At 40.5% G+C, this 72,089-nt stretch overlaps 1 protein-coding gene across 1 annotated transcript; it reads left to right on the forward strand.

The window, feature by feature from the left end:
* Nucleotides 1–47,935: 47,935 nt before the first annotated feature.
* Nucleotides 47,936–54,859, forward strand: NPS (neuropeptide S; the record flags this gene model as incomplete). Its single annotated transcript, XM_081328574.1, has 3 exons — nt 47,936–48,009; nt 48,105–48,186; nt 54,647–54,859. The coding sequence occupies 3 exons, from the start codon at nt 47,936–47,938 to the stop codon at nt 54,857–54,859; spliced, it is 369 nt and encodes a 122-aa protein (XP_081184700.1).
* Nucleotides 54,860–72,089: the final 17,230 nt, after the last annotated feature.

Consider the following 72,089-nt stretch of genomic DNA (forward strand, 5'->3'; position numbering starts at 1 on the left):
ACAGATGTCACTCTCAGTGTCAAAACTACAATTTCTTTTGTGCATTTTCACCAGCGAATGGTATCTAGGTGACTACCTAATATAACATAGTTGAAAATGGACTGCAGGTCACTGCGTCTAAGTAGAATAAGTAGTTATTTACAGAGACATCCTGCCTTGAAAAAGGTATATGGAAATGTTTGATGTGTGGTTGAATTCCTGCTATGAGGCAGTAGGCTTTAATTAGCTTACTGCAATGTTTTCCACATAGCTGAAATGGTGCCTTATCGGAAGAACTGAGAAACTCCATTGTTTTCTGTCACACCTCAAAACTCTGAAGAAAGGAGCAATGTATTAGTCCTTGATTTACAACTGTAACTGGGCCTGGAATTACAGTCCAAAGTTATGATGGTCATTAAGTTGGCCAGTATGTGACCATATCCAATTTGACACTGTTTTTTGCAGCAGTCATTAAGTGAATGCTGTGGTCATTAAGCAAGCACCCCAGTCATTAAGCAAATGCTATAGTTGTTAAGTAAATCCAATGGTCGTTAAACAAACCCATTTTCTTTGATTGGCGCTTTTTGTCAAAACCAGGCAAAATCTCCTGAAAATAGCAGTTACATAACTGTGCGATCCTGAAAATGGCTGTAAATGTGAGCTGTTGCTAAGCTCCAAAAATGTGGTCACATCATTGCACATGTGTGTGTGTGTGTGCGTGCACGTGCGCGCGCGCGTGCTTAGATGGCCATTGGAACTCCAGAACGAGGTTGTAAGTAGAGATAGTCCTCGACTTACAACAGTTCATTTAGTGACTGTTCAAAGTTACAATAGCACTTGAAATGTGACTTATGATCATTTTTCACACTTATGACTGTTGCAGCATCCCCATGCTGATCAAAATTCAGACACTTGGCAAGCGGTTCATATTTTGATGGTTGCAGTATCCCGGGATCACGCGATTACCTTTTGTAACCTTCTGACAAGCAAAGTCAATGGGGAAGCCAGATTCAGTTAACCTTGTTACTGACTTAACAGATGCAATGATTCACTTAACCACTGTGGCAAGAAAAGTCATAAAATGGGACAAAACACCCTTAACAAATGTTTCACTTAGCAACATAAATTCTGGACTTAATTGTGGTCCTAGCCTGAGGACCACTTGTAGCTCTAAGTGTTCCAATGGACTCTAGCATTATTGGTAATAATATATTGCAGAGTATTGCAGGGAAAAAAATATTGAGACTACTAGTTCTTTATTTTTTGTTCTCAGTTATCAAATTCATATTTTAAACTTTTCATGTTTTAAAGTGAATTGTGAAATAAGTAGAATCACATGTGTTCAATGTAATATATAAAAGGTTATAGAAAATTTACAGCCCTGTACGCTAATATATGCATATGTATGCCCAGTGAAGTGCACGGTCTTATTTCTGAATAGGCAGAGGAGCACAAAGCACAAGATCTATTCAGATCTTTGTCTTTATGTGATATAATTCTTTAGGGCAACTACTGTGAATTTCTGCCATTAATGCTTTATGAGTTGACTGTCATTTACAATTTATTAATCTAAAGCCATAGGAAATAACAAATGGGTCTTATTGCTATATATCTAAGGAAATATCTTAGTAACTGCTTTCTTCAGTAAATCCAAACAGTATATTATGTATTGACACCATTAAACATTATATGAAATTATTTCTGTAGCATAGCAGCGCAATTGATTGTCAATAATTACTTCTAATTTTCTGGGTAGCCACTGTAGACAATGATTATCTATAAATAACAAATTTTGTTTTTGCATGTAGGGTAATTAAAAGTATTAATGAAATCCATATGGTTCTTTGAAAAATCTGGTTCTTGATTCTTTATACATGAGACAATGTGGAATATAATGCTCTCTCTTTTCAACAGCTTTGTCTGTAGTCACAGAGATTCTGATGTTTTGAAAAGATTTATCATAAAGCTAAACTGATGGTGTTATCTGATGCCAGGGATTCAGAAATGCTCTTCTCAGTGAAAAAAAACAAGTTTTAAAGGTTGACACAGAAAGCATATTCCTATCTTAATGAAATATTTTACTGTAGACTGTGTTATTTATTTATGAACTTTGTTGTCTTCAACAATGTTCAAATTCCGCACTAAGAGTTATTATTATGGAGCCTATGTCTGACACTTATCCAGATATAACCTATGTATGAGCTATTCAAAATATATACTTCATGTACGGAAATCTATACAATTCAGTTTATAATTATAACCACAAAATAGGTAGATGAGAGATTTTAAAAGCTGGAATTGGGTTATCCCTGCTGAAATCAAGTCAAGAACATGAGAAGAGTTATTCTGGATCAGAATAAATTCTTATCTAGCAGGTGTTCTTCCCCAAAGGATTCAATAGTGTCCAAACCACTAGTAATAGAAGGTCTTCTGCACGGTACTGATTTCTATCTAGTTTGCGAAGATCACTTCATGAAATGGCAACTTATTTTAAGCTTTTGGCTTGTTTAATATCAGAAACATCGTAGGCAATTGTTCATAAAAACTCTTCCCTTACAGCTTTAAGCCAGTTTTAATATCATTGACAGGCAGATTGAGTTTTTTTGTTGCCTATGGATGTTTCTGATATTAAACAAGCCATAACTGGTGCAGCATTATCTATGAAACAGACTGCTGGACTATATCTGATAAATATCTTAGGTCCTGAAGACAAACATTTTTTGGGGAAAATATTTTAAAAACATCTACCACTGTCATCTGAGTTCCTTACTCCCTTAATCAGTTCCTTAATCAGTAGAACAACCTGCCTCCAGAAGCTGTGAATGCTCCAACACTGGAAGTTTTTAAGAAGAGACTGGACAGCCATTTGTCTGAAATAGTATAGGGCTTCCTGCCTGAGCAGAGGGTTGGACTAGATCAGACATGTCAAACACAAGGCCCGGGGGCCGGATCCGGCCCACGAAGTGGTTTCATGTGGCCCGCGAAGCCATCCTGGAAACAGTGAGGGAATGGCCCCCACTGCCTTGGCCCTGGCCCAGAGACCCTCCTTCTGCCAGAGACCCTCAGATCTGTCCCACTCCTGCCCAGGCCCCCATAGGCACCCTTGATGCGAACGATGTAGAGCTGGCCACGCCCACCCATTAGGCCATACACACTCTAGCCATGCCCACCCAGTAGGCCACGCCCACCCAGGCCACACCCACCCACCCCCCTGAGGGCAACCGTAATGCTGATGCGGCCCTCAATGAAATTGAGTTTGACACCCCTGGACTAGATGATCTCCAACGTCCCTTCCTCCTCCACCTCCTCCTTCCTTCTTTCCTTCCTTCCTTCCTTCCTTCCTTCCTTCCTTCCTTCCTTCCTTCCTTCCTTCCTTCTCCTCCTCCTCCTCCTCATTATTATTATTATTATTAGCAAAAGAATTATTATAATTATATTATTATTATTATTTAAATGAAAACATGAACACAAATTACTGAGTAGCCTTAACCAATAGAAAAAGAATATATTTATCTTTATTAGACTTATATACCGCTTTTCTCCCGTAGGACTCAGGGCGGTTGACAAGGTTTTTAAAATAACAATACAACAATTACAAAAATTAAGAACAGTTAAAATAATTACATTTAAACCTTGAATAAATATAAAACCCCAATTAAAATCCAATTAAAACCCCAATTAATACTCTCAGTCCAGGCCAGAAAGCTCAAAGAGCCAAGTCTTCAGGTCCTGGCGGAATGAGCGAAGGTCAGGGGCAGTCCTGAGCTCTATGGGCAGCTGGTTCCAAAGGGCAGGCGCACCCACAGAGAAGGCCCTCCCCCTGGGTATTGTCCGCCGGCAATCTTTTACTGGCGGTACCCTGAGAAGACCCTCCCTGTGGGAGCGCACAGGACGAAGGGAGCTTGATGCCGGCAGCAGGTGTTCCCTTAGATATCTCTGAAGTTTGCTTTAGATCTGCAAATAAAACTGGAAAAGAAGGACATTTCTCAACATAGGCTTTATCATGCCATTAATCTGCCTCCTTAAAATATTACAAGGCAAGCTAGTATGGTAACCTTCTATTGCAACTCTCTTCTTATTGCTTCAAGAGGAAAAGATGGGGTAGCTGTGATATATTACTGGTTTTATAATGGTAAAACCATGTTCAATTTCCTTTGCACATGACCCAAGCTTCACAGCAATTACACTTTGCAGAATTCCCAGTTAGTATAGCCAGATTTCGGAATTAAGGAAGCTGGAGTCCCAACAGATATGAAGAATATCGGATGGAGATGGCTTCTACAGAATGCAATATATGATACCGTAGCTTAACATGGAGACAGAAGCTTTTCATGATCACATTTTCCTCTGAATGTCTTCCAAGCTTATCTAGCAACAAAAATTCGGGGCTCAGTCGTGGTTGTAAATTGAGGACTACCTGAACTTAGAGTAAAATCTGGTCTCAGTTTTTATAGTCTCTTGATCTTCCCTTTCAGTAGGCTGAATTTGAACAGTCAAGGTATTTTGCAAACAAAAAAACAGGCCACATGAAGATTTTCTTGTAATATTATCATGACCCTTCACGGAGGCAGAGCATATGTTCTATATTGATATACAAGATGTTACACACAGGGCAAAGAAAAACCAGCACTCTCCTATCTTTCAGTTAGCAATTAATCAAGATGGTCCATCTTATATGTTCCAGCCATTACTATGGGATAGATTATAGATAGGTTAATTTATTCACCCATTCCGGGTCAGAGCCAGGTGGCTTTGCACTTCAGGTGAGCTAAGAAATATTGGACTTCCTCATATATGATGAATCATATCCCCATCATCCACTTTGGAAAGTAATTAAGTACGACATAAGGAAATCACAAAAAAAGTGTTATTAGATCATAGTGGAAAAAAGCAAAGATGTGACAAGCAGGGAAGGGGCTTAAGAGCCTACTAAAAGCAGGAAGGCAGGAAGAGAGGTTGTTGCTCGGGTGGGGGTTTGTGGGGTTTTGTGGTTTGTTTTTTTTTTTTTGCTTTTTCTCATTTGACAAGTCATATGCTCTCATTCTGGAAGAAACTGAGAGGAAATATTCATGTAATAATGCTTCAGTAGGAGTGCAAGACTAATTTACTTTAAAATTCAGAACCCAATGTGGATCAATTTTGCCATTTTTCTAGTAACTTTAGACTTGTCAGGCCCCATTATTCTCAATATAATCTGACATTTCTAGGTTAAAAAGATATCAATTACCTTTTGAAATTATCTTCCTCTGCTATAGGATTAGATGAGTTTCTGCTGACATTGTAAATTCATTGTGCATAGCAGATTTATAGGGAGAAGAAGAAGAAAACCAGCATAGCATTATCTAATGAACAGATTCAACCATGGTTATGAGACTTATCTTCATGGTTAACCTTATTCATTAGCAAAATTCAATGATTGTTACAAATGCCTTCTCTTTTTGAGAATGATAAATTAATTCAACATTTATTTATTAATTGTATATCAAAAAGAAGTATAAATAATGACTATTGCACAATGCTTGGGAAACTTCCAATCCTTTCTTTACTGATGATTAACAAAAATATTGAAATTTCTTCACCTCCATTTTAAGGCAAAAATTGGTTGTTTTTAATACCTCATGTCCTTTGTTCTTCCTATTTCAGAATTAACTGCGTGGGATCTTAAGGAACCCATTATAGATCACTGTGGATATTACAATGGAGCTTCTGCTTTAAACATGGGAATAAGCATCCAGGTTGCAAAACTCCATACAACCATTGTGGGGAAAAATGCATTAATTTTTTGGTGTATCTTTGATGCCCTCTCATAGCCATCCAGATTTTTACAACCCAGATCTGGTAGCCCTAAGAACACTATGGTAGTGTCATAGTCTTGAGAAATAGATTCTCCCACTTTTTGTAGTCCTGTAACTATCACAGTATCTCAGAGAAACAGGCAAAGGAATCATATTTCAATTTAATCCTCTACTGAATGTACTTCTGGTTTTTTAGTTATAAACACAAAAGAACTCAGTATCATCAATGCTTAAAGCAATTGTCATCTGACCTTTAGGAGAAGTCAAACATAAGGCATAATTAACCTTATTTATTTTTATGTATTTATGTATTTATTGTCTTTAAACAATTCTTGTAGTAAGTAAACTTATTGTGAGGCTCTAAATAATTCTTGCACCACACAACCTTTTTTTTACTGTTTATAAATTACTTTGCAGACACATGTTTTAACACAACTTAATCACAAAGACATCTTCCACAGATCTCCTATATTGTTGAGAAGCATTTATCAAGAGTGGCCTCTGATTCTACAGAGATACATTTTAAACTTATGAAAAGTAGCAGAGCTGTAGCAGAGCTGCATAATGCTTATGAAGCAGGGTTAGTTATTTGAATCTGTCTCCTTCCTTCTGCCTCATTTTTCCATATGTTTCCGCAGCTATATAACTACAACTGGCTACTATGGTTATTTCCAATGGAACGTTTATAAACAGGATCAGCATCCATAAATGGGATAACACCATATTTATAACCCGGACATGTTTGCACATGAAAGAAGAATACCAATATTCAGCCAAAGTAATTGGGAACAGCAGATTAGGCTAGCCTAAGACTGCTACAGCTGATTTATGCCTGAAATAAGAATCAATTGCAGTATACTGATTTAGTTTGGTTTATCACAACAAATTATGGTAAACTAAATTCTATCCAAGAACTTCCGAAAGTTGGACTATATAAAACCTCTTCATACAATGACTATGTGTATTGATGTGTTCTTGTAAGAACAAAATGTGTTGTCCACACAATGCCTCTGGTTGGTCAGGAAGTAGTCGAAATAGCACAGAAATGAATTCTATGTATGAGGTATGGAACTTCTAGTCTGAGGGTATGACATATCACAACTCATCTGTCTCCCCTGAGAACTTAAAATAAGGAAAGTGTACATTGATGTTTGCTTAGATGGCATTAACTAATGCGAGATCAGATAGCTAGATAGTTTTTTGACCACCTGGTTGGAGAAATACCATTGCAAATGGAGCCTTAGAAAGATCATACTGAAATAATTTAAATGATGTTAAATTGGGATCGTAGAGCAACTTCTGAGCAGCTTTTGTTCAAAGGTGGGTCAACTTGGGTTGTCATTTCCACCTGGATGACAAATATACATTGCCAAGGTTTTGTTCCGATGCCTTTGCAAGTTATTATGCTTTCTGGCTGCCTAATGTTGGAGAGATCATTATGAATGAGCTGCACTCTCTGAATCATTTGACCTTGTTATTTCTGCATGGTTCATGAGTTTATCAACCAAGGGCAACCATTGTGTCTCAGATGATTCTCATGCCTTCAGAATACATTGTGTTGGGGAGGTGGGGGGGAACGGGACACCTTTAAATTCCAGTTATTACTGCTGGAGCAGATTTGATCATTCTTCCTTGCTTATGAGAGCAGGGCTTAAATGGTGCTCATTAAGTACTTTGCAAATAGTCTATGCTCAGTAAAAAGCAGGTATTTGTCTGATTTGAAAACATACAATTATTAATTTTTAATTCCATAAGAGGAATTAAGGCCAGTCTGCTTCTGGATAACAAGCGTTTGTTCTATTTAAAAATATACAATTATTGCTTTTTAACTCCATAAAAAGAAATAACAGCCTCAATAATGTTGCTATGACAGTGACCTTAGGTTTAATACCTCTACAATTTTGCCATCATCAACTATTATAAAGCAAATTTGCCATGTCAAGGGTTTGATGTCAGGGTTTAGGTAATGGTCTCTAAATAAGTCTTTAATTTAGGTAATATGTTACAGCATTGTAGATTACTGATTATACTGGAGAATCACATTATCCATGATTTAGTTGACCAAATATCCTGTCTAAGTGTCACTTGCATAAGCTACTGCCACTTCACCCTATACAATCCACATTCCTGTTTATCCAACTGGCCAACATAATCAATGTTTTCCTGCTACATGTATTTCAGTGCTATCATCCAATCAACAATCTCCCACTAGGCCGACACACCAAAGTGATTCTACTTGTAATTTTCATCTTCCAAACTTTTTTATCTTTTAAAATTAGTACAAAAGTGATGCTACTGCCTCCCCAGGGTTTGAAATCAGAGGATGACTGAGAATGATATTGATCATATTGATCTCTTTGTTTTATCTACTTCCCCTGTAATCAATATATAGTGTATGTTGTCCCAAACAATTCCAGAAACCTGATGTGGGAACCATGAACCCCAGAGCTGAGTAAGGCCTTGTGTTGCATTGGTCTTGCTACATTCTTCTCCAACTTCCATAAGCCAGAAGGGACATTGTCTCATGCCAATCTCCTGTTTTTTAACTAAGGGCTGTTTTCATCACAGCTCTCTATATCAGGGCTTTTCAACCAGTGGTACGGGTACTACCTGTGGTACATTGGCACCTGGCAGGTGGTACGCGACCATCCTAGAAAAGTAGCGGGGGAGGGGAATGAGCTGAACCAGTGGCAGCACTGCGCAAGCCTGAGTGAGAGACAGCTGGAGCTGCAGGGCTATCAGGGCTCAGTGGAAGCGCCAGGATCAGCGCTTCTTTGGGGCTGTCAGGGCTCAGTGGAAGCACCAGGATCGGTGCCAGGCTCCAGCTGGAGCTCGGCGCTGATCCTGGCGCTTCTGAGCCCAGAAGAATCACCAATCCGCTGGAATGTTGAAGCATCTCCAGGGTCTTGTGATTTACATTCAGATGCTTGGCAACTGATTCATATTTATGACGGTCACAGTGTCCCAAGGTCATATGAAGTGACCAAAACCTGCTGCAACCACCCAGCAGATGGGGGGAATAAAACCCAACACCCCCCCGCTGCCAATCCTCAACAGAAATGCTCACAACAATGAAAACCTCGGACAGGAGGAAAAGCGCAGCCGGGCAGGCAGACAGGTGTCTTGCCCGGCTGTGGCTTGGGGGGCACTTTTTTCAGTGCCATTGTAACTTCAAACAGTCACTAAGCGAACTGTTGTAAGTCGAGGACTACCTGTACTTCATCATTTTTTCCTCTCTTTTTTTTGGTCATCAAGTTTTTGACACCTTGCTAGGCAACTGGTGGTACTTGGATGTTGCCATATCCTAAAAGTGGTACAATGGGTGAAAAGGTTGAAAAGCCCTGGTCTATATTATGATTTTGTTTTCCTCTTTATTTCCATTGTCAACCCAAATAATCCCTCAGGATCTTTCCTGCACTTTCTTTTCACATTCTATTTCAATATTTTATTTGACTATATTTATTTCATTTATGCTTTAAGTGTTTCTTTAATATCTGCCAAAGCTAGGTTTCCCATTTATTAGCGTCAATTATTCCACTCAGTAATGAACCCCAAACTTCTTGAGTCACACTTAATAGGTACTTTATGCTTGCAATTCTTCTGATGTGCATCTATGCATTTATTGAGGGCTTGCCACAGATAAATAACATCTGCTTTATGTTACATACCAGCTTTTTCTCCCTTTTCTGGATTCCAATGCTGCATTCCAAAAGCTGGCATATTTTGTAAGATTAGGTTGGAAGGAACAGTCTATCAATGTCTCTCTGCAAATCAAACTAAGCAATTATGTATGCTTTGTTGTTATCGTAGCCTTAAATTCTCTTAAGAAATTCAAGACATTAGCTAGTTTCTCTGTGCCAATCAGGCCTTCTGGAGTTTTTAATATACATGAATTATTTTCCATTTTGCTTTCCTGGTAGTGTTTGCATTGTTTTTAATATTGCAGTTTAGCAAGCTGTTGAGGCCTGTAAATTTCCAGCATAATTTAGCACACAATTTTGAGCACAGTAAATATGCATCTGTAATCTCCCATTGATATACTGACAATATACCACTTGCAGAGTTCTGCAGTATCATTCTGTAGCATGAAAGAAATCTGTCAAGGTTCTGCTGGCTGATATGAAGTAGAGCAGTATCTTATCTCGGTCTTTCCGAGAGCAAAGCAGATGCACCCTTGCAGGACGACTTTGTGAAGATTTTGCATAACATTAAAAGAATTTGATACAACTTTATATAGGTTGAATATTATCAGGCAGGAAACCCTGCATTGTTTCAGACAAATGGTTGTCCAATCTCTTCTTAAAAATTTGCAGGGATGTTTTTTGCCCTTTCTGGTTCTCCCCTCTCCCCTCCCTGCATCAGAAGACAGTTTTACATTCAATTTAGGACGATACTGTCATTTTTACAATCTGCACTTCATAACAGATGATGGAAGTGAATGCCATTGGCTTCTTCAGTATTCCAGAGGTCTGTCTTTAACCCTTTTGCTTCTTTCATAACAAGGACAAATCTCCTCAAGAGGCCAGAAGATCATCTTCTCTGTATGTCTTCTACTGGCCTCTCTTCCCGCTCAGTTCTTTCTTGTCACGGGTTCTTGGAAAGAAAGGGAGAGGGCAAAAAAAAAAGCTAACCTGGAGAATAAGAGTAGAAAGTGTGGCCTCATGCGAAATATAGCATTTTCTCAGAGCACATTGGCTAGATGTTGAATAAGTTTGAAAATGCCAAGTAGGCAATCATGGACTACGTGAGCTATTCATGAAGTAAATGCAGGGCTTTTTTTCTCATAGAACGCTCAGAACGGAGTTCCGGCACCTTTTTTGGATGGAACCTTGTAGGATAGGCAAGGCGGGTTGTATGACATGTGTGAGTTCCGGCACCTTTTTCTTATAGAAAAAAAGCACTGAGTAAATGTATCAGAGAAAAGCAGATATTTCACCATTCAGCAAGACTTGTTTCTGGCCTACAGAAACAGGCTACAGGGAAGAAAAATTAGCAAAAGACCACTCTGCTGGTGGCAGAGGAACTACATGACAAGTGGGATTTTAATACACTGATAGCCTTTAATTACCGGTAAATGGATACCCTGGACTCTTTTAATTAGTCCACTCCCTTTTAAAACAATCTAAATTGGAAGCCAATGGTCATCACTGTATTTGATGGCCGAAAATCTCACCGTTTAACCATATGTTGTTCAAAGAACATTTTCTTAATATAAATCTTGATTCTCCCATGTTTGATTTTAATGGATGACCCCTGAGTTCTAATTTTCGGCGTTGCATTTTACAGATATAGTGTTTATTTAAATTGTGACAACATAAAATGTTATTTAGTTTGCGTTCTTAAGAAAGTCACTGAAGTTAACATGCAATTCAAACTTTAATAGGCAAACACTTTCAAATGAAGAACAATCTTTTCCATCTGTTGGCCTGACCCATTAATTTGTTAATGTCCCATTTATATCTGGCCTCCCTAATTTAAATTCAAACTTTTTGAATTCTGGCAATTTTTTTTACATCTGCTGTGCTGGATCATATTTATCGTAACCTCTTGCATTACAGCTCTTTCTTTACAATTTCTTGATTATTAGCCAGAAGAAGATCTTGGCACTAACTACTTCGATATCGCTTCTGAAATGTGATCATTAAATGCAGCTATCATTTCCACCATTATTACAATCTACATCTTCAGATTTCCCCAATTATGTTATAAAGGTTGCTGTATTATTATAATCTCTGTCTTGCCAATTTTCACTTGTCTCCCTTGTCATAGATGAAGAAGAGCCTCTGATATATTCAAAATGTTTTGCTATAGATGGGCAAGACAATGCTGCTTCTATAGGAAACTTCTGCTCACTAATCAGAGGTGCCTACTTTATTTTATTTTTGAACAAATCCTTTTAACTAAGCCAAGATAATACAAAGTATTTTGGAGATTAGAAATAGTGCCAGGAAGTAACCTCTTTGGTCAGCTGGTGTTTGGGATTGGACGTGACCAGCTCTTTGGCAGAGAGAAATTGCCATCTCCTTGGTAGCAATTGAGAAAGCTCTCTAACCAATGTATCTATAATATCCAGATTTAAAACTATGAAAACAAGGCTTTTATTTAATCAAAACAAAGTGTTTTGTAGCATTTTCCAACAAAGATTAATTGAAAATCATTCAAGATTCAGCTGAATGATGAAGTCATCCTACTTGCTATGAAAAAGGGAACACCTGTTACTCAGGCCTTCTTTTAAAATGTATGAATAATAGAAATATATTCATAGAACAGTGTCAAATAGGCAGGATTTAATTTGACCCATTATTTTATTTAAATTTAATCAATGCATTGAAATTAATAATGAACAGTTAATGAAATGAATAATTATTTATAATTGCAATAATCAATTTATTATTAGCCACCTCAGTTATTGAAACATTCTTGTGGAAAACAAGGCAAACTACATGACATATAACATATAGACATTGTAAATACATATATAGCTATATGCATGTACATATATCTAGTCTAATCAATTATATGTGTTTATGTGAATTTTAGAGTTGCAACAGCATTTCTATTTAATTCAGATATTATGTAAAAAATTTAATTCTTACCCTTTACAAAAGGGGTCATACTTGGATCTTGCCAAATTTTTCCACAAAAGCTTAGAAAGTTTGTTTACTACTTCCAAACATTTTTTTTATCCTCTCTTTTGTAAAAGCTGTAGATCACATAGAGCTTAACCAAAAATTAAATCCTTACTTCCTTATGGATTCAGTGGTTTAAGGATGAGGTTAGAGTAGTCTCTCTGCCCACAAAACGGTGTCTTCACTATTTTGCATGCCATGTTTCTTTGCATGGGAACAGACACTAACAAAGAAATGGAGTTAATGATGGTTTGAGATGAATGTGCAATTCACTTCTCTACTTGCAGCTATCTGCTGACATTAAAACTCATTGCTCTATGCTTGCAAGTACCAAGCTCGCAGAGAATATTGTGAGTAAATGTGTATTTTACCTTCTTTTCTCTCCAGCTGAGATATAGGAGTGTGCAAAGAATTTTATGTAATCAATGTCCCACAGGCTGAGCTATTACCAGTTGTAGATTAATGAAGATAAAATAAAAGTGCTAGCACAGCACCTACCTTCCCACAAGATACATGCTTTTTGGCTCTGTGTGGCAAAGTGGTAGCTTACAAACATAAAGAAGAGACTTGGGTGGACAAGGAGGAAGATCTTAAAAAAAAAGAGAATAACATAATGAAAATCCTTCAAAGCGTCCTGTTTGCTGTAGGGTTAACTGTTGAACTAAAACGTTCCTGTAACTTCTAATAATGGTGCAATAGCATAGTATCTTGCAACTTTATGCAATAGCCACACTCTTAATTTGAATCTGGATTAGAAAAGAGAAGAAGATAAGTGATAAGGAGTAACAATACAAAGAGAGATGCTGCAAAAAAAGAACACTGGGCTTTTTGGAGGACCTGGACATATGATTCATTATATGGTTGCTATGTAATAGATGATTTGAACAGCGGAAGTATGGGTGAAGTGAAACAAGAATTCACACCAGTGAAAAAATGGGTTGTCCATAAAGATAGCTTTCATGAACTCCATGATTTATAGGCAAAGTAATCTCAGTTTTCAGTAAAAAGCAGTAGACTCAGCTCTCCAAAACAGATGGTGCTAAAGCTAGTTTGCAGATGATCCTGAAACATCGACTGGAAGACCCCACAGTGAGAGTGTAAACGTTATTGGATTATCAGAGAAATAAAAGCTGCACTCTCATGTCTGTTGCTAGGTTAAACGGCTTGAAATTCCATTCAATATTTAGCAATACGCTATCAACAATTGTAGCAGAAAATACTTCAAAGCTGTGTTGGGAAAGACTTAACTCTTTTTGCCCCAATTTGTTTCACCCCTAACTAATTCAAATAATTTAAACAAAAATCTGTCCAGTAAAATGGACATGTTTCTGAGGTCATCTATGCCACTTGTATTGCTAAAGTCTTTGGAAGCCTGGATTCCTTTGAAAACAAATAGGGGAAAGGAAAGTTAGCTGCAAGAAGTCAAGTAGGCTGTGGAATTAGTTGCTAGATATTGCTTCTGTCACTTTCTGATTGCTATCTTGAGCCCAGCCTGCTTTTGTCATTAGCTGAGGGATTCCACTTGTTGTTGCTGAAAAGCAGTAACCAAGACTCAAGACCAGAACAGACAACTCTAATAAGAAATTCAGAGTTTCTCTCTTGAGGGACAGGTTTTCTGAGTTTCTGTCCATTCTCCCTATCCCTTTCAGGAACATGAGAATCCTGGTAAAAGGGTTTCAAGGATAATATTCTCAGCTGATGTGTGTTGTTTAATTAGAACTTAATGTTTTGTCAGGGACAAATTTATGAAGAGAGTTGAGGAAGATAAGGACCACTTTTCTGGATCAGATTAATATTCCATTTAGGTCAGAATTATTGTTGTTTTAGAAAGCTGATGTGTAGAAATAGAGACATATGCACATACAATAAATCTCCATGGAGACACTATAACCATGGAGGAAAGAAACTAGTTTTACTCTGCATATGAAACACACACGCCCCTCTTCAAATTATATGCCATGGTAACAGTAAGAAAGCTGTGAAGTTTTACTGAATAAATGTTTTTGTCAAAATTAAAATGCCCATATGCAAGTAAATCATAATCTCTATAAAACATTTCAACAGGGATTGAGGAAAGATCAAGATCCTGATAAACATATTTTGCATATTTTTTGCTTTCATCCATCATATAGTGCACTAGGAGTACAAACTGCAGTGAGCAAGATACCCAAGCACTGTTTTACATAATTAGGATTATAAACATCATTGTCTTATCTTTGATTAAAACATTATTTTAAATTCTTTGACTATTCTGCATGCAAGCCAACAAACTAAAAAAACTAAGAATATTTAAGCCATTCTGATATATAATTAAGAAAATGAGGTTCTCAGCACTATAATACTTTTTAAATGAATAAAACTCTTCCCTTAAAGTACCCCACTGCTGTGTCCTTCAATGCAAATGAAAGATGTTAGCCTGGCCATTTCAGACATTTATCTTCTTTTTTTTTATTTAAAAAGTTTTACAATACATTTTGACTTTAATCCCCCCCTCCCCCACCCCTATCCAACCCTCCCTATCCCTCTCCCCCACTCCCTCCCCCCCCCCCGACTTCCCAGAGCTAAATACAGGGCATAAAATCAAAAAACAAACAAACACCCCTATGTTATCAACAATAAACTATAAATTCTATCTCTCTCTAGCTCATATAAAATGAGTACAAACAATATTAATATTACAAATAAAGTAGAAAAGAAAAAGAGGAAAACAGAAAAAGAGCTTTACTCAAAATAAATTTTCTTAATCCCAGTCCTTATTCATATTAATTTCAAAAAAAAAAAAGAAAAGAAGAAAAAAAAACTTTCACCTGCTATTTGCATTCTCCCACCTTTCTCTAATTTCCAAACAAATTCTCAGTTACGCGCCAAAAGCGCCTATCTCTGTTAATCTTAATAATCTCCAACCAAGCTAAACTATGATCAAAAATAGTTCTTGCATGTATCACGCCAAATGTCTCGCAGTTCCAAATCATCCTTAAGTTCAAATAAAAGTTCAAATAAAAAGAGTATATAAAAAAAAAATTTAGGCAATCTCTAAGACAACTTGTTGTTAATTAGGAGCTTACATACCCATTCTTAGTTCAACACATATTTTAAGTCCATAACCCTAATATACTTTTCTAGCAAACAAATAACATCAATCTTAAATTGTGTAAAATATTAAAAAAAAAAACTTTCTTTCTCCGCTATAATAATTTTACTCCATTGACATTCTAATCTAAAAATTTAATCAGCAATCTTAATGCCCCAAAACTTTTGGAGCACCTCTGTCATGACCCCCAAAACTTCTTTAGCCCGCTCTCCTCCCACATCTTCACTGTAAGCACACTTTGAAGATTCCATAACTTTCTGCTGATCTTGCTCTTGCTCTCGTCTCGCTCTTCTTAGGGCGGCACGCGTCATCTTCTGGCCTCCTGCAACAACCGATGAGACTGTGACTTGATCCCCTCCAACACCATTGTCCTCTGTCTGTCTATCTGCAACATCTTGAAGCTTTCCCACACCGTATCCTTTTGCAGCTTCCAAAAATGATAGGGGGGTTGCTTTTAACACATTACTATAAAAATCACGTGCCTGAGCCACAGTAACCAAACGATGTCTTTTACCTTCGTGCGTCGCCACCAATCCAACTGGAATCTCCCATCTAAACTTAATATCACGTTTCTTAAGTTCCTGTACTAGAAATGCAAAATCTTTCCTTCTCCTTAGGATCTTCGGAGGGATCTCTTTTAAAACCAAAACTTCTTGCTCAGCCACTACCAAATTAGTATCATAAGCAGCTTGAATGACTTCATCTCTAATTACTCTCTTTGTAAAATAGACCACCACATCTCTGGGTAACTTCCTCTGTCTTGCAATCCATGAATTTACACGAAAAACTTTGTCCATATTTCCCTCAATTTCAGATGCTGACTGGCCCAGTACCCCTTCCAGAGCCTCAGAAATCAGCTGCTTTAAATCTTCTTTACCATTCTCCTTTAAACCCCTAATTCTAATAGCATACTGCATCTGATTATACTGAACAAGGCTCAATTCTTCGTCCATTTTATCCCTTATATTTTCATTTTCTAATACCTTTACTTCTAATATAGAGTTCTTTTGACTGAGATCCTCCACTTTTATATCCAGCTGTAGCACACATTCAGCTACGGATTCAACCATAGACAAGATGTCCACCCTCATTGCTCTCAGCTTCTCTTCCATCGTCTTCTCCAATTTCTCCATTTTCTCCTCCATTTTCTCCTCCAGCTTTTTCAACTTTTCATCCATCATATCAGACATCAATTGTGCCTGCTTTCCAAGAGCGTCTTGTAAATCCTTAAGCGTCAATACCGGGGGAGATGCAGGAGGAAGCAAAGCTTGCAATGAGGTCTCTTGCACCAGGGAAGACCCCGCATTCCGAAGAGCTTTAGAAGTTTTAGCCGCCATCTTCCCCCACTTTCACTTATTACGCACTTTCACTTTAAAGCTATAAAATCCATTGAGCTAGAGAGTAAAAATAAAGAGTCCACTTCACCTTGACCTCCTGTACCGCTCTGCCTGCATCTTGATAATCAAAAGTATTTCCTTTTGGCAGGGGTGGTTGCTAACGCCTGGCTCTGCTCCAAAAATCCCAGAGCAGAGGCACTGCGCAGCTCGGAGCAACCCAGGCTTCGGGGGGGCTCATCCTTCAGCTGCCCAAGCTCTCAGCTCAGGTGGCCCCGGAGAGCTCAACCCCTACCTGGGGCCTCACCCCCTCCTCTTCTCCCGAGGAGGGGGCTTCAAATCCATCTAAACAGCTGATCGGTGCTGTTTACGATGGAAAAACACAGCTGCGGAGCGGGCAGCCCGAAAACGGCTGTCTTTCAGCGTCGCGTCGCCACCGGAAGGCTTCTTATCTTCTTTTTTTATTGCACCATTTTTAATGCAACTGCAGATTTCTGGCACATCCTAGCACTGCTCCTTAAGATCCTTATAAATACACCTACTTGGAAAACCAAAAGAAAATGAGTTCAAAGTATATGGTCATTCGGGTTTTTCCCTGCGTAGAGTTGAAGGTATAGGAGCAACGTTTCAACGGAATCCCACCCGTATATATATTTGTGTGTGTGTGTGCGCACACGCGCACACGCACAAGCAGCTTTGTAGGTGCTTTATATTGGGAAATTACTTATATAAAAGCAAATGTTACATGCTTTAGGTACATGTGATTGCTTACATGAAAAGAGCATGGTAAGGGGTGGGGGAAAAGGAGTTATGGTGGAGCCTGGGTTGCTGTGTATGAGTCATCATATAGGATTTATTTTTCTGTACCTTTGGTTCCTAGTACCAAGACCAGATCTCTTTGTTCTGGAAAGGTATAAAAGGTGGAAGACATCTTTCCTGGTTGTTGCCTTCATCTCTCTACCAGCCACGAAGAGAGATGTGGCCACCCAACTCTATTTTGATTAAAATAAAAGTTGTTTGCTTGCTGAAACCTCGGCTCAGGAGTTTCTTTGGCTCTTTTAAATTCCGGTGTAACGCTGGAGCAATTGTGAGGCTAAGTGTAAAACCTTACAGAATCATACTACAAAGACAACGCTAACTGCCTCTTTGAGAGAATGAGTCGTTCCCTATCATTTTAGAAGGTAATGATTTGCCCCCTCCTCAAAAAGCCGTCCCTAGGCCTGACTGTTTGGGATGATTTGCCCTGTGTTCAATCTTTCCTTTTTTAGGGAAGCAGATTGGTCACAGAGATAGATGGCTCTGGAAGCAGCAGCATGGGGATAGTACTTAATTCCATGCTGTCCTTGATCTCTCAGCAGTTTCTGGCAAGAGTTCAGAGTTGGAGAGACAGTGTTATGCTGGGTTTTTTTTCTTCTGTATTAATGTTGATGGAGGGGAAATGTCTCCCTATGGCTTTTCTTGTGTGGGGTGCTTCAAAGGGTCAAATCCCCCCCTCCCCTGAGGCGCTTAACATTTATATGAAGTCACTGACTGAAGTCATTCAATGGCAGAGTATGTTTTATATTTCTACCCTGGGGCATCTAAGTGATATTTTGAAGGTTCTGTTTCTGGATGTTGAGGTTGTGTGGGTCTGAATGGGGAGGAACAAGTTTCAGCTAGCAAATGATGTGGCTTTGGGTTTGGGGCCACTTATCTATTTTTTATTTTATTTATTACTATATCGTATTGTATCATAGCAACCACTTTGTGCTTTTGTGGTTTCAATTTTGTTTTACTGTACTGTATGTATTATGTATTTTTAAATCTCATCAGCTACCTAAGTCACATTAATGAGATGGGTGGCTATATTGATACAAATAAATGAATAATGTCACCAATATCTGCACCAAAATCTAAAATTTTATTGGTCCATAGATACCAATAAGGCCTCTAGACACCTCCCTTTGTTTCGGTCAGGTTCTATGCAATATCTGAATTTTTGTATTAATATTTAACGAAAGTTATATTGTACAAAATTCCAATATTTAGTGTGCCCACCTGTTCAGTCGAAAGCAAGGGAAAGGTGGTGGAGTTTGTAGTAAAATGATGCTTTATAACTGGCCAGAATTATCATTTTGTGACACTGTCTATAACATGTTTCCTAAATTCCTAATGTGTACAAAGGATTTCCTCAGCTGCAGGTCATAGGCTGAATCTGGGTTAGGGAATCATCCTGATCTAAAGCAAATGCAGTTATATCAGATTTTTTTCAAGCAATCTTTCTTTTATTTCGAAATTTTAGAATCTTTGTCTTTATCTCTGTGAGTCTTTTGTGCCCTTGGCATTGTCCCATAACATTATTTCCTTTGTTCCATTTTTTTCTTTCAGTGAATTTTTTAAATAAGCATAGTTTTTATAATTGCCTTACTGATCATACAGCATATGAGATGCTTTTTCATTTTATTTTTTAGTAATATTATAATTTAATATTATAGTTTTATGTATTATTTCATTGTCGCCCTATATTTTTCATAAAAATATGACATCCATTTTATCCCTTCATTTTTTCCCCTATGCATAACTTGAGATTGTGAGAGTTGGTCACATTCTGCATTGTGTTTGCAGTCCTTCCTCGGTTTAATATATTCCAACTCTATTACATTTTCATATCTTTCTCTGCAGAGAGTCAGAGAGATGACCTTGAGGGAAATAGACAAGAACCATTTTGTAAGCAGAAAAGGCTGTAACATTCCTTAAATCCTGGGAAACAATAGGGTTTGGAAGAGACCTCTTCCCTGATTCACTGAACTATAAGAGGGTGGTGACGTAAAGCACAATCAGGCTGTCACAATGCTGCTATAGCTTGTGTCAATAAAATGTAGTTCTAGGCTTGGATATGTCTAGTTTATTGAAAAGAAGGATTAGGGGGGCCCTTGATAGCAGTATTCCAATATCTCAGCGGCTGCCACAAAGAAGATGGAGTCGGCCTATTCTCCAAAGCACCTGAAGACAGAACAAGAACCAATGGATGGAAACTAACCAAGGAGAGAAGCAACCTAGAACTGAGGAGAGATTTCCTGATGGTTAGAACAATTAATCAATGGAACAACTTGCCTCCAGAAGTTGTAGGCTCTCCAAAACTGGAGGCTTTTAAGAAGAGATTGGCCAACTGCTTCTCTGAAATGGTATAGGGCTTCCTGCTTGAGGAGGGGGTTGGATTAGAAAACCTCCAAGGCCTCTTCTGACTCTGTTATTCTGCTTCCTGTGGGATCTGTTTTTTCATGTTGCCTACCTCAAAGAGCTGATATTATCTGAAGAATTCATTGATATTTTGAATAGAATAAACATGGTCACCTCCTAGCCCAGGGGTAGGCAACCTTGGCTCTTTTATGACTCATGGACTTCAACTCCCAGAATTCCTGAGTCAGCTATGCTGACTCAGGAATTCTGGGAGTTGAAGTCCATGAGTCATAAAAGAGCCGAGGTTGCCTACCCCTGTCCTAGCCTAATAAGGATCTATAAATTCCAATGAATATTTTAGAAACAAACCTTCTACCAATTTTCTGCTCATCACATGGCAGCATGTCCCAACATATGAGATGGTCATGAAGAAGGACCAAAAACTTAAGTAAAATGATAGGGTGGTGTTGGGCTGAACATTTTTTGTGCTGTTCAAACATGATAATATCAGGGTGCTTATTGAAATTGTGTAGGGTTTCTGAAAGATTTTATGCCAGGTTTTGTTTAGCAGATGTTTTTCTTTGAATACAAAGGACTTGCCCAGCTGCAGCCATAAGTTGAATCTGGGACTTTTGGAATGGCAAATGTGAAGAAATGGGACAGCTCCTAAGGCTTGAACATGCTAAATATTGTCCACCACAACAGTCACATTGGCTGTATTGTCAAGAGCCCTAAACCCCCTCTGCTGGTGCTCTGAGTTTGTTTTGGACACCAGTAAGACTATGAGTCTCCTAGCTTCTAAATCAGGCCTCAGGAATGGTAGGGTTGACCCATTCTTGAAGAAAGTAAATACTGATGGTTGAGCTGTGGATTGTCACCATTGATTAGGGAAGAGAGTCAAATCATATTACACATATTTTCCTATGCTTCTATTGGCACATTCTTTTTAAAGTCTTTTCTGCTTTGGATTTTATATCATTTCCATCCAACCACCTTGAAAGATATTTCTCAAGAACATTTAAATCTGCCCGTAACATTTTGAATAATAGGTCACTTGTCTATAGTAATCCTGATCCCACCAAGTTCTGTCAGCCTATTTCCATATCAGATTATCTGAACTTTATGGTCAGGAAGAGGGAAATATTTGATGCAAATATTTTGAAAACTTTTCAGGTAGCAAGTGAAATTAAAAGAAAGGGAACAGGTACATGGGTTAATTTTGTATGGACAGATAGTTATTTAACTGTGGGCACCATGTTATTTAATATACCAAAATTAGCATCTTTATTAAACCCTATTGTCTCCTTTTGTCCCATGTCTTCTGTTAACTGCTATCCACACCATCAACCTCCAGCATGTCAGGACTGCTCAGCTCATTGCAATAAGAAGATAAAGCAGCTATCTCATTTAGATGAAAAGACTATTAGTGAATCTAGGTTATGAATCATGGTATCCCACAGGTTATTTCATCTCTATAGCCCATCCAATACACCCATGGTGAGGCTTTCCAACAATGATTTGCTTGAAACATCGAAGTGAGCCCCATAGCTGAGGAGAGATTTGACTCCCCATCTTCTTGGCTTAAGTTCAGCACTCTGTGGCTCTGTCTTTTCTCACTGTCACAGTGCAATATGCATCTGTAATAATTAAATGAGAATGTGGCAGTAAACCTGAAACCGAAGACCAATAGAATTTCATTTAGCGAAGTATAACAACATACGGTTCAGCTAAAGAAGAAATAAATCTTATGCAAAAATGCCTGTTATTTTTTTGAAGCATGCAGATAACATTTATTGATACATCTTATCCTGCATAACACTATATTTTCTAGTTTATGATGTGCCAGGAAGTTAAAGGGCTCATGCAAATCTTGTAAAATTGACTAAAAGCACCTCAAACAGGCAAACAAATTACCTATTAAGTGTCACAGTTTCAAGCACCTTATTCTCCATTTTTTATCTGGACTAACAGCATGATCTCAGTGATTCATGTCATGTTTCTGTTAAGAAGGTTTTGCAAAGGTGGGCAGGGCGGGGGAGGAAATGATCTAGAGAAGTACACCTGACTCCTGCCAGTCAAGGCTGCAGCAATATGCTCTTCTTTCTCTTGCAACTAAGCTGCCTTCAAGGCTCGAAGTAAGTCTAGTAGATTCTTAAGTGATCTAGAGGAACAGAGAACCTTCGTTTTACATTCTTATTCCTATCGTTCTCCTTTTCGCAATTATAATAAGCCATTTTCTATCCTGCTGTGCTTCTCCTGCCCCTCCCCTCTCCATTATTTTAATACCATATAAAGTTTCTATGCTTACTGAATATCTCCACAGAAATGCAACATTCAGATGCAACATTCTAGGGTGGACCATGATATAGGTAGAGAAAAGAAGAACCCTCTTTATATTGCAAGGAGCCCATTTATGCATTCTGAAAATATTCTGTAGCCCATATTCTTTTAAGATTTTTCTTGGCTTGCAAAATATTTTTTTACAAGCTACTGCTTGCTTCTCTCCTGCTCTTTTGAAAATTCCCTGCTCATTATATGTAAGGCACAACTGATTTTATTCTCAGGATGAGTTATGTACAGTAAGTCCCACAGCAAGCCACCTAGAATGGCCAATGAATGGTAAATGCAGAAATTGGCATGAGTGGCTGAAATAAAATTCTGTCTTTCATTATGTTTTCCTTTCATTCCTGGTCATCAATATATGTGTCCAATGTTCAACTATTCCTTGTGCAGATTTTGTGAAAAGGATCTTACTGCAACTCAGGAAATTGCCAACTGGCTGGTCACACTACAACACCATTTATCAGCATAACAAGCTGGAATATTCATAATGTAGAAACAATTTTAGGCAGAATGAATAATAATGTAATAGAGCAACAGGATCTATCCATTTATTTTTGTAATAATAATGTTCAATCAATCCTGGGACAGAACTCCCAAAGTAAAAAGCAGATTTCCTGGAAAGAAGCTAGTAAGCTTCTACTCAGAAATCAAATTCTTCAGGATGTCATATTATTCTAGCAAATATAGCCTTAATATAGCTAGTTCAGCACAAGTTGCTTTTCTGTTGTATTCAGGTAGAGCTGGTGAGTTGAGGGTATCAAATATTTTTGCAGTCCACTCACATGGATGTACATCTCTCTGATTAGCTTTAGATTCAATGCCAGCATGATCTTTCAGTGGTAATCAACCAGGTGCAATAGTCCTGATGGATCCTTGTTGCATTTGGGATATTATTGTCAGTCAAGAAGACTGTTGTACTTCCAATCCCTTATTGGATGGGGGAAAAAAACAACAACTCAGATATGGATGAAATGAATGATGGCTCACTTATTACTTTAGCTATCACAGAATGCTATATTTGGAAGCAATCACAGAGAGGGGCAAGCTATGCTAAAATAAAATTCAATAAATTGGGCTTTAAGAGGTACTTATTTGTTAGCCACGTCCCCTGGAAAAAAGATGACAATAAGCCATTGGAATACCAGATGTTTACTTTTTTTCCCCATGTTTCCTCTGGACCTCAAAGTGACATTTGTAACAGGTAAATTTCTCCCTCCCCATTTTGTCTTAATAACAGCAATATGAGGGCATGTAGCTGAGAATGAGTACTCCCAAATGACTCATGAACCCCATTGGAAGAATGTGGCTTTGAACCTAAAACTCTCTGGCTTTCATCCAACCAATAGAGCATAATGGCACCACATGTTACACTTCAGCTTTTGCCAACCAGTGAATGGTGAGATGATACTGTTGGCATCTCAGGACAATACTTAAAGCCTGACTGAGCTTTCATTGCAAAACAAACCATTGCTAAAACTGAAGGAAGCTTCCTTTTACTGAGGATTTTTAGATATTTAAGATTTTATGCTTCTCTCAGAAGCATCCACAAGGCATGTTTTTTTTTAAAAAAGTCGAGATGGAGGCTGTGATGCTGCAATTGAAGCTTTGCCCTATTTAAATGTGTGCTGGGGAAAAAAGATAAAGAACATAAAAACATGCAGAACTTCAAATGCACCATCGTGACTCCATCTCGGCTTCTTTGATCATACATTATGGATGCAGCTCACTCATCTTTCTAAATTCTGACATACGTTTTAATGCATATAATTATACCGTAAGCCACTGAGAGCTGTTTAAAATTGGATAACATATATATTTGCAGCATAAAAATAATAGCATAACAATAATGTTCCTGGTGTTTTGAGAGGTTTTCGAAAATCATGTTTCTTAGCATGTGAAACATTTCTGTTAGTTCAATTAAAAAAAGTAAGGTGACTTATAGGGGACTTTGAAAAGATCCACCTTATGTGCCCATTGCATCATTTCCTGGAACAGGAGGCCTTGCTCATGATCTTTCATGCCTTCATCATTTCCTGTTCGGGATTATTGCAATGCACTTTATATGGGGCTGCCCATAAAAACCATTCAGAAGCTGCATCTGGCCCAGAAGGCAGAAGAATGCTTACGTTAGTGCTACACCTCTATTGTGCAAGCAATTCTATGTTTCCTCATCGGTGCAATCCAAGATGTTGGTTATCATTTCTAAAACCCTGTGTGGCACGGGATCTGTAGAGAAGGAATGGCAGAACCTGAGGGCAGAGTTAAAAGAGGAGAAGCCTAGAATCCCTATGTAGCCACAAGCAAAGTAATCCAAAGCTCCCTTGAATCTGCTAAACCCTTACCTTACTCTAAGCTGGTGCTAACCATTAGTTGAGAAGATTCCCATGCAGAGGCTTGATTAGTAATAAATCAGTTTAATTGGACCTCCGTGTGTGTGCCTGATGTTTTCTACCTGATCTGGTTATTTGAAGAACAACCTTCCCCTAAGAATATTTGCCCATTCTCACTACATCAGATAGGGACCAGATCTCTTTCTTGAAATCCTGCCATCTAATGCCATCTCCGAAACCTCCCACTGATGATTCAGCAGGTCCCCATCCTTTTAGCCTTTCAGAAGGTCATCAAGACCTTTTTATCAAGGCACTAGATTGGATAAAATAGGCTAGAAAGAATGGAAGGAGGGTAATTGGAGCCTGCTGTGGGGCAATGATTAAGGGGAAGAGTTTTTATTTTTGTTTCATCATTTTACTGTTTTATTATTTTATGGTTACAGTTGCTGGTTTTACAGCTGTTGTGAGCCGCCTGGGCTTGGGTGGACGTACAGACTTTTAAATAAATATGTCAGTTTTATCATACTGGGTTGCTGATTTCTTCAAAATCAGTGGATGCAGTGATTTTTTTTTTTGCTCAATTAGCAAAAATGTATTCAGGAATATACAGTACATTGTGTAATTGTGCACCCCAAAAATCTGAAATAATTCATTTGGTCCCATGTGAAAACTAAAGTTTACTGTGGTTATAAAAAGGTAGAACTTGTTGTCTATGTATGATGTGCCAGCAGGACTAATGCTAACTAAATATGGAAACAAATATTTTTACCCACATAGTGGTGCCATCTTACTGATCAGTTTTGATGTCCAAAATATAATTCTGCATATGTAAGTTAGTTTTGCTGAGCTTCTTGGCTAGGCAAGATAAAATGTTCAGAAACAGTTGTCTTCATACAGCTTTAATTTATGAAATCATTTGTTGTACATCTAATCTCTCCAAGCTTAAGTAGGTGATTTACAAAGTGATTGCATTCAAGATGTTTGCAGGGAAAAAAAAGAGAAATACAATTTGGAATGGATAAGTTAGAACAAACTAAGAAATTATCAAGCAATACCTTTATCTTTGCTGACAAAACACTTCTGAGCACATTAGCATGTTCTTGTCTACGTTTGTTTCTGAAATGGTTACAATATTTCATATTGGTTCTATCCCATTCATATTATCTTGCATAATAAATCTCATAATGATGTTCTCTTCTCCAACAGTTAGATTCAAAGATTTGCCACCGCAGCATAAAGGATGTTGCTTTATCAATTATTCACGAACAAATATGCCATAATGCTAAACTGGCAATGTTTTTACATGTTGGGTTTCCAGGAAGATATGTTGAACAATCAGATCAGCCTCTTAAAAAAATTAAACCTGCATTTGGTAGGTATATGAAAATAAAGAGGTGAAAGTCAGTGGCAAAACTGCCCTCATTCACTGGTCACAGAATATTGATTGACAAAGTGGAATAATCCCACTTAAGTTTCTTATCAGTTACAATGTAGGAGGCCATCAATGTGCCCATTCACGAGGCTTCCAGTTCCTCCTAATTCTATTTAATTATCTGGATTTGATACAGATCTTTTTATGTCTTATTCCAATAGTTAGGCTTTATCTTGTTCTTCTCCTGATGGCACCACAGCTGCTCTTCCTAGATATCTTCTGTAGTTCTAGAAGAATGGAGTCTTCCATTTCCAGCTGAATGAAATACTGATAGAAGAGAATATTTGTTCTGAAGAAAATTTGTTCTCAGCTGAACTGAAGGCCTGGAAGTCACATGCAAGACCTTTATTGGGCTCTTCTCCCACAGGACTGTAAACTTTTTAAAAACAGAAACTGCAAATCAAATTACCTGTGTCTATATCATTATTTCCATGATTGCCTCTTTTCTTCCAAAAAAGTGTGATATATAAGGGCCCAGAATGTTGCCTGAACTAGTTCCTTCTTGTTCAAAAAACAAAAAAATAATAAAGCTAGTCCAATTGTGAAGTCCTAGAGACTAAAGAAAAGTTGTTGGGAATAATTTTGCCTAGTAGCAAATGGGTGTTATTTCCCAATATTTTGTAAGAAGATCCAGAACAGGTTTCCAAAATACCAAATCTGTCCCCAAATTTCTCTCCTGAGTTAGAATATATACCTTATTATAATAAGCCAATAGCATTTCCTTCAAATGTACTGTATATTACTTTTAATATATTTTTGCTAATTGAGCAAAAAAAATTATCATTGCAAACCTATACCATTTCAGACAAATGGCTGTCAATAATAATATAATATAATATAATATAATATAATATAATATAATATAATATAATATAATATAATATAATATAATATAATATAATATAATATAATATAATATAATATAATATAATATAATATAATATAATATAATATAATATATACAATACAGTACAACACAACGCAATGCAATACAATACACTACAATACAATTAACATAACATAATTAACATTAACATAACATAAACATAACATTAACATAACATTAGCATATTAACATAACATTAACATGACATTAATGCAATATCAGCATATTAGAATGATATTAACATATTAGCATAATATTAATGTAACATTAACATAAATTATCATAATATTAACATAATATAAACTTAATATTAACACAATGAAACATAATATTAACATAATGTAAACATAATATAAGCTTCTCTCCTAACATTCACTTTCAAAAATTTTACTTTCAGCTAACTAGTTTCAAATACAGTATAAGTCTCCAGTATATTTATTGTGAGCTGCCATCAAATAAATGACCAAATATATTTATTCTGTTCAGATGGATATCAGTGTTAAAAGTAAGCTTAGACCTTTGGCAGGAAAACTTTTTTTCTTTTGCAAAAGTTAATTTCCTTAATTACCGGAGCTAGATATCTCTACCCTTTATATTAGCATTAAGCCAAACAGAATTAACTGGGGGGGGAAATGGGAAAGAGATGTCTTCACAAAACAAGCCATGCTAACATTGGGAGTTAGTCTTCTTTTTTGAAAGTATATCTCTTTACAAAATGATAACATTCCATCACCCAAGGAAACTGTGAAGGAGAAATTAAGTCTCCTCCATCCCTTTTGTATATGATATTCTTGGCTGAATCTTTTGACAGGAGAAGATCCATGGCATCTGCTCAGACAAAAGGCATGTCAGGCTGGCCACTGAATTGTATGACAGCAACATTAGCTTCCTTCTTCACAAGGACCTTTATGCTGGTAGTGATAGTCATCAAATAATGATCTAGGGCTGACATTTTCAAGGACAGTAAAGCTCTAGGCTGTCACTCATCAATTTAACAAAGGGTAAAATCTGATAACTGACGAGTAGAAATGTGTAAGTTTTTTGGTACTTGCTTTTTACCCTCTACTTTCTCAATCTCTGCTTTTTTGGCTTTATGTTTCCAGCTTGAACGCTGCATGGGAAGGCCAATAAAGGGTCTGATTTGTATCCTTTCAGCAGATTTTTTTTTAAAAAAAGGATGCCTTCCACTGTGAAACTTTCCTTCACTTAAAATTCCTCAAAGCCTTTCTGCAGCTGTTCCTGCAGGCATAAGGGTGGGGTGGCAGGAAAAAAAAAGTTGTGTTATACTGGGAAGGGATCACAATCAAACCTGGGATCAAAAATCCATAGGACATAAAGGACAGAATAAAATCAGACTGGAGAAGGTATGGAGCAAAGAAAGATGCCAGTGAGAAAAAAAGGTAGATAATCATCATCATCATCATCATCATCATCATCATCATCATCCACTGGGCATTGTGTAAAAAATACGACTTGCCTGTGTCCGAAAAGTCGTGGGAACATAGGGTGGAAAAAGTTTTCGAGAATGAAAGGTTGAAGATCTTGTGGGACTTCCGAATACAGACAGATCGCCATTTGGAACACAACACGCCAGATATCACAATCATAGAGAACCGAAGCATACAATTGATTCATATCGCTGTACCAGGAGATTATTATTATTATTATTTTATTATTATTTATTAAATTTTTATACCGCCCTTCTCCCGAAGGACTCAGGGCGGTGTACAGGGCAATAAATATCAAAATATAAATACAAAAGTTAAAAAAGAAGTTTAAAAGGATTAAATAATTATGCCCAATATAATACAATAATAAAACAGTGTTAAAACTAAATCCAACCCCTAACCCATCAGACCAGGCCAGATTGTTCAAATAAATAAGTTTTTAAATCGCGCCGGAAGGAGCGAAGGTCAGGGGCCATCCGGAGCTCAACCGGCAAGCGGTTCCATAGGTCTGGCGCGCCCACAGAGAATGCCCTCCCCCTGGGGGCCACCAATCGACATTCTCTGATCGGAGGCACCCTGAGGAAGCCCACTCTGTGGGAGCGCACTGGACGGAGGGAAGTTGATGCCGACAGCAGGTGCTGCCATAGGTAATCTGGACCCATGCCATGTAGGGCTTTATAGGTCATTACCAGCACCTTGAATCTCACCCGGAGGGCAACTGGCAGCCAATGCAGCTCGCGGAGCAGAGGTGTAACATGGGAGTATCGGGAGACCCCCAACACAACTCGCGCGGCTGCATTCTGCACCAGTTGAAGCCTCCGAGTGGTCCTCAAGGGCAGCCCCATGTAGAGAGCATTGCAGTAGTCCAAACGAAAGGTCACGAGCGCATGAGTGACTGTACGCAAGGCATCCTGGTCTAGATAGGGCCACAACTGACGCACCAGGCGAACCTGGGCGAAGGCCCCCCTAGTCACAGCTCCTATATGATCTTCTAAGGAGAGCTGTGAATCTAGAAGGACCCCCAAGTTGCGAGCCCGATCTACGGGGGGTAATAACTCACCCCCCATATTAAGAGATGGAAAATTCTGCATTTCCTGGGATGCCAACACGCACAGCCACTCAGTCTTGTCAGGGTTGAGCTGAAGCCTGTTCCTCCCCATCCAGACCCGGACCGCCTCCAGGCAACGGGACATCACGTCGAGGGCATCACTGGGGTGGTTGGGGGTTGAAATAAAAAGCTGGGTATCATCAGCGTACTGATGATAACCAACTCCAAAACCACGAATGATCTCACCCAGAGGCTTCATGTAGATGTTGAACAGGAGAGGCGAGAGGACCGATCCCTGAGGAACTCCACAAACAAGGGGCTTCAAGGTCGACCTCTGCCCTCCTGCCAACACCGACTGCGAATGTCCCAGAAGGTAGGAGGAGAACCACTGAAGAACTGTGCCTCCCACTCCCAACCCCCTGAGGCGCCGCAGCAGGATACCATGGTCGATGGTATCGAAAGCCGCTGAGAGGTCTAATAGGACTAGGACAGAGGAACAACCCCTGTCCCGAATCCGCCAGAGATCATTCACCAGCGCGACCAATGCCGTCTCCGTGCTGTACCCGGGCCTGAAACCCGATTGGTACGGGTCTAGATAATCAGCTTCCTCCAAGAACAGAGGGAGCTGATGCGCCACCACGCTCTCGACAACCTTCGCAAGAAAGCGAAGGTTGGAAACCAGACGAAAATTATTTAATACAGCTGGGTCCAGGGCAGGCTTCTTGAGGAGGGGTCTCACCACCACCTCCTTTAAGGTGGCAGGAAAACTACCCTCCCTCAGAGAAGCAGTTATCACTGCCTGGAGCCAGCCTCGTGTCCCATCCCGGGCTGCATAAACCAGCCAGGAGGGGCACGGGTCCAACAAACACATGGTGGAGCTCAGCTTCCCCATGATCCTGTCCACATCTTCAGGAGTCACAGGATCAAACTCCTCCCAGATAATATCAACAAGACTGCCCTCGTCCTCATCGTCAGACTCTGCCCAGTCGGAGTCCAAACCGGTCCGAATCTGAGCGATTTTGTCCAACAGATGTTGACTAAACTCCTCAGCACGACCCTGCAAGGGCTCCTGCCTCACCTCCTGATTAAGGAGGGAGCGAGTTACCCTAAACAGGGCGGCCGGGCGATTATCTGCGGACGCGATGAGGGCAGCAAAGTGATTAGACCTTGCCGTCCTCATCGCCGCGAGATAAGATCTTGTGAAAGACCTTAGTCGCAACCAGTCAGACTCAGATCGGCTGGATCTCCAACAGCTCTCTAGGCCCCGTCTCTGACGCTTCATCTCCCAGAGCTCCATGGAAAACCATGGTGCCCATTGGGATCTGCACCGGGTCAAGGGCCGCATGGGTACAACTAGGTCGAGTGCCTCCATGGCCGCCTTTTCCCAGGCTTCCACTAGGGCGTCGGCCGAGCTGTGAGCAAAGGAGGCAGGTGGGGACCCAAGCGCTGCCTGGAACTGCTCAGGGTCCATTAAGCACGTAGGGTGGAACCATTTCGTTGGTTCAACCACCCCACGACAGGGAGTCGCAAAACGGAAGACCAACCGCAAGAGGTAATGATCGGTCCATGACAGGGGTATAACAATTGGAGATGCCAGAGTCAAAGAAAAAGAACTGAAAAAAATTATGAAATACCGCGACAGGGCCATCGAAACTGCACAATTATGGATGAAACATAGAACAGTGATACCCATTGTCATCGGGGCACTGGGAACTATGTCCAAAAACTTTGCAAAATACATCAAGAAACTGCAGCTTCCTGCAATAACTCCAACAAAGCTACAAAAAACTGCACTACTCAGAACATCTTACATTTTAAGGAGGTACCTCGTTGATACCTAGGATGTGGCAGCAACCCGTGTCAACCATTAGTGCTAGGCAAATTGAATGTTCAGTTGACTGAGGCTCATGTTTAATGAATAAAAGTTTAATAATAATAATAATAATATCAACAACAACAACAACAACAATAATCACCATCTCCTCCTCCCCTTCCTCCTTTCACAATAAGAGTTGTGGCCAGAATGTCATGCCTGACATTTCCTTTTGCAAAGAATCAAATAGTCTTTGAAAGCCATGGGATTATATAACAGGAAATGAATCATAACTGGCTCACCTAGAATAGATTAAGAAGCGCAGAGTTCTCCTTAGCAAAGGAAAATATTTATTGTGATCAGATGAGTATCAGTAGTAGAACTGACCCAGGGCTGTTGATCAAAAGGGACCTATTAGCTGAAAAATTAACAATTTCTGAAAGTGATTAGAAAAGAAAGTGTGTGAATCCAGTGTCATTTTAAAGGCACTGAGTGATGTTTGAGAAAGAGGGCTGTTCCCTTACCTCTCAGAACTCTAAACTGGCTGGAGGCTGCTATCTTCTCATGAGGAACAAGTGCCTGGAGCCTCTGTGGGTAATCTGAAATCCTCAGGCGCCCAAAAGGCTCAATGTTTAAAAACAGCAAGAAGCACCATCTTTCAGTAGGAAATTCCACCCTGAATCTCGTCCCAGCATCTGTTTTTGCATTCGGGATGAAAAAAATGTGGCCTCCTTGGCACCCGCATCTCTGACCTCGGCAAAAAGAATTTTCTTCCCTGGGCATCTACAATACTTGATTTTTTAAAAGAGCAAGAAGCACCATTTTCCAGCAGGAAATTCCACCCTGAATCTCGTCCCAGCATTGGTTTTTGAATTTGGGTTGAATTTTTTTTTTGCCTCCTAGGCATGAGCTTCTAGAAAGAAACAATTGAAAGGCCAGTCTACTTCATTCCATTGTGATCATCAGCTTTGCCTTTCATGGTGGAATGGGACAACTCAGCACAGTCAGCTCGGCATGGCCAGCTCGCCACCACCAAATCGCCTTTGCCAGCTGACCACTGCAAAGTCATCACAGCACAACTTAACATGCCCAATTTGCCATGGGGACAACTTGCCATGGACAGCTGGAGAGAGAGAGAGAGAGAGAGAGATGGGCAGGTGGGAAGGTGAATGGGTGGGCAGAGTGCAGAGTACAGAGTGGTGGTGGTAGCTGGGGGCTTCCCATTTTCACTCATCTCCTGTTTTTATTACTGCTGCCGCAGGCCATTTAGCAGTGGTGGCAGTGTTCAGGCGATGGATCTCTTTTTGGTGCAGTGACAGCAACAGTCGCAGTAGGGTGTGTGAAAATGGGATGTGCCCAGCCTCCATCATCTCCCCACCAACTGCCCCATGCATCGCTGCCACCACCAAATGACCTGAACACCGCTGATGCTGCAGAACAGCCTGCAGTGGTGGCAGAGGATGTGTGTGTGAAAATGGGAAGCCCCTGGCCATTGCCACCATCACTCTGCTCTTTGCCCACCCAGTTGCCCACCCAGTTCTCACTCCAGTTGCCTGTAGCGAGTCGTCCTGGAGGCAAATTGGCGTTGAATTGTTCTGGGATGACTTGGCAGCAGTGAGTTGGCAGAGGTGACTTAGAAGTTTGATAATAGTTGACAATATATAACTGGAATTTTGGAATTTTGTAAACAAAAGAAGCGTTGTTCAAATCATGTTGAAACTTTGCTAGTCCTCAGTTTGAATTTTGAGATTATTTGCAACATTCTGAGACCAGGATTTTTGGGTTTGTTATGCTTTCTTAGAAAATAAATTCTTATTATGTGTCAGAGGAGCTAAACCAGATAACTGGTTTTTCCTTCAGAAATCTTTTAATGTGTTTGTTGGCTTGTTTATTTTTGTGAAACCGCAAGAGATGTGTCAATGAACATTTTTGTTAGACATTCAGATGTTAGTCATGTTGTTAATCCAACAGTTGATATAATTGGCAATTTCTGCTCAGAGACAGAAGGCAGAATTGACAGAATTAAGCAAAGAAACTTGCACTTTCTTCCCACGGTCTCCCTTTATATTTGAATTATAATGGGATGGGTAAATAGAGATTTAAAAAGTACATAGTCACATATTAGGAACTCCACTTTATAAATAGAAAATGGTGGCTGTGACACAGCAAGCAATATTTTTGCATCTGCTTAGACCAAATCCTAAAAATAACTGTAAAGATCATGTATCTTCTAATTCAGCCATTTTTAGAGCAGATGCTTTGGTTAAAACTATTGTGATATGTGACAAAGAAGACAGGCAGGATCCTTCTGCATCTACTATATTGCCTTTATTATAATAGATTTGGAATTTATTATATTTCATGCTTTTTAAAAAAAATAATGTAATGCAAGGCTGGCATCAAGACCACTACCACGTTACTTCTAGAGTAGGACATTCCCAGGGCTTTTTTTTTTCTCATAGAACGCTCAGAACAGAGTTCCGGCACCTTTTTTGGATGGAACCTTGTAGGGTAGGCAAGGCGGGTTGTATGACATGTGTGAATTCTGGCACCTTTTTCTTTTACAAAAAAAGCACTGGACATTCCTAAACATAACAAGATACTTCTGGGACAGAAGTAGAAGCTGAAACATCATAAATAAATGTTTAGATAGTAGTGATAGAAATAGATATGGAGGGAGAATACTAAACCAGAAAAAGTTCAGGAGCAAGAATTACTAAATTCTCTGTCTCGGTTTGCAACCCAGAGAAGATATCGATCCCATTAATAAATCTGGAAGTGTGAAAGAGAATGTAGTCATAAAATTATCTTGGCTCAAGATTCTCCATTGTTTATATAATAATATTTTATTATCAAATCCAGATTTTGATGACCTGGTTCTTGCTGTCTTCTTTCTTCCTGTTGTAGAAGTCATATATAACTCGTAAATAAAGAATTTAGGAATGAAGGCATTGGTTTCTTATTTTTCAAATTCTGGCTCCCTATTTCTAATAGGGAGTTTGATAAGTAGGAGTTTTGTCTTATTTCTTGAATTGTCTGTTTTATTTGTTTCTTACTGAGATTTATTTATTTATTTATTTATTTATTTATTTATTTATTTATTTATTTATTTATTTATTTGATTTATATACCGCCCTTCTCCCGAAGGACTCAGGGCAGTGTACAGGGCAATAAATATATTAAAAATACAAGATACAAAAGTTAAGAAAAATTAAATATTGTGCCCGATACAATAAAATTAATTAAAATCAATATTAAAACCCCCAAACCCATCAGACCAGGCCGGCTTGTTCGAATAAATAAGTTTTTAGATCACGTCGGAAGGAGCAAAGGTCGGGAGCCATCCAGAGCTCAACCGGTAAGCGGTTCCAAAGGTCTGGCGCGCCCACAGAGAACGCCCTCCCCCTGGGGGTCGCCAGTCGACATTCTCTGACCGGCGGCACCCTGAGGAGGCCCTCTCTGTGGGAGCGCACTGGACGAAGGGAAGTTGACGCCGGCAGCAGGTGCTCCCGTAAGTAATCCGGATTTCCCAACACCATCAAGTCAGAATCAAAATTGTGGCCTTTCAGTGATGGTTTCTTTTCCATCTTGTACTTACCATGATTACCAAATCTAAATAATTGTGTTTCTTCTATCAGCAAATTCTAGAAAACAAGGAAGTAATGTGGTATTTATTTCAGTACAACAAAAGAAAAATCAGAGTGATCTTTACATTAAGGTGCCTACGTTTTCCAATATACAGGGACAAAACATTGCATGTTTCTCACTTTAATCCACTGGTGACAAATTTGTTTTGGTTTATTGATTTCTTGGGCCTGAATTTAATGCACTATCTAGTGAGTGAAAAGAAGGGCATACTGTTTTGATGGTACCGTATTTTCCGGCGTATAAGACGACTGGGCGTATAAGATGACCCCCCAACTTTTGAGATGATTTTCAAGATTTTTCCTCTTATACGCCGGAAAATCAGCGAGCCCGGGAAGGCACGCCCTCCCCTCTCACTGTGGAGGAAGCAGGGCAGGTTGGCGTCTGGCGGGAGCCGGCAGGGCAGTCCTGCGCACGCACGCGCGCGCAGGTCTGCCCTGCCGGCTCCCGCCCGACGATTCTTCCCTCTTGAGGCAGCAAGGCTCCCCGGCTCCTAAGGAGTCCTCGGGGATGCTGCCTCAAGAGCCATGGCAGGCGCCTCACGCTCTTCCCTCTTGAAGCAGCATCGGCGGAGCCCTCCGGCATCAGGCGGGAGCCGGCAGGGCAGTCCTTCCCTCTTGAGGCAGCATCCCCGAGGACTCCTTAGGAGCCGGGGAGCGATGCTGCCTCAAGAGGGAAGAGCGTCGGGCGGGAGCCGGCAGGGCAGTCCTGTACTATTTTCCGGCGTATAAGATGACTGGGCATATAAGACGACCCCCCAACTTTTGAGGTGATTTTCATGGGTTAAAAAGTCGTCTTATACGCCGGAAAATACAGTATTTATTGTTTCTGCTCTTGTTGACCTATTAATAATAGTACCAGGTTATGCTTCAGAAAGAAAAAAAAAGCATTAAAATTAGACCCAAAACTATATGTTTGGAAATACTATCAAGTGCATTGCAAAAGTGTTACAATGCTCTTGAGAGTAAAAGCGGTTGTTTTTTTAAGAAAAGCAAATTAAAGTGTACCAGAAAATTATTTTCTTCATTTCTTTTGAGATTCACACACACACACATGAACAAAGAAACCCTGAATCCAGGGCAAAAATCTTAGCTGACTCATTTCTTTCCATTTCAGAGACCATTGTCAAGCTTCCCCTCCTTGCATAACTCCTCTTAAAAAGAGAGAGAAAGCTGATTAAAGAATAGGGCAAATCTGAATCAGTACTGAAAGTGCTTAACATAAGAATATGCATAACCATCTCAACTCCTCCAGCTCCATGAAATATGATGCCATCACCTTGAAAGGCAAAGGCGAGGGGGAGAGAAGGGGAGGGGGAGAGAGGGAAAGGGAGAAGGAGAAAGAGAGAGATGCTAGACGGCCTTATCAAGAGTATGGATTACTACATGGCATGGGTCCGGAATACCTTGGGGAGCACCTGCGGCCGGCATCAACTTCCCTCCACCCAGTACGCTCCCACAGAGAGGGCCTCCTCAGGGTGCCACCGGTCAAAGAATGCCGACTGGTGGCCCCCAGGGGGAGGGCGTTCTCTGTGGGTGCGCCGGATTTATGGAACTGTCTTCTGGTTGAGCTCCGGATGGCGCCCGACCTGCGCTCCTTCCTGCGCGATCTAAAGACGTATCTCTTCGAACAAGCTGGCCTGGCCTGATGGGATGGGGTTGGGTTTTTATTACTTTTAATGTGTTTTAATCTATTGTAAGAGTTGTGGGCATTTGTTTAATCTCTTTTAATTTTTGTATTTTGTCTTTTAACATGTATTGCCCTGTTCACTGCCCTGAGTCCTTCGGGAGAAGGGCGGTATACAAATAAAATTAATAAATAAATAATAAATAAATAAATACTTCAAATAAAATTCATCTGCAACACCTTTGATCAGCATTAACAAGGCTCAGATGAAGTGCAAGAAACTTCCTGAATCTACAAAATTTGAATAGAATAGAGCCGGAAGGGACCTTGGAAGTCTTCTAGTCCAGCCTCCTGCTTAAGCAGGAGAACCTATACCATCTCAGACAAGTGACTGTCTGAGACAAGTGCCTCTTCTTAAAAATCTCCAGTGAAGGAGCACCCACGATTTCTAGAGGCAAGCTGTTCCACTGGTTAATTGTCCTCACTGTTATGTATTAGGCTTTTAGGAACATGTAAAGCATTGTATAAGAGTCACCACCAGGAGGCATTGAACTGTAACTGTTTTGGTGGGAAGCAGTTTTGGCGGAAAACAGAGATTCAATCCGATTGGTTGGTTGTGTACCTGGCCAGGCACTGGCCAGGTATATAAGGAGTGCAGGTAGCCCCTATTCCCCAGTACAGTCACTTCCACCTAATAAATAGCTGTAATGTTGTACTCATCATCTCGGCGTCCTTCCTGCTCTCCACAATCCACTACACAACAGTGGCGATGAGGATGGGATCCTGCTTTGCCGTAAAGAGCTGAATTCACAAGGGGACGGCATCGTGTGCTGGAGGAAAGAGGCATCTTTCCACCCCCTTCTACGGCCAGCTAGTCACCACGCTAGTGGCCACACATACTCAGAGCCAACCGTCTGAGTTGGCAGATCAGGATCCGAGAACAAGAGGAAGCAATACATTACGAAGGTGCTATGTACGGCCAGCACACAGACGAGGAAGAAACTGACATCGACCAGATCCAGTGAAAAATGGAACAATGGGAGCGATGACGCGAGCACAGGGAGAGCCAGCAGAAGGCAGCTCCATCCCCAAAATGCAGAGGCTACGGAGGCAACCACCCATGGGTGAACTGCAAGTTCTGGTCGACCACATATCGGGCCTGCAGAAAATTGGGCCACATCGCAACGACAGTCGGAGAACTCGTCGGGGAAAGGTACCAGGGCCCGGAGCTTGACAAGCATGGGGTTTTTCGAAAGCCAGAGGGCCACCTGCCATACCAGGGCCCACCGGCTGCTTAAACCCGAACTAAAATTGGAAGTCCATTTACACGGCATTCCTTGTAAAATAGAGCTAGACTCCGGCTCTACAGTCTCGATTATTTCCGACGAGACATTTAAACTTGTTTGCGGCCGGAGTAAGCAGTGGGTTAAATTGAGGCCCTCCAGTATCATGTTAACCAATTTCCAAAATGCCCCAGTAAAAGTTAAGGGGGAGGCCACCCTTTCTGTGTGGTTTAAGAGGTTTCAGGGGCAGGTAGCCCCTATTCCCCAGTACAGTCACTTTCACCTAATAAAAAGCTGTCATGCTGTACTAATTGTCTCTGCGTCCTTCCTGCTCTCCAGAACCCACTACACAACACTCACTGTCAGGAAGTTTCTCCTTAATTCTCTCTTTGTTAAGTTTCCAACCATTGTTTCTTGTCCTGCCCTCTGGTGCATTGGAGAATAACGTCTTTGTGGCAGCCCCTCAAATACTGCTATCATGTTGCCCCTGTTTCTTCTTTTTTTAAGACTAGCCAAACCCAAGTCCTGCAGCCGTTCTTCCTATGTTTTAGTCTCCAGGCCTTTGATCATCTTAGTTGCTCTTCTCTGATTTTTTTTCCAAACTCTCAACATCTTTTTTGTCATATAGTGACCAAAATTGGCTGCAGTATTGCAGGTGTGGTCTTACTAGGTGTTTATAAAGTGGTACTAATACATTAGAAGAATTCAGACATTAGAACAATTCAGACAGTTACTACCATAATTAAACTCTTGGTAGTTGTTCAATCAATAGATCACGTATAGAGAATTCTGTAAAAACAAGGAGTTCAATAAAGCAAATAAGAAAACATTCTTTAGATTGAGTGCACATAAAAATAGAAGATAGCCTCCAAGGTATCCTTTTCTCTTAGATAATGACAGGAATTGTTTTGAACACAGCAATGGGGCAATGGAGGATATCATAATATGTAGTTGAGGTGACTTGCTGTTAAGGCTTCTGTCTGCTCCTTAACTGAGATGTTAATTTTCTGACCAGCAATTATAAGCAAATATCTTTGGAAGGCAATTAGCTTAAACTACTTCAGTGGAACCATGAATCCATGAATAAAGTCTAATAAAATCAGTATAGTTTAAATGGGTACACAGAATGTTTCACCATAAAGCCAAAAAATGAAAGAGACATTAAGAAAATGCAATAATCTACAATATTATATAGTTTAATAGAGGATTTCCCAAGCTGGGGATTTTCAGATATGTTGTTGTTTATCTCCTCCTTCTCCATTTCCACCCTCCCCTTCTCCAATTCTGTGGATTTAACCAAATGGAGAATGATGAATCCCTTCCTTGCTTTAGTGAGATATCTGGATTTATAACTAAACAAATGTAGAAGTTACATCCAGTGCTGATCATCCTCATATGCTCCATGTAGTGAACCAGCCCACCAAACCTAGCAGAGAAATCTCTGCTTAGAAAGCAAAACAATTGCTCTGTTTCACCAAATGGGGGGGGGAGTCCAGCCCCTCCCTTCCCTGCCAGGGATCACAATCTCTGCTCAGGAAGCAGCAAGAAAAAAGGAGCATTTTGGGAGAGGGGGAAATCCACCCTTTGCCTTTCAAATTTTGCCGCTTCCCTGATTCCTGTTTGCCAGCATGTCCCTGGGTGGTTTTTGTTTTGGCGGGGTGTCGAGTTGGCTCCACCTCCAGTTGCCTGCGGTGACTTGTTCTGCGCCTACTTGCCCATGCGCATCTGGCACCCCCTAGCCAGCTACACCGACATGATTGAGCCCACTTGCCCATGCCTACCCACCCACACCAAGTCCTCTGCCCTGAGTCATCCACCCCGAATGGGCTGCACCTAATCCTTCGCGTCGACCCAGCCACGCCCACTTGTCCACGCCCACCTGGCAGCACTTAGATGGCCATGCCCACCTGGCTGCAGTGAGTCCTCATAGACCCCATTCTCCATGCCTTCTTACTAGGCAATGTGAAATGTAACATAAGGTAGCACATATACATCTTTTAATACCAACAAATAAATTGCTAAATGCTAACCAAACACTGAGAGTAACATGTGCAATAGTTGCACAGGGTATCTTAACAGTTGGCCTGTTAAAGAAAGTAAACTGGGTCATATAGTCACCTGCTTAATCAGACCAGAAAACACAATTAAAGTAAGGGTATAAAAAGCAGGAGAAAGCTGGAGAAATGGTAGCGCTTATCAAGAACAATTTTGACAGCAGAGAGCTTAGAAAAACTGTGCTGTCTCTTTCATAAATCTATAGCTCCTCACATAGGACTTTTGGAGGACAGAATTGTATGCATAAAGGAGTCCTAAATGCTTTGCAAATGGGGTCTCCCCACCCTGCAAGGCTAAAATACAGAATCATAAAAAAATGCAGAACTGTGACATTGCTTGTCATTGTTCTATCAACTCCTTGTTGGCTAAGGCTGCCTTCTCCCTTACCCTGGGAGGATTTCAGCCTTGATTTGCATGAAAATGGAGCTCAGTAAATGCAGAGCCAATTAAAACTGAACCTCAGCTTTATCAAAAGAGACTCAAATCGGTACAACTTTCTATTCTATCAGAATCATCCACTTAATCCACTTATCACATAGGGATGAACTTAGCGTACCTGTTGCTTTTTTCAGTTCTATTTAAATGATGGGATTTTTCTCATTCAATATGGCTTAAACTGCTTGAATATGTAAATAGTCCAAAATCCTCCTGACAGCTTGTATGGCTAAAGCTGCTTCTCAGGCTGTCTCAGAACTAAGGTAATAAAAAGAGAAGTCACTGTTTATTGCCCCAAATGACATCAAAACAGAAAACATTTATTTACAAATCTTCTGCATGCTTGCTCAGATAGAATGAGACTAAATTCTAGAGAAACGGAGATTTCAAACATTAACTTTTAAGGTAGTACAACTTCAGAAAGACAGGAGGAAGCAAACTGAAAAAAAATGAATCTGTGATTTATGGGCTTGAAGATTATACAGGATAGATTATAGAAAGAAGAATGTCATGATGTAAGAGTTAAAGTATACAATAATTGTATATGTAACTGTTATGGAGAATATTGGAAACCAAAAATCCTCAATTTTATTTTCTTGAACTTTTTGTTCTTTCTCCCCCACCCTCGTCATTTTATATTATTCTCTATTAGTTTTTAATTTTCTTTTTTAAAAGATTCAATAGAAATCATATTAAAAAAACAAAGAATGAAAGTAGGAAGCTGATGAGTTTATGAACCAGGAACTGAATTACAGATGTCATGCCGAAAGGAGTACAGAATACATATTTCTGCAATTGTATTGTACTTATTCATGCTATGGCCATACAAAAACCATACTTTATTATACTACATCAGTGGATATATCTGATCTTGTAGAATACATGGGAAATCATTGTAAATGCATTGTGTCCATTTATGTACTATGACATTTAAGACTAATGATTGGAAGAAATGATCCCAAATTGATCCTGTTACAAGTATTATTTTTGATGAACTCTTTGAAAACTCTTCTGAGTTTCTGATTACTTATATCACATACAGTTCTAATATGAAATTTAGCCTTAAATTCACTTTCAGGATGGAACAGATAGTTGAAATAGGAACAAATTCCAGTTAAGTCTTCAGTGTGTATGGAAGCACGATTCCCCTGTGGAGAAATTAGGAAGACTTATGTTTCTTGTGATGGTCCATGTCCTCTTTCTCTTCTATTTACATAGAGGGAGATTTCACTCAAAATGGGAAAAATAACCACAGGATCTCTTGTTTTGACTATTCCCTCCAGTCTGAATAGAGGAGACAGCAAAGAACTAGAAGTCTGTTAAGTCTTTTATTAAGAAGTTATCTTTATATAGGCTGTCAAAATGTGGAAAGGACGTGGATGGCTGCAAAGAGTTTCTGGATCTCCTTGTTGTCATCAAATGATAACACATACTTTTAGCACATACTTGGGATGGCCCTATGTTTCATGAAAAAACATAGACAAGACAAGAAACAATGGATGGAAACTAAACAAGGAAAAAAGCAACCTAGAATTAAGGAGAAACCTCCTAACAGCGAGAATAATTAAACAGTGGAACAGCTTGCTTTCAGAGGTTGTAGGTGCTCCATCATTGGAGGTTTTTAAGAGACTGGACGGCCACTTCTCTGAAATGGTATAGGGCAGTGATGGTGAACCTTTTAGAGACTGAATGCCCAAACTGCGACCCAAAACCCATTTATGTATTGTCGGGTGCTGGGTGGGCGTGGCCCATTGGGTGGGTGTGGTCCATTGGGTGGGCATAGCTGCAGTGGTAACGGCAGACTGGGTGGGACTAAAAAGTTCAATTAATCAATTCCAACTTTGCGAGAACTTTTTTTCCCCCACGAAAAGTTGAAATTGATTGATTGAACCTTTTTTTTGCACATAATTTCCCACTGTTCCAATTGTATATAATAACCAAAATTTTAGCCCATTTTTCTATAGTCTTTCACTTATTTTTCTGTTTCATATTTCAACAAAGTTTATACTTTTTAGCAATAACATGTTCATCATTTGTACATAATTCTGTTTCAAATTCACACTTACATTGTTCAAAACCATAAAATATTTTATTTACTTTATTTTTTTTTTACAACTGCATATAAGAAAACCACTGGAAAGGCTCTCCCTCTATTGTGAATTTTTTTCTTGGTTTTAGTTTACGATCCCCTTGAGAAAACTCTACATCATAGTAAGTTCATCTTACTGAATTCCATTCATGAACTCCATTCATCCCACCAAATATTGGAAATCTATAGTGTTTTCCTAACAAATAAGTTGGAATCGTATACAACAACTTCTGATATCAGCGAAATAAAACTCTTTTAAAATTGCTTGCTCGGCCATTAACCGAAATAACTAGGAATATTATTTTTTCTCTCAAGGAGGTACAATTTACCCAATAGATAGAAGTAACTTAACATTTGTGGTAAGTGTTAAGGAATTTAGTGTGCAGGGTCTCCTTGTGCTACCAAAGAGTTGCACAGACAAGGAAGGGCACTGAGAGCAGTAAAAGTCACACAAGAATACACTGAGTTATAAAAACAAAAAGTATTTTACTTTGAGGTGGTGTAAAAACAAAAATGCACAGTCAAAAATAAACAGTCCAAGTCATACACAATAGCAACAGTCCAAGGAGTAATCCAAACTACAAAGTCTTCTTACCGGTCCAGAGGTCAATACACAGTTCAGGTTTACAACAGTAGTAAACCAACAGCAGAGCAAAAACAGTAATAGTAGAGATCAGTGAATTCAGAGAGAGAGAGAAGCTACGTTCCTAGCTTCCTCTTATGGCCATGAGAACACTTACACACCCATTGGCCAATTAACTTCTTAAAGCCATAGCATTATGGTTAATATATTTTCAACCCAACATTGTAGGCTAGCACCATATGCCTAACATTCTCCCCTTTGGGTAGAATAATATATAACTCTTACAATCTTATGCACATTCTTTCACAATTAGCATTGTGTTTCACAGCACTTTGTACCTTCGTAAAATGGTCTGCAATATTTACATCAGATGGACAATACTCTAACTGTATTAATTTATCTTTGACACATTGTCTGACATTTAAATAACGAAGATCAGTATGTTTAGATCTTGTTCTTACTGCAGCACTATTAGCCATCTTTATCGCAGCTTGATTGTCCTCATACACAATAAATGGATCATTTACATTTAAACCCATATCTAACAATAATTGTTTGTACACTAGCAGTTCTGTACATAACACTGATAAACATGAAAATTCAGCCTCCATTGTAGATAAGCTTATGTGTTTCTGTCTAATAGACTTCCATCCAATCAAAGAATCACCCAACATTATAGCCAACCCTGAGGTAGATTTACGAGTGTTTGAATCAGAGGCAAAACTCGCATCTGCATATGCAGTAAGGATTAACTCACGATTTGGCTCTAGATATAACGAGTAGTGAATAGTTTGCTTCAAATACCTTAATACTCGTTTAGCTGATTGCCAGTGTCTAACAGTTGGATTATTGTTGTACCTAGCTAATTGGTTTACACAGTAAGAAATATCAGGTCTAGTCCAATTACTCAGATACATAAGACTTCCTATCAAAGATTGGTACATAGTCTTATCAAATACAGGACTCTCCACATTAGTGTCCTTAAAATCCATAGCCATCGGAGTTTTAGCTGGTTTACACATTTCCATATTGTATCTCTTTAATAACTGAGATATCTTACTGGCTTGCGACACCTTAAAACCCCTATTCGTTTTCACAATATCTAACCCCAAATAGTGGCTTATTTTCCCAAGATTTCTAATTGTGAATTTATTTTGCAATCTTGAAATGATAGTTTGTGCTTCTAACTCATTTTTTGTTATTATTGCAATATCATCTGTGAATAATAAAAGAAAAGATAATGCTCCGTTGTGTTCCCTTCTAAACAAACAAGGATCAGCATTACTGGCTACAAAACCTAATGCACTTAACTCATTAACTATACATTTATTCCACTCATAGCCTGATTGTTTCAATCCATAGAGGCTTTTCTTTAACTCCCAACAATCATGGTCTCTATCACTGGTCAATCCTGGTGGTATTCTTAAATAAATAGTATGTTGCAATGGAGCATGTAGATATGCAGTTTCAACATCTACATGGTTAACCATATATTGGTTTTTAGCCGCCCATACTAAAGCTGCTCTTAAAGTAGTTGCCCTTAGACTGGGTGCAAACACCTCGTCATAATCCTCAGTAGTTTGGGCAAAACCTTGTGCAACCAAACGTGCCTTATGGGTTATAGTTCCATCTACACCCTTCTTTATTTTATATATCCATTTACAACCTATAGCTTGCTCACCAGGTGGCAGTTTTGCTTTCACATAAACCTTAAGATCCTGCAAAGAATTCAACTCCCTGTTCATTGCAGCTTTCCATGATGCTTGTTCCTTTTCAGGATAAATCCTGATCTCATCATAGTTAGATGGCTCTACACTAACTTGACATACTATACTAGCTTCATAGCGATCAGGTGGATGTCTGATACGCATTGAACGCCAAGGAATTACAGGGCTTTGAATTTCTGTCTCCTTTCCTTCCTCTGATTCCTCTTTTATCTCCCCTATCTCCTCTTCATCTTTTATATTTACAGGAGATGTATTATCATTACTAGTTACGTTATCAGAGGAGTCCTCAAACACTAGAGGATCAGTATTAACAGTTACTTGCTCTAACCTATCCCAACCAACGTGCTCAAGGAATTTTGCACTAGCACTGTTATATACATTAGTTGTGCCTCGTTCCCAGAAACGATAGGATCTATGGTTAGCTTCGTAACCTACGAAGTATAATTGCCTAGCCCTATGTTGGCCTTTACTCCTGAGTTGTGCAGGAATGTGGACCCAAGCTGGGGTGCCAAATGTGTGCAGGTAATCAAGGTTTGGTCTTCTACCATGCCATATTGTATATGGTATTTTACCAGTAGAAGTATTAACAACTAAATTCAGAACATGGTTTGCACATTTTGCTGCCTCCCCCCACAGTCTATCTGTTAAGCCAGAATCTCTTAACATAGTTCTCATCATGGCTTGTAACGTTTGCCCACGTCTCTCAACAAAAGCATTATGTTGAGGCCTATATGGGGCTGAACGTTTATGCTCAATACCAGCTGATTGTAACATATCAACAAAACGCTTATTTGTAAATTCAGTACCATTATCAGTAATTATGCACTGAACCTTTCTCTTTGTTTTTCTCTCCACGAACTTCAGCCAGTTTGCAAATTGTTGGAAAGTGTCTGCCTTTGACTTAAGCAGATAACAAAAACCATATCTAGAGTAGTGGTCCAATATACTTAAAATATAACATGACCCTCCTAAACTTGGTTTCATGGGTCCAATTAAATCAGCAAACACAACTTCCAAAGGTACAGTTGTTTTGAAGCTGTTTATCCTGTTTGCCGGACTTGCCTTACTCTTTTCCTGATTACAGGCATTGCAATTCAAATACTTACTACATGGCTTCAGTTTAACTCCGTCTACTAATTCAACTGTTTTACGTAGTGAGTTAAAGTTTACATGCCCTAACCGCCTATGCAATAAATGTATACATTCATCATGTGGCTTCTTGTTCTCACATATCGAGTTAGCTTTAACTGTACTAACCTGGTTACTTGTGAGAACGAATAAACCATTTTTCAAATTAGCAGTTACACAGGTTCCATTCCTCTCAATAGTGCATTGCTCCCCTCTGAATGTTACCACAAACCCAACTTTAACCAATTCCCTTACAGATAACAGGTTGGATCTTAGTTTAGGTATATATAACATAGGTAACTGTTCATCAATGTATGGACAATAGGAATTACCTTCACCAGAGGCCTTCATCCTCCAACCATTGGCCAGTGAAACATATTGGTTGCTGTTTTTCATATTAATAAACCTCTTTTTCACTTTAGTAATGCATTGTGAAGCCCCACTATCAACAACCCACAATTCATTATTTCTGGATGTTGATTCACCAGAAATAGCCAAACCAATGCCCTTCTTAGCCTTCCCACTGCTATTTGCATTCTGTTTTTTACCCTTTCTACAGAATTTGGCTATATGCCCTCTAGCCCCACAAGAATAACATTTCTTGACGTTGTAAGCAGTGGTGAATTGCTGCTTCTCTCGTGGCTGTGTCTCTCTCAGCTGGTCTCTGTCACGCCTCCTTCTGGACTCTTCCAGCAGTCTCCCAGTAATGTTAGTCAATGTCAGTTCCTCTCTGGTCAGGACTTCCAAAGAAGAAACATACTCATCATAACTCTCATCCAAAGATGACAGAATAATGTAGACCTGATGCAACTCTGAAAAAATCAGCTCCTTTTCATGAAGCTCTTGAAAAGTTGCCTTCATGTAATTTAAATGGGTCAGCATATCTCCATTCTTCTGCAGACGAGCCCTAAACAGCTTACGTGTAAGGTGTATATGTGCACCCACACTGTCTCGAACATAAAGCCTTCGCAAAATATCCCAACACCTAGCAGCAGACTCCTCACCACGAATATGGACAAGCTGCTGGTCATTCAGTGTTAGTCCAATAATGCAAAGAGCTTTCTCATTGCTTCGTTTAAAGTCGTCTAACTTCTTTGCATCCTCTTCGTCATCTGGATCCCAAGCAGTAGTATCTGGTGGGTTATTTACAACAGACCATAGTCCTTCCTTGCGCAAAAGCAAGCAGCATTTTGTGGACCAGGAAACATAGTTTGTCCCATCCAACCGGGTCATCCAGGAGATGCCTGACAACAGTTCCTGTGCCATTTTACACCAAATACAAACTCAGCTAGGAATACTGTGTGTACTTACTCTCAGTACAGGCCTGGGCCCATAACCAGTGTTAAGGAATTTAGTGTGCAGGGTCTCCTTGTGCTACCAAAGAGTTGCACAGACAAGGAAGGGCACTGAGAGCAGTAAAAGTCACACAAGAATACACTGAGTTATAAAAACAAAAAGTATTTTACTTTGAGGTGGTGTAAAAACAAAAATGCACAGTCAAAAATAAACAGTCCAAGTCATACACAATAGCAACAGTCCAAGGAGTAATCCAAACTACAAAGTCTTCTTACCGGTCCAGAGGTCAATACACAGTTCAGGTTTACAACAGTAGTAAACCAACAGCAGAGCAAAAACAGTAATAGTAGAGATCAGTGAATTCAGAGAGAGAGAGAAGCTACGTTCCTAGCTTCCTCTTATGGCCATGAGAACACTTACACACCCATTGGCCAATTAACTTCTTAAAGCCATAGCATTATGGTTAATATATTTTCAACCCAACATTGTAGGCTAGCACCATATGCCTAACAGTATATACAGGCAAGATATTTCAGTTGAAAAGTTACTGGTCAGAGGTGAATGATTTTAAAGGCCTCATCATAACGATGTTGTCGGTTTAATCACTTGCTGGCTACATACTGGTCATGAAGTTGCATCCTTGCCATCTTTCCAGTTAGCAAGAATAAAGGACAACCGGTGGCCAATTAGTCAGATATAAATGTGATTCACTGACATTTTTGTTTCCAAAGTCTTAGTATAAAATGATTGTTGAGGAAATGACTCGTGATAAAGATAAGGAATGTCGCTGTGCAATTGTGAATTTTTCTTTCCACCTGGAAGTATTATAAAACAGAGGGAAAAACCCATGCTCAGGTATATGTATTAGATTTCCGTCTTTGGAAAATTAACATTCTGCATGAAGCACTTATTGCCTTCTCCAAAGTAAATTAATATGTGTTTTCTTACAGTCTCTTCAGGCTATATGCTGTATTAATTATCTGGCTCTCAACAATGAATATGAACGGCTGCTATCCAATTGTTGCATCTATGGTAAGTAAGAACATTTCCGTGGCTAGAGATACAGCGTGTTATTACTTTTAAAACCATCGTGTTAAGCTGTTTTAAATACCAGTATTATCAAATGTGTTAATCCTCTTTATGTAACTCGTAATACATCTTTACATGCACCTTGCTTTATTAAGCTTTTTTTTTGCATTGCTGTAAAAATTGTACTAATCTTGCACTTATCTATTTCCATCAGTTTAGATTATAGTCACTTTATCTGTTCTAGTGACTGAAGCATGAAACTGGGAATTAAGATATTTAGTACTATATACTTACTTTGGTACTGTTTCTTTTTTTACTTTTTTGGTATATCTAACTTTTGCAATCCTATTTAAATTTAAATCAATACTCTTTCAGCAAGACTTTTTCCCATATACAATATGTGTACATTTAAAACTATAAAATCAAACTATAACATTAAGTGATTAGGTTCCTATAAAAATGTTGAAATGTTCTAATTTGGGTGGGTTGCAGATAAAATTTCTGCAAAAAAGGAACGGTTACCTACACATATATGATGATTTTCAAAAATGAAATTCTGTATAAAGTTATGTTGATGCCAATATAAACAATCAAAATGATACTAGGAATGTAGCACATCATTGGGTATTATTTGCTAATCTTGCAAGTCTGCATTTGTGGATTTAAACTTCAAATAATAATTAGTATAACATTCCTAATTCTTTCCTAAATGGATTCAAATTATTATATACAGTCATGACTTTCAGAAAATATAAACATTATATTGACTTGCTTTCAGTTGTTTAAAATTCATAGTTTTATTCAGTATTAAAGCCTTCCTGCTTGCTTCAGCTTGACACCAGTACACCTGGTCTTATAACAGGTTTTAGTAGCAGAGTACCGATTTTCAGTGTAATGAAATCTAAATTATGCCATTTGTGCCAATGGTTAGAAAAATACATGGGATGTTCCAATCACTACCTCTGCCCCATATCAACTTTTTCTCACACTTCCTGCCAATTGTCAACAAGAAAATGTGTTGATCCTTTCTTCATGATGCACCCTTGTTTTCAGTGGGTGACACTAGTATATTAACAGGAACAACCATGGGGTGCCTTGATTAAAAAAAAAGATGGTAGTTACAATATGATCAAAAGCCTTTTTTACATGAGTTGTGCATGGGGACATAAGGTATACTTAAGTGTAATTTTAATGCAAGAAAATTGGAGATCATGTGCATTAATTTTTCAAATAGTTGCTATTTAGCACAATTCAAATAGTATAACAACTTTTCATCTGTAATGTAGTTGATAAGGAATAGAGAAACAGTGAGACCTCTCCCTAGAAATTTGTTTATTTGGTCTAGTCCTCATGCAGTAGATACAATTTATCTGAAACACAGTGTGTTTCTTTGGATACAGAGTGAAATAAGAAAATTATCCATGAATGAAAAGAAATCATCATTAAAAAGCATAAACATTATTCAGGATGGTCATAAATACTTTGGAACTTCCAATTAGAACATTTATTATGATAATTAAGTTCTGCTTGTTTCATCATTTCCTATTACTACAAAACTTAATCTAGAATTCCTTGCTGACTCCGGGCATGTATGCTATTATAACAAAATAGTTTCTTTAGGGAGGTTGATCACTCATTTCATAGAGAATCTAATTACACGTGCAACAAAGATTGAATTTTGCATTGCTGTTTTCTGCTAAATATTTTTGTCCTTTGAGATGAAGTCATGTTTAAGACATGGCATCACAGAAAAGAAGGCTTATAACTCAAATGTAACAGAAAATGGTTTGTACGTAAAATTCCAAGATTTAATCCTTGGCATCTCCTGGACATACAGGGAAAGGCTCCTTTATCTGAAGGCTAAGCTAGAAATTATATTGATTGCTATTTTCATACACATGTTGGAAAAATGTCAATGGCATATCGACCTATATATGAAAAAAATTCAGGATCAGAGCAAAGGATGTTTCTGTAAAACTAAGTGTAAAATATAAGACGATAATCCAAATCCCAATGGAATATAAAATGTACCAAGAATATTCCTACTTAAATAAATAGGCAAAGAATACCAATATTGTACAGTCTTCCATTTTCTCTAGATAGTGCTACTAGACTATGCCTTAAAAATGTAGATGATTCATACATGAGGGGAGGGAGACAGAAAATATTAGTCATTTGATGCCATTTGGTGACATTTTACAGCCCAGGGATGGTAGCTACGGGTTCAGTCTAAACAATAAAGACTGTATTTCATAAAGGAAGAAACAAGCAATTAGTTGGAGACAATTACCTCATGCAAAATCCTAGTTGACTAATAATAAAATAGAAAACAGTGTCTAGACACATGGAAATGACAATGCTTAAATGATACACCGCTGGAGCATTTAGCAACAACAAAAGTATTTTTCTTGAGAGTTCAAAATGGGACATTTAGAAAACAAACTGAAGGGCAAACTACTGCTAAACATCCAGTCTGTCTGTGTATTTATGCTGATTTTATGATGCTATCTTAAAATCTAATTACTAGGATGAAAGGCTGCATGCTCCCAATTGAATTGGTTTGTGATGGATTTCATCTTCCCAGGTGGGAACTCTTGCAAGGACGCACAATCAGAAATTTCTCATTTCCAGAACGACAGAATTTCCTTTTGGCTAATCGTGGGGAAATAGTTTTAAAATGGGGTCTTCCAAGAATTATTTTGACATAGACCAAATATCTTAACCTAATTTGTTATACTTGAAAAGAAACTCATTTGTTTCATCTTTTGGAAATTTATTTACTTATTGAATTCAATTTGGGCAGCTCACAGTTTTAGACGATATGAAAAGAACATGATAAGAAGCAACAAACAAGCCCCAAAAAGAACAGAAGAGAAATAAAAAGAAAAAGGAGCAAGCAAACATTTCACTACCTCATATCCAAAAGATGTGCTCCAGACAGGCTTTCGAACAGCCAGGTCTTTGTAGCCCTCCAGGCAGGTGTTCCCTGATCCTCATAAATAACGCCGTTTAACTGAAGGAACCTGGAATGTACTAATCCTATCAGCTCAGATCAGCCAGGCAGGCATCATGGGAAATAAGTAATCCCTCAAAAAACCCAGGCCCTACACATGTAGGGGTTTATAGGCCATAACCAGCACACGGAATGGCACCCAAAGCAAAGTGGCAACCAGTGCAGCAGAAATGTCCCATGAGCACACCAAGGCATTCTCATCACTGCATGCACTGCTGCATTCTGAACGAATTGAAGCTTCTGGATGGTCTTCAAAAGTAGCCCCAACTTGAGACATTGCAATAGTAAAAGCCTAAGGTTACTAGGACACGAGTGACTGTTTAAGGTTAATTCCAGTTTATAAAAAAGATTGAAAACTGAAATAGAAATAAAACAAAATTTCAAAACATAAAAGAACCTTATAGTTTAATTAGTAATTAGTGGACGCGGTGGCTCAGTGGGTTAGGACGCTGAGCTTGTCGATCGGAAGGTTGGCAGTTTGGCGGGTCGAATCCTGAGTGCCACGTAACAGAGTGAGCGCCTGTTACTCATCCCAGCTTCTGCCAACCTAGCAGTTCGAAAGCACGTAAAAATGCAAGTAGAAAAATAGGGACCACTACAGTGGGAAGGTAACAGCGTTCTGTGCGCCTTTGGTGTCTAGTCATGCCGGCCACATGACCACAGAGATGTCCTTGGACAAGCGCTGGCTCTTCGGCTTTGAAACGGAGATGAGCACCGGCCCCTAGAGTCAGAAACGACTAGGATGCATGTGCGGGGGAACCTTTACCTTTACCTTTACCTTACTGGCTATTCACATGAATCCACTAATACAACTTTTACACATCAATTAAATTTTACTTAAAAGTTTTCTATTTGGAAGAATTATCCCTCTTTTTTTTTGACCAGCATATGAATTCATGATCAAACAACATTCTTTGCAGATATCCTTTGCAGATAAAAATAAAAAAAGCATTAAAAGCATTTATGACTGTGTTCTTCACATACACTCCAAAACTTTTAAACTTTTAAATTACTTATACCACAATTATTTGCATTACTTATCTTCTGCCTGTTAGCAAAGTAAGGTGTTTGACATTTTGGCCTTGGGGGGGAAGAACCTATGAATATGCTATTGGCAAAAGGCCCTATACTTTAAGTTATAAATTCAGAACTACCTCCAGTGTTATGACAGAGTTGGCTCTGCCAACTGAGATGGGGCCCTGATGAGGGCATCTGACTTTGAAAATAGTAGATTAGGAGAAGATACCACCTCCACCCCATTTTTGTAATAGTGCCATTTACCTAATCTTATTAATGTTAATGTTTTCATTTTTAATCCTGACAGTTTTTGTTATGTATTAGGCTTAATGGAACATCTTAAGCACTTGCATAGCAGCCACCACCAGGAGGTGTTGAACTGTAACTGTTTTGGCGGGAATGAGTTTCGGCGGGAAACAGAGGTTCAAACTGATTGGTTGGTTGTGTACCTGGCCAGGTACTGGCCAGGTATATATAAGAGTGCAGGTAACCCCTATTTCCCAGTACAGTCCCTTCCACCTAATAAAGAGTTGCTATGCTGTACTCATTGTCTCGGCGTCCTTCCTGCTCTCCAGAATCCACCACGCAACAGTTTTAAAAAATATTTTAATGTTCTTATCATTTTATATTGTGTTTTTATATTGTTATAAGCTGCCCATAGTTGCTTAACAGTGAGATGGGCACCATATAAATGAAATAAGTAAATAAAATAAACACCTCCTAATCTCTAAGCATGATGAGTACAACTAGCCCAATTGCTTGCCACATTAACATTGAAGGTGCTTGGGTATGTGTCCTGGCCATACCTGTCCATGCGTCCTGTTTTACAAAGGATATTCCCTCATTTAATCTCCTGTTTGAGAAGTTGCCTGTTCCAACATTTGTTTAAACATCTAGAATGATAAGGAGAAGAAACATAGGGCTGGACCTTGTCTTTCAGGAGGACTTGGGCAATAGGCTCAGATATACGTGATTGTGATCTTCCTCATATTTAACTTCTAACTAAAGGATGGATGCCAATTGAAAAATATTTTTTGTGTGCATAAGAAGTTGTCATATACAACCAGATGCTCCTCAGACTCCTGGTGACAAAAGCAGTCCTGCATTGTTATGATACAAGCTCCATCCTTTTTATACTTGTGTTTGTGGTATCTCATGCATGTAACAAAAACCACAGCACTTGCCTCATCACAATGATGCAGTACTGCTTTTGTCCAAATTTTGACTAGTCTTGGCAAAATTCTGTATGCAAAATATATCTTCTCTTTTATCCTTTTCTTCCCTAATGGGAAAAGAAATGTAAATACTTCCATCTGTTCGTACAATAGTGTATATGTTTCTGAGTTGCACTGGAAATACTCTGGCCAGTTCTTGGGCAACGCTTGACTATAAACAATCTGTTTCCAGGATCTCATTAAACACTCCTTTTTCTTCCTTCTTGCTTGCACTGCATTCTCAGCAGCCCCCACTGTAAGTAACTACATCCAATGTCTCAATGCCACGCAACATTTATCCTTAGGAAACTAAAAGGGTGGTACACTAATTTTCCTGGTGCATGATTTCCAGGGTTTTCAAAGTCTGAAGAAGAGGCACAAGATATTGCAGTTTGCCTGGGTCTCCCTGAAATGGGGAGCCAATCTTTCAGGAAAAATTACTTCTTGGTATCTCTTAGCTTTTTGCCTTCCAAGGAGAAGTCCGAATATGGCAACTGGACACGAAAATAATGGTTGCTTTTCCTTCAAAACTCTTGGGCCTCAAATTAAATAATAAATGTTAGGCAGGTATATGTGTATGTGTGTAAGAAAGGGTGTAAATTACTAGTTTTGAATCACAGGAAGTTGCACAGCGACAAATAATACCTATGTCCTGAGCTTTTGGAAAACCCAAAGACAGAGTGGAATGACCCACGCAAAAAAGTGCCTGTTCTGTATCACAAGCTGTGGCTATGTGAAGCTTACGTTCCTGGCAATAAGATTATTGCTAGATTATTACTTACATTCCCCACTCCTATCCCGCAACTGTTTTCAAGGAAAGCCAAACAACAGAACATCATTTGTTTACAATATTATGATATTGCAATCTGCAATATAGGTAGTCTTTCCAGAAAAAACTGTGCTAGCATTGCCAGATATTAAAACTCAACAGTATCCCTGCTCTAGTGGTACTGTAATACACATTTATCCATACCTTTTACCAGTGCTTTTTTGTAAAAGAAAAAGGTGCCGGAACTCACACATGTCATGCAACCCGCCTTGCCTACCCTACAAGGTTCCATCCAAAAAAGGTGCCGGAACTCCATTCTGAGCATTCTATGACAAAAAAGCCCTGCCTTTTACAACCTAAATAGGTTTATCTATGCCTATGCATGTGAGTATGTCTGTCCTACACATATAAATTGGTAACTTATTTTCTCATCTATTTTTTAATCTTCAGAGGAACAATCCGCTTTATATGAATTGCCAGCTGCCCAGGAAATCTGATTGTCTCCTCCTACTGCTGCTGAATGGCTGCCTAGCCAAGATGGATGGATCTGAAGAACTAGCTTTGTTCAGTTCCTTTCTGGAGAATTCTGATATTAAAAGATCCTTTCGAAATGGAGTTGGATCAGGAATTAAAAAAATATCCTTTCGTAGAGCCAAGCCATAAACAGCTGCCTAAAGAAATACTCACAAAGCAGAATCTATAAAGTTAAAACGGATGTGCTTAAAATTGTTTGTGGTGCATGAATGAATCCAATAAAACAAATGTATCAGTTTGTTCATAATGAAAGCAGATGTTTACTTGAAATGGTACTAGCCAAATGAAGCAAATGTGGTCATTCAAAACATTTCTAAGTTAGAATATCATACAATTCTGCATTTATGTAAAAGTGATTTTCAGCTTAATTCCACCTGTTACAAATTTTATCTTTACCCCAAAATTGAGGTCTTCAGGATCTCAAGATGAAATTTATTTGATCCTCTGATTTCATTTCTACAACAGTCCTATGAAGTTGGTTGTGCTGAAAGATAATATAGGGACTTACAATGAAGTTTATGATTGCCAGGCTGAACATGGTTTTTCTCAATTCTAATCCAACCCTCTAACTCAGGGGTGTCAAACTGCCGGCTAGTTGCATCATGCAGAGGCCGTGCCCACCCCAGTTCCGGCAATGCAAAAGAAATCACTATATGTCATGACACATCACGTGATGCAGCGAGTTTGACACCCGTGCTCTGATTTCACATAAATGGGGATAGGGGATAGAAAATACAAAGTAAAGAAAGTGAGTTTCCAAAAACTAAGTTTACTACGGTAATACGGAATAAGGTGGTTGTGGACCATTCAGTTAAAACACTGATACATGTAATAGATATGTCCTCAAAAGTATTTCATGCAACTTATGAATTTTAACAAATACGTTTTGATTTTTATTTACAAACATTCTGTGGTAGAATAGAAATGATTCTGTTTTTTTTATTTAGGTCTTTTTTTGGCAGTAGAAAAAGAGACCTGGTTAGCTGTAAACTTTATAAACATTGTAGATTTTGTCAACAAGCAAAGGTCATCTGCTGAAATATATTATTTGTGTGACTTTTACCATGCGGTCATTTCCTTAGAGAAATGATACAACAAACTCAGCATGGTTGCATAGAGATGTTATGAAAGCATTTATTTAATGTGGCACATTTTGCTACAAAAATATGGAATAATTACAATACTTATTTTAAGTGTAAAAAAATGAAATGTTATTGGTAAAAATATTTGGACACTGAAAAATAACATTTGTTTGTTTGGATTCAGTATAATCAATCAATGTTTTATATATATAAAGATAGTGTCTGGTATTTTGATAAGAGGAGGGTAATGGCAAAACAAAAGGACCACAGTTTGTACATTTCTGGCACATTTGAAGTCAGTACAGCAGGATAATACAGTTTTCTGTAATTTGACTATTCAGTTTTGACTAGCAACAGCTCTGGAGGTTTATGATAAGACTAGAAATATATACAAAATATATATTAAAGAATTGTTTTCTAATCTGACTCTTTCAGTTTGGCCAACTAGTGATCTGAGGGAACTGTCCACTGGTAGTTCATATCAGTATCTTCCTCTGTTGGTGCAAATCTGTTGAAAGAAAAATCAGACTGATTTATTTATTTATTTATTTTATTACATTTATATACCGCCCTTTCCCGGAGGACTCAGGGCGGTTTACAGGGTAATTAAAAACCAAAGATACAAAACTTAAAACCAAGTTTAAAAAAGATTAAATTTATCCCTGTATAAATAAAACCCCAATTAAAATAAATTAATCCTCAGCCTGGGCCAGAGAGCTCGAAGAGCCAGGTCTTCAGGCCCCGGCGGAATGAACAGAGGTCGGGGGCAGTCCTCAGCTCCACTGGCAGCTGGTTCCAAAGGGCAGGCGCCCCCACTGAGAAGGCCCTATCCCTGGGTGTTACCCGCCAGCAATCTCTTACCGGTGGCACCCTGAGAAGACCCTCCCTGTGGGAGCGCACTGGACGAAGGGAACTTGATGCCGGCAGCAGGTGTTCCCTCAGATACCCCGGACCCAAGCCATGTAGGGCTTTATAAGTCATGACCAGCACCTTGAATTTCACCCGGAGGGCAACCGGAAGCCAATGCAGCTCGCGGAGTAGAGGTGTTACATGGGAGTATTGGGAGACCCCCATCACAACTCGCGCGGCCGCATTCTGCACCAGTTGAAGCCTCCGAGTGGTCCTCAAGGGCAGCCCCATGTAGAGAGCGTTGCAGTAGTCCAAACGGGAGGTCACGAGCGCATGAGTAACGGTCCAGATAGGGTCGCAACTGGCGCACCAGGCGAACCTGGGCAAAAGCCCCCCTGGTCACGGCTCCTATATGGTCTTCAAAATTGAGTCGTGAATCCAGGAGGACGCCCAAGTTGCGAGCCCTATCAACGGGGGGTAACACCTCACCCCCCATCGTTAGAGATGGAATAGTCTGGTTGACCCGAGATGCCGATATGCACAGCCACTCAGTCTTGGCGGGATTGAGACGAAGCCTGTTTCTCCCCATCCAGACCTGGACCGCCTCCAGGCACCGGGACATCACGGCGAGGGCATCGCTGGGTTGGTTCGGGGTACAAAGAAAAAGTTGGGTATCATCAGCGTACTGATGATACCCCACCCCGAAACCACAAATGATCTCACCCAGCGGCTTCATATAGATGTTGAACAGGAGGGGCGAGAGAACCGACCCCTGAGGAACTCCACAAATGAGAGGCCTCGGGGCGGATCTCTGCCCTCCCGTCAACACCGACTGCGAGCGGCCCAGGAGATAGGAGGAGAACCACCGTAAAACGGTGCCTCCCACTCCCAACCCCCTGAGACGCCGCAGCAGGATACCATGGTCGATGGTATCAAAAGCCGCTGAGAGATCTAATAGGACCAGGACAGAGGAGCAACCCCTGTCCCTAGCCCTCCAGAGATCATTCACCAGCGCGACCAATGCCGTCTCCGTGCTGTATCCGGATCTGAAACCCGATTGGTATGGGTCCAGATAATCAGTTTCCTCCAGGAACAGAGGAAGCTGATGCGCCACCACACTCTCAACAACCTTCGCCAAAAAGCAAAGGTTGGAGACTGGACAATAGTTATTTAAAACAGCCGGGTCCAAGGCAGGCTTCTTGAGGAGGAGTCTCACCACCACCTCCTTCAAGGCGCCAGGGAAGACACCCTCCTTCAAAGAAGCAGTTATTACTGCATGGAACCAGCCTCGTGTCCCCTCCCGGGCCGCATAAGCTAGCCAGGAGGGGCACGGATCCAACAAACAGGTGGTGGTGCTCAGCCTCCCCATGATCCTGTCCACATCATCAGGGGAAAAAGGGTCGAACTCAGTCCAGATAACATGCTCAAGACCGTCCGATTCCTCCACATCAGACTCTGCCCAGTCAGAGTCCAGACCGGTCCGGATCTGAGCGATTTTGTCCGCCAGATGATGACTAAACTCCTCGGCTCGTCCCCGCAAGGGATCCTCCCTCACCTCCTGATTAAGGAGGGAGCGAGTTACCCTAAACAGGGCGGCCGGGCGATTATCTGCGGACACGATAAGGGCAGCAAAGTAGTTAGACTTTGCCATCCTTATCGCCGCAAGATAAGACTTTATAAAGGTTCTTAACTGCAATCGGTCAGATTCGGATCGGCTGGACCTCCAACCGCTCTCTAGACCTCGTCTCCGACGCTTCATCTCCCGGAGCTCCAGAGAGAACCATGGAGCCCAGCGGGATCTGCGCCGGGTCAGAGGTCGCAAGGGTACAACACAGTCAAGTGCCCCGGCGGCCGCCCTTTCCCAGGCATCCACCAGAGCATCGACTGGGCTGTGGGTAAGGGTGATGGGTATAGGCCCAAGCGCCCTCTGGAACCGTTCCGGGTCCATTAGGCGCCTGGGGCGGAACCACCTGGTCAGTTCCGCAGCCTAGCGGCGGGGGGTGGCATAACGGAAAACCAGCCGCAGGAGGTAATGATCTGACCATGACAGGGGGTGATGGTTGGTGAACCCCCTCCCAGATCATCCAACCACTGTCCAGATAGGAACACCAGGTCGAGAGTATGATGCCCCACATGAGTCGGGCCCTCAATAACTTGGGTCAGGCCCATGGCCATCATGGAGGCCATGAACTCTCGAGCTAACTCAGACTACCCTCCCAGTGATGGCAGGTTGAAGTCACCCAGGACTATAAGCCTGGGGAACTCCACCGCCAGCCCTGAGAGAGTGTCGAGCAGCTCGGGCAGGGCTGTTGCCACACAGCCGGGCACCAGGTATGTGAGCAACAAGCCCAACTGAGCCCGAGGACCACATCTCAAGAGGAGGGATTCACTCCCGGCCATCTGGACAATGGTGGCCTCCCGCGGGCACAGAGTCTCCCGAACAACCACTGCCACCCCACCACCCCTGCCCTGAGCCTGTGGCTGGTGTAGCACCCGGAAACCTGGAGGGCACAACTCGGTCAGAGGCACCCCTCCCTCCAAGCCCAACCAAGTTTCCGTAATGCACACCAGATCCGCACATTCCTCCTCGATCAGATCATGAATGAGGGGAGCTTTGTTAACGACGGATCTGGCATTAAAATAGACCAGCCTGAGCTCAGGGACCTGATCACCCTCATCCCCGAGTAAGAGGGTGCTAACCGGAGGGTCGGAGTGCGCCACCGCTCGAAGATAGCGGGGGCGCGATCCCGGGTGTTGATATGGCCCTCCGTGCAACCACCTGCTGCCATTCCCTATCGCCGTGGGGATTTGAAGCCCCACCCCAACATTCACAGAACCAGCAGCCACCTCCCCCAACCCTGTCCCGTCAGGACCCCTAACAGGCCCAGACTGAGTGCCGGTTAAAGATTCCCTCCCCACCCTCCTACCCCTCCCCCTCCCTAACCTTTTAAAATAACCGGCTAAAAATTTTATCAGGGGCCTCTTAGCACGTCTCAACTCGAGGCCCCTATCTAGGCCCAGCCACCTCTCGGAGTCCCAACACTTGGGCTCGTCATTAAGGGGAGTGTGGAAACAGGCGGTAGGTCGCGCCCAGGAGGGAGAAACCCCCCTGAGGGCATACAGATCAGTTTCGGAGTAATGGAAGCAAACCATGCAGCAATAGAATGATCACATAGGGCAATTGTTACAGATATGTCCAAAGGGTAGTTCGATGGTATTGTTATAGATGAAGATAGAAGTCCAGTAGGCATGTCTCTCGATCCACAAGACCATCTCAGCTCTCACCTGAGATGGCAATCAAAAGGGAAGCCTCAGCTGTCCTCTCACTCTGGCTGAGTGGTCCAATCTGGAGTGGAGAGAAAAGGGAGTCCTGGGCCGAGCCCACCCCAACTGGTCTCTCACACCAGTGAGGTGGTCAATGACCAGTCCAAAACCATCCTCCCACCACGGTCAAGTCCCAGCCAAACTGGACTGTCAATGGGGAGGTCTTGATTCCAGCCGGGCATGGAGATAGCCATAATACCTGCCTGCCAGCACAAAAAGCAAGAAAGCAAGCAAGCCAGGCCTCTGACGATCTTCGAGTCGCCGGCCAATGCCGCCAGTCTGGGGGGGAGGGCAAAAACATTCTCTCCCCCAAGCGCCCGCCCGCCAGTCCAAACGGTATTCCAGCAGCGGAGAAAGGCATTCCTGGCAGCTGTCTCGAGTCCGGGCATTCACCAGCACGTCCGCCGAGGCCGATGTCCAGGCCCACAATCCACTGCTGCCATCCGGGAGGAGAGGGAGGCTCCGCGCCGCCGAAGACGGCGCCTGCCAGCTGATAGCCCTAATCGAATCTCCAGCCGGTGGGATCATCGCCGCTGCCCCTCCGAACGAGCAGAGGGTATCCACAACGAACGGACAGGAAAGGAAAGGCAAGCAAGGACGCCCAGAGCCTTCGCAGTATTCCAGCATTGCTCGGCAGGCCGGCAGGCCGGCGATATCCAAAACGCCGCTATTCGGAGGGGGGGCTCAGCACCACCGAGAACAGCGCCCAGCAGCTGTTTCTGCATCCCCCAGCCCCCGGAGTCGCCCCATCATACCGTGCCGCGGGTGGGCCTCCCTAAACTGACCCATTTGGAACCCTTGTGGAGCGCCCGAAGCTCAAACTGCGGCCGCCGCCATCTTGGGCAGAAAAAAAAAATGAGATGAGATGAGAGTGATTCATTCTGATTTATGGATTCATATTTGCCATTACAAAGTGCTGCTTTTACCACCCTGAATTATTTTCTGACTATATTTAATCCTAATGGGCTATAGTTGAAACTCAAAGGTCAGCTTAACTTTATTTGCCAGTAATGTCCCTTTTGGGTATGTGTAAAAGTGAGTTAGGCAAATAGGTCTGAGGCGTATGGATGAGAGATTGATTCAAAGTTATAAGCGTAATGGTCAGCCTAAGAATAAATAAATAAATCCGCTGTCCAAGTAGCATTTAATCAACACTCGTTAAACAGGAGAGTGCTGATTTTCCCCCAACTTCTTTTAACATCAGAGCACATTTGTTCCATTTTAGGTATGTTCTTCTTGCGAAGCAGCTATCCCAAATGTTCCCTTCCTTTATGGTTTGGGAGCACAGATAGAGGATATTAGCAAATTGCACTCCTTGTTTTCCATTTACACCATGACTGAGTTCATATTGGCAGTGAGTACTATTTTGCTGCCCTTGCAGTTTGGCGGGTCGAATCCCGCGTGTCGTGTAGCAGAATGAGCGCCTGTTACTCGTCCCAGCTTCTGCCAACCTAGCAGTTCAAAAGCACGTAAAAATGCAAGTAGAAAAATAGGGACCACTACGGTGGGAAGGTAACAGCGTTCCGTGCGCCTTTGGCGTCTAGTCATGCCGGCCACATGACCACGGAGATGTTCTCGGACAAGCGCTGGCTCTTTGGCTTTGAAACGGAGATGAGCACCGGCCCCTAGAGTCAGAAATGACTAGCACGCATGTGCGGGGGAACCTTTACCTATAGTAAAGCCATCTCTCTTCTATAAAGGCATCAGGCGATCCTGTTTATTTTATAGAAAACATAAAACTGTTCCATTTGGGTTATATTTGACAACTTCATGCTGGGCAGGACCAGAACTTGGCAGATCATGAATATGGCAACCAACCTAGGACAATGCCTCCTTAAGTAACACCAGCTGCCTGCAATTAGTGCAGGTTCGCATCCCACCAGGCTCAAGGTTGACTCAGCCTTCCATCCTTCCAAGGTAGGTAAAATGACGACCCAGATTGTTGGGGGCAATAAGCTGACTTTGTAATAATGCCGCTTGGGGGGGGGGCGAAAGCCCTAATAAGCAGGCATATACATAGAATCCCCTTCATGGATTACTGCCTTGTCGTGGCGAAGGGGCTTGCGTAATTCAATGAAGCTATGAGCTATGCCGTGCAGGGCCACCCAAGACGGACAGGTCATAGCTGAGAGTTCTGACAAAACGTGATCCACTGGAGAAGGAAATGGCAACCCACTCCAGTATCTTTGCCATGAAAACCCTATGGACAGTACCAAAAGGCAAAACGATATGACGCTGGAAGATGAGCCCCTCAGGTCGGAAGGCGTCCAATATGCTACTGGGGAAGAGCAGAGGGCTAGTACTAGTAGCGCCAGAAAGAATGAAGCGACTGGGCCAAAGCTGAAAGGACACTCAGCTGTGGATATGTCTGGTGGTGAAAGGAAAGTCCGATGCTGTAAAGATTTTTTCTCCATAGGAACCTGGAATGTAAGATCCATGAATCAAGGAAAGCTGGACGTGGTCAAACAAGAGATGACAAGACTGAACATCGACATCTTAGGTATCAGTGAACTAAAATGGACAGGAATGGGTGAATTTAATTCAGATGACCATCAGGTATACTACTGCGGGCAAGAATCCCTCAGAAGAAATGGAGTAGCCTTCATAGTCAATAAAAGAGTAGGAAAATCAATACTGGGATACAATCCTCAAAATGACAGAATGATCTCAGTTCGAATCCAAGGGAAACCATTCAATATCACAGTAGTCCAAGTCTATGCCCCAACCACCAGTGCTGAAGAGGATGAAATTGACCGGTTCTATGAAGCCCTACAGCACCTTATAGAAGTAACACCAAAGAATGATGTCCTTATCATCATGGGGGATTGGAATGCTAAAGTAGGAACCAAAAGATAACTGGAATAACAGGCAAGTTTGGCCTTGGAGTACAAAATGAAGCAGGGCACAGGCTGATAGAATTTTGTCAAGAGAATACAATGGTCATAGCAAACACTCTTTTCCAACAACCCAAGAGACGGCTCTACACATGGACATCACCAGACGGTCAACACAGAAATCAGATTGACTATATGCTCTGCAGCCAAAGATGGAGAAGCTCTATACAGTCGGTAAAAACAAGACCAGGAGCTGACTGTGGCTCAGACCATGAGCTTCTCCTTGCAAAGTTTAGGCTTAAACTGAAGAAAGTAGGGAAAAGCACTAGGCCACTCAGGTATGAATTAAATCATATCCCTATTGATTATACAGTAGAGGTGACAAATAGATTTAAGGAATTAGATCTGATAGACAGAGTGCCTGAAGAACTATGGACAGAGGTTCGCGACATTGTACAACAGGTAGCAACCAAAACCATCCCAAAGAAAAAGAAATGCAAGAAAGCAAAATGGCTGTCTGAGGAAGCTTTGCAAATAGCTGAGGAAAGGAGGGAAGTGAAAGGCAAGGGAGAAAAACATAGATATGCCCAATTGAATGCAGAATTCCAGAGAATAGCTAGAAGAGATAAGAATGCCTTCTTAAATGAACAGTGCAAAGAAATAGAAGAAAACAATAGAATCGGGAGGACCAGAGATCTTTTCAAGAAAATTGGAGAGATGAAGGGAACATTCCATGCAAAAATGGGCATGATAAAGGACCAAAATGGCAGGGACCTAACAGAGGCAGAAGAGATTAAGAAGAGGTGGCAAAATTACACAGAAGAACTATACAAGAATGAGCTTAACGTCCCAGATAATCACAATGAGGTGGTCACTGACCTCGAGCCAGACATCCTAGAATGTGAAGTGAAGTGGGCCTTAGAAAAGCTGAGCAACAACAAAGCTAGTGGAGGTGACAGTATTCCAGCTGAGCTATTCAAAATCTTAAAAGACAGTGCAGTAAAAGTGCTACACTCAATTTGCCAGCAAATTTGGAAAACTCAACAGTGGCCACAGGATTGGAAAAGATCAGTTTACATTCCAATTCCAAAGAAAGGCAGTGCCAAAGAATGTTCAAACTATCGCACCATTGCACTCATTTCTCATGCTAGTAAAGTCATGCTTAAAATCCTACAAGCTAGACTTCAGCAGTATGTGGATCGAGAACTACCAGAAGTACAGGCAGGATTTCGAAGAGGCAGAGGAACTAGAGATCAAATTGCCAACATACGCTGGATCATGGAGAAAGCTAGGGAGTTCCAGAAAAACATCTACTTCTGCTTCATTGACTATGCTAAAGCCTTTGATTGTGTGGATCATAACAAACTGTGGCAAGTTCTTAAAGAAATGGGAGTACCAGACCATCTTATTTGTCTCTTGAGAAACCTATATGCGGGTCAAGAAGCAACAGTGAGAACTGGACACGGAACCACTGATTGGTTCAAAATTGGGAAAGGAGTCCGGCAAGGCTGTATACTGTCGCCCTGCCTATTTAACTTATATGCAGAGCACATCATGAGAAAGGCAGGGCTAGATGAATCAAAAGTTGGAATTAAGATTGCTGGAAGAAATATCAACAACCTAAGATACGCAGATGATACCACTCTAATGGCAGAAAGTGAAGAAGAACTAAAGAGCCTCTTGTTGCGGGTGAAGAAGGAGAGTGCAAAACTTGGGTTGAAACTTAACATTAAGAAAACCAAGATCATGGCATCTGGCCCTCTCAATTCCTGGCAAATAGATGGGGAAGAAATGGAGGTAGTGACAGATTTTGTTTTCCTGGGCTCCAAGATCACTGCAGATGGGGACTGTAGCCAAGAAATTAAAAGACGCTTGCTCCTGGGAAGGAAAGCCATGGCAAATCTAGACAGCACACTAAAAAGCAGAGACATCACCCTGTCAACAAAAGTGCGTATAGTCAAGGCTATGGTCTTCCCAGTTGCAATGTATGGCAGTGAAAGTTGGACCATAAGAAAGGCTGAGCGCCATAGAATTGAGGCCTTTGAACTCTGGTGCTGGAGAAGACTCTTGCGAGTCCCTTGGACTGCAAGGCGATCAAACCGGTCAGTCCTAGAGGAGATCAATCCTGACTGCTCTTTAGAAGGCCAGATCCTGAAGCTAAAACTCAAATACTTTGGCCACCTAATGAGAAGGAAGGACTCACTGGAGAAGAGCCTAATGCTGGGAAAGATCGAGGGCAATCGAAGAAGGGGACGACAGAGAATGAGGTGGCTGGATGGAGTCACTGAAGCAGTAGGCGTGAGCTTAAATGGACTCCAGAAGATGGTAGAAGACAGGAAGGCCTGGAGGAATGTTGTCCATAGGGTCGCGATGAGTCGGACACGACTTCGCAGCTAACAACAACAAATACATAGAATGAAGGCTATTGCTAAGCACATTGATTTGTGCTTTAAATTGTAAGCCACCCTGAGTCTTCAGAGAAGGGCAGGATATAAATGGAATTAAAAAAAAAATCTCTACACCGCCAAGTTGCCTCATTGTGAGCATGGACCACCCAACATTTCTGTAGGCCAGGATCACAGGAAGTCATCTTCTTCTCACCCTGAGCCAGTGGTGGGATTCAAATATGTGAACAACCAGTTCTCTGTGTGGATGCCACTTCTGGAAGTCCATTCTGGGCCTGGGCAACAAAAAATTAGCTACTGGTTCTGCCGAAGTGATGCGAACCGGCTGGATCCCACCACTGCCCTGAACCCACTGTTGAAGTGGACCTCTGCCTATGTCTTCCTGCTCTGAGTTGAAAGTAGTCTTATATATCTGTTCCACATGCCTGCTGAGCTTTCCTTCATTCTTTCTGGTTTGACTGGCATCATTTTTCAGCTGTTCCTCCAGAAAATCTGGTTTTGCTCTATTATATGGCTTTCTCCCTGGTTCGAACCCAGCAGAAACTTTTCTCAAAATTATATTTTTTGTTAGCTGGGTCAGCTGCTTTTCCTTTGGGTCGTTTTTGTTTTTAAATAAAGCTGCCAATGCACTTCCTTCCCAGTCCCGCCTTCTTGCCGTGTCTCAAGCCAAGGATATTCTGCCCGTCGAGCAATTATTGTAACCATTCTACCACTGAGAAAGGCCTGTCATAGAAGCATCAGCGGATACCCTTGAGGAAAAGCTGAGAGGAAATGCAAGAAAGGAATTTGCATTTTCAGTCTGGTTGTTGAGCTAACTTATATGTGCATTCTGATGCTTTAACTTCGGGTACATAAAATTAAACTTAACTTTGTGTACATTTAATTATAAATGACTCTGTATGACTGCATCTCTATGTTATGCATAATATATGTATATTATACAGTATAATAAATATAAGAGTGTGTGTATCTGTGCATGCAATTAAAAATGGAAAGGCACAGCAGCAGAGCTCTGGGAGGACAGAGTGAGTGGCTCCACAGCACATCTACAGGGTTAAATCATACCCAAGGCCTCAGGAGAATGTTTTCGTAGGATCGTGGTAATTGCTCATTCTTTTTTAAGCCTACTTAGGGGCTTGTGCAGTTCTTTTCATTTTTGCATCTGTATCCCTTTTTTAAGTTTTCCTTTTTTAAAAAAAACAAACAAACAACAACACTGCTGCAAAATGGCCCTTTCCACCTCAAAATGCTGACTCGATGCACTATTGTCAGATCATTGTACACGGTGTTATTCAAAGCCAAAGATGCACAGAAAGCTGCAGGCCGGCTTAGCTTCCTTCTCTCTCCTTACAATGTACTACAGCCTTTTAGACATTAGGGTATCTCAACCCTGCAAATCACAACTTATGATCAGTAATTAAAGTGTTATTTATATACTATACTTGGGAAATGAACTGCATTTATCTTCACTAAGATGTCAGAAGGAAAGGAAGGGTGTAATACAGCCCAGGCTGTTATCGCTTTCCCTCAGAGAACGGTTTTCAAGTATTATATTGCTTTCCAGAGCACAGTACCGATCAATGGACAATGGCCTTATGGGATTAAGTTCCACAACCAGTATAGCCTTATGGGATTAAACTCTGCAAACATATGGAACAATGTCTTTATGGGATTAAATTCTGCAACTAGCAAGAAGATAGCTTCTTCTCTTCCCTTGCTTGAACATTTCCCCCTGAGCTCCTTCAGTTTTCTTTCTTGCTTCTATAGATTACACTTCTTCAGAAAGAGCTACTTTTGTATTCAAAGAAACACAAAATCTGCAGCATTCAGAGACTTTTATGATGGGGAGAAATACATCACTTGACGTGATTAGATCTTGCTGCGGAGCAATTAATTTCACTGATATATTGATGCAGGGAGTGAATTCATTTTAGCATGGAAAAAAAAATATTCCAACCACTTTATCTGCACTGTTAAATTGTAGTTTCCTCCTTTTTTGCTGCAGAATTATTTATATGCTCCACTGACATATGTGAGAAGATTTTAAAGATACAGTTCAGTTGCTCAGATCTGGCAGTTTCTGATCGGAAGTTATTTATTCTCATTCTTGGGAATGTTCTGCCTGCAGAATTTGCTTAATAAACTATGTTTTCCTTGAGGTCTTTTGTAGAGCTTCATTTTGCATTATGTAATAGCTTCTTATAAAAAGTGGGTTGCACTGTGTGCTTCATACTTCAGACTTCCCTCCTACCAACTGCAACAGAAGGATGCCTTGTTGTTTTTAAAGGACATGGCACGGTATTTTAAAAAAACCATTTCAAATACTACATCAGCTCTTCAAGAATAGTCTCAATCCACAATTCCCAAATTTCTGACTTATCTGAATTTGTTAAATATAAATTAAAGATATTTCCTTTATATGCACACTACTTACTTTGGATCAGATTGAACACTTTACTCCTTGTGTAACTTAATTTACACCTCCTGAACTTAAAATACAGATTGACATGAGTTATCTTTCGAAGTACACACTTACCAATGCAAAAGTTAGGAACCAATGCGCCTCTCTTAGAGGACTATCTATACACAAATATATGTACCGATAGAAGAGAATATTTGTAGATCAGGGGATCCTTGATACAAGGAAACATTGTCAGTGTTGGTGATGTTGCCTAGTTTGGTAATGAAACATCTGTAAGAAAACATCCATGCTCAGAGAGCACCAAGGACCCCACAAAAATATATGTTTGGGGAAAATACATATAAATGACATGACTGAACTCATTCAAAAGCACAGAATAAGATAATCCTTCCATTTGTAATAGTAATTATTTCTGGATTGTTTTCAGTCTGGAGCAGGAAATTGCTTTGAGCTTTTTAAAGGAATATAAATAGTTCAGATAAATGAAATAAATTTTCCAAGTGGTTTGCACCATCACAATGATGAAAGCAAAACATTGAACATTCCATGAGATAATCTGATTGGCTGAAAAAAAATCCTTTTGTGGTGTTTATAGCCATAGGGTAAAGATACTAAATTGAAATCCAAAGGACAAAAGATGATGAAAACCCATATCTCCCTAGAACATATTTCACAAATGCAAACAGAAACCAAAGACCTTTTCAGCATCCAATGAGATTAAATAGCCAAGTCTAATTTATCTGCTGCATTGTCCAAAACATTAATCATCAAATAATATTATCAGATACTTGTCTATTTTTTTCATAAATGCAGACTGAAATGGGTGATTTATTCCCAGTATTACTTTTGGTACTCTCTTGGCTGGTATTGCAGTTAATCTTTTAGTATCTATGTTAAAGAAATATATATAACAATTCTGCAAATTGCACATCTGGTGAGGCTTTAATATTACTATGATTAACATCTCATAAAATGATGAATTAAGTACAGAACAATTGAATCATTGGTTGTTGTTGTTGTTGTTGTTGTTGTTAGTTGCGAAGTCGTGTCCGACCCATCGCGACCCTATGGACAACGTTCCTCCAGGCTTTCCTGTCCTCTACCATCTTCTGGAGTCCATTTAAGCTCACGCCTACTGCTTCAGTAACTCCATCCAGCCACCTCATTCTCTGTCGTCCCCTTCTTCTATTGCCCTCAATCTTTCCCAGCATTAGGCTCTTCTCCAGTGAGTCCTTCCTTCTCATTAGGTGGCCAAAGTATTTGAGTTTTAGCTTCAGGATCTGGCCTTCGAAAGAGCAGTCAGGGTTGATCTCTAGGACTGACCGGTTTGATCGCCTTGCAGTCCAAGGGACTCGCAGGAGTCTTCTCCAGCACCAGAGTTCAAAGGCCTCAATTCTTTGGCGCTCAGCCTTTTTTATGGTCCAACTTTCACTGCCATACATTGCAACTGGGAAGACCATAGCCTTGACTATATGCACTTTTGTTGACAGGGTGATGTCTCTGCTTTTTAGTGTGCTGTCTAGATTTGCCATGGCTTGCCTCCCGAGGAACAAGCGTCTTTTAATTTCTTGGCTACAGTCAGTGATCTTTGAGCCCAGAATCATTGGTAGTAAACCTCTAAGGGACTCCTTAAGTCCTGAGAAACAGAAGGTAATATTTAGAAATGCCTCAAATAGCCACCTTCCTAATACACGGTTATAAAAAAATGGGGTGAGCAGGTAAAACACAATCAGGCTTGCAGGTTTCTGATATTAGAGCCAATCTCAGCAAAGGTAGATCTAGCCTTGTTGTTTTCAGTGTGGAGTTGATTTCCTGGTCTGGTCTACCTAGTGGCACTGACTGATATCAACACACTGAAACTCATACAGTTCTTGCTGAAGTTGAGAAACATTGCTTCAGATGAAAATGCAACACTAAGAGTGGAATTACCGTCATCGAGCTTCACAGTGTGTTAATTGCATGTGCTGCCATTTCAAAATCATCCCCAGATGAAACACTCTTGAATCCACTAGCTGGGTTTTCATAAGAAGAATGAGGTCAGTGAAGTGCCAGAGTTATTAACCTGTTTCTGACCTCTGAGTAATGATTCTTAAATAAGTAGGGCTTGAAATAAAAAAGAGACACTTAAGAACAATGGTATCTCTACTGTATTGTAATTGGGTTTCACAAGAAAACTCCAGTACAACCAGTTGGCAGTGTTCTCTCCAGATCTTACAAAGAAGCAGAAAATTGGACATGCTGAATCCATCTAGTGAGCAGTATGTGGCTTCAAATATATAATTACAATATTCAGGAACTGTGCAAACATGCATTGACTTTCTATTTCCCTAAGTATTCATTTTCTTTAGGGTGTTTAATAAACTACAGGTTATCCTGGAGAGCAACAAAAAAATTGTAGTGGGAGTTATACAATTGCAAAAGGCTACAAAGTCTGGTTTCTATATAGCAAACTGATAAAGAGTGGGAATGGTTGCATAAAGCATAACAAAGAGGTTGTTTGCCTCTTCCCCCCAGGAAGCCAGATTTAAATTGTACTTTTTAAAAGTCATGTTAAAAATCTCTGTTACCTCAAGCCAAATATGTCAGAAACTATTTCACTCCAGGTTTCTGCTTATTACAACCTCATATCAATAAATATAGAATTATAGAGAGGCCCTGGTGGTAATGTGGCTGGCAGTTCTAGTAGCTTCAACAGGTTGTCTCAGTGGCTGTGGATACTGGCATCTCGTATTGTCCAACATGTTCCATCTCTTTTGATGGGGGGGGAGGTATTGCCCCCCCTCTGAAAGGGCTCGCAACTTGGGTGTCCTCCTGGATTCACGGCTTAACTTGGAGGATCATCTAACTGCTGTGACCAGCGGGGCCTTCGCACAGGTTCACCTGGTGCGCCAGTTGCGCCCCTTTTTGGACCGAGATGCCCTATGCACGGTCACCCACGCCCTTGTCACTTCTCACCTGGATTACTGCAATGCTTTCTACATGGGGCTGCCCTTGAAGTGCACCCAGAGGCTTCAGCTGGTGCAAAATGCGGCTGCGTGGGTGCTTATGAGAGTTTCTTGATACTCCCATGTTACACCACTCCTGCACGAGCTGCATTGGCTTCCGGTTGCCCTCCGGGTGCGATTCAAGGTGCTAGTAATCACTTTTAAAGCCCTACATGGCTTAGGCCTGAGGTACTTGCGAGACCACCTGCTGCCATTATCAACCTCCCATCGCCCGGTTTGCTCCCACAGAGTCGGCCTCCTCAGGGTGCCGTCAGCTAAGCAATACTGGCTGGCGACCCCCAGGGGCAGAGCTTTCTCTCTGGGCGCACCGACCCTCTGGAACGAACTGCCCCCGGAGCTGCGGATGGCCCCTGACCTTCGGTCTTTCCGCCGTGACCTGAAGACATGGATGTTTCAACAATTGGGCCTGGACTGACTGTAGTTTTAAATTTGGTTTTATTGGGTCTATTGTTATGTATTTACTTCATTGTTTAATTCTTTTTTAAATTTTGTATTTTATGTTTTTAACTTTTATTGTTGTGAGCCGCCCTGAGTCCTTAGGGAGAAAGGCGGCATATAAATTTAATAAATTCAATTCAATTCAATTCAGGAAGCAAGTAAATATAAAAGCCATATGGCAGTCTTCTTCAATTTATCCCCCAATATTTAGTATTCTTCCTCTATAGCAGGGGTGGGGAATGATGGCCCTTTCATGACTTATGGACTTCAACTCCTAGAATGCCTAAGCCAACATGGCTGGCTTGGGAATTCTGGGAGCTGAGGTTCACAAGCCATTGAAGGGCCATTGTTTCCCTCTGCTCTATAGAGTTGGCAAAAGAGTTGAGTGGACTTTTGTTTTTTATTCAAGGTCAATAATCTTAAAAGCAGACAGTAGAAGATAGAACAGACTTCTGTGTGACATTTGGACAGCTGATAAGATACTTTGACCTGGACATAAAAAACTATCTAGCTATTATCATAACAGGCAGGTGCTGCATTTATGCTTCATCTGTATTTCTAACTGTATTGTTTCAAACCAGAATGCTACAACCCTCACTAGTTACCATTTTGTTATTCATCTTTTCAATAATTCTAGCCTGCCACACAGAAATCAGTCTTTGCTTTCCACCATTGCTATAAAGCTTATCAAAAGAGAACAAGATAAAATTTATCTCAGAATCAATCCAAGAGCACCAAAGACTTCAAGAATACATCCCTGAAGAGAGTAATTCTCACCTCTGTCAATTCCTTAATCAGTATCCTGTTTTTTGTACTCTTATTAAAGTTTGATTTCCCATCAGTATTTGAAATATCTTTATCAATTATGATTTCCTCAGTATTAGTTACATTTATATAGCTGGAAGTTTTATTAAAATCAATCCTCCTCTTATCTTCATATTTCCCATATCAAAGAAAAAAATGCTATCTTAATTCTAAACCATATCTTTCATTATAAAAG

Source organism: Vipera berus (assembly GCF_964194415.1).
Source record: "Vipera berus genome assembly, chromosome: 5".
Taxonomy (NCBI): domain Eukaryota; kingdom Metazoa; phylum Chordata; class Lepidosauria; order Squamata; family Viperidae; genus Vipera; species Vipera berus.